This window comes from Phocoena phocoena, chromosome 14 (assembly GCF_963924675.1).
Source record: "Phocoena phocoena chromosome 14, mPhoPho1.1, whole genome shotgun sequence".
NCBI classification, from domain to species: Eukaryota; Metazoa; Chordata; class Mammalia; order Artiodactyla; family Phocoenidae; genus Phocoena; species Phocoena phocoena.
Window position 1 is genome coordinate 51,003,266 of NC_089232.1, and position 60,948 is coordinate 51,064,213.

The 60,948-nt window shown below is 49.6% G+C and overlaps 1 protein-coding gene across 1 annotated transcript; it reads left to right on the top strand.

Annotated features, from left to right (window-relative positions):
* The first annotated feature begins 567 nt into the window (after positions 1-567).
* On the top strand, positions 568-52,825 carry KCNK12 (potassium two pore domain channel subfamily K member 12). The gene is made up of 2 exons (XM_065891561.1): positions 568-974; positions 51,553-52,825. Exons 1-2 carry the CDS (start codon positions 584-586, stop codon positions 52,452-52,454), a joined length of 1,293 nt encoding a protein of 430 aa, XP_065747633.1. The 5' UTR covers positions 568-583; the 3' UTR covers positions 52,455-52,825.
* Positions 52,826-60,948: the final 8,123 nt, after the last annotated feature.

Sequence of the window (60,948 nt, forward strand, 5' to 3'; positions counted from 1 at the left end):
AGCGCTTCCCCGGACTCAGCTCGGTTCCGAGGCTCCGAAGCCGACGCCGCCAGCTCAAGCCCGGGGGCGGGAGCTGGACTGCCCACGGAGCCTGCGCTGGGGAGCCGCTGAGCCGGGAACGTCTCATGGGACGCGCCCGGGGTCTCTCTTCGTGCCCTGCTCTCCCGTCCCTGTCCTAGGCGCCCGGGCTCTACAGCCCGCCCCGCCCGCAGCCCGCGGCCTGTCTGGAGAGGAGTATGAGGCCCGGGGCCCCGTGGACGCCGGCCACAAGGCGGCAGGGGCCTACCTTGAGACCCCCGCGCCCGAGGGCGGTGGGTGAGGAGCCGCGGCAGCCGGCCAGGCGTCGGGGCGCAGAGAGGAGCGCCCCAGCTCCGGCGCCCGAAGGGCCGCGGGACCCGTGTGCGGCCTGAGCGCCGAGGAGGAGGCGGAGGCGCCCCGCCGTCCGGGCTCTGGAGGAGGCGGCGAGGGGCTCCGCGGCGGCCCCCGATCCCTGGTCACCATCCTCACGTTTCTGCTCCCGCGGGGGGGATGTCGCGGCCCGGGCCCCGAGCGCCGCCCCGGCCCCGGGGCTGAGCTCCGGACCATGTCCTCCCGCAGCCCCCGGCCCCCGCCCCGCCGCTGCCGCCGCCGCCTGCCGCGCCCCTCCTGCTGCTGCTGCTGCTGCCGCCGCTCGCACCTCAACGAGGACACGGGCCGCTTCGTGCTGCTGGCGGCGCTCATCGGCCTCTACCTGGTGGCTGGCGCCACAGTCTTCTCGGCGCTCGAGAGCCCGGGCGAGGCGGAGGCGCGGGCGCGCTGGGGCGCCACGCTGCGCAACTTCAGCGCGGCGCACGGAGTGGCTGAGCCGGAGCTGCGCGCCTTCCTCCGGCACTACGAGGCCGCGCTGGCAGCCGGCGTCCGAGCCGACGCGCTGCGCCCGCGCTGGGACTTCCCCGGCGCCTTCTACTTCGTGGGCACCGTGGTGTCGACCATAGGTGAGCGGCGCGCCCAGCGGGCGACTTTCCTCTCCGCGTCTTTCACCTGCCGCCCTTTCCACTGCTCGGGGCTCGAGCCGCGTCCCTCGGCTCCCTCTTCCCTTCTGAGGCCCCGCTGCCTACTTTCATTTCGCCCTCTCCTCCCCACTCGTCCCCCTCCTCCTGCTCGGTCTCCCTCTTTACTGGCTTTCGGCGCGGGAGGTGGCCTGAGAGGCCCATCTCTGGCGCGCACCCAGCGGTGACTGCCTGGCAAAGAGGCCAAATGGGGAGAACCCTCACCCGGGCGCTGGGCAGACGGGGGGCCGCCCGCGCTCCAGCACTTGCCAACTGCGTGACCTAACCGCTTGTGCCTCAGTTTTGGCTTCTAAAAAAGGACTTGGGAGAACATGTATCAGGGGCCTGCTGCTTCCTTCTTATTTCTCACGCCCCCTAGTCCTCGGTTTCCTCATCCATGTGATTTGGAAAACCCTTCCTCTCTCCACTCACAGCGTTGTTACCTCCCTTCTCTTCTCCTTTCTTCTTTTACACGCGTTTTCCCTCAGAGTCCTCCAGCCCTTTTACCCTGGGGAAGGCGACCATTTCCCCAGACGAATCCCTAGATCTCCTTCGCTTTTTTTTTTTTTACGGTCTACACCACCCCATTAGACTTGGAGAATAGGACTGCAGCCTCTCTGGTTCTGGTTTTCTCCTCTTACTTCCCCCCTCCCCTCTTCCAGCTTCCCCTCCAATTTCTTGACCTCTCTTCTTTGTTACCTTGCTATCTTTTCCAACCAATAGTGACACCAAGGGGGTAGCTTGGGTGCAGGGGGTAGTTTCTCTATACTTTCCATCATCCCGTCCTCTTATTTTTGGTAAAATAGTTCATGATTTTGCAACTGTACAAAAAATGCTGTGTAACTATTCCTCGAAGCCCCCCTATTTCTTTCGCCCCTCCTCTGAGCCTCTCTTGTAGAGATTGTGGAGCCATCACTGCTCCCCACTCCACCCTGTCCCTCTCTTTATTCTCCTCTCACCCACTTTCCCCATCCCCCCCCTTTCCCTGGGCCCTGGGTGTCACGTGAAACAGACCTCTTCCCGTTACTGTATAGAGTGCAGAATAAATACAAGATTTTCACTTTGGCAAGACTTTGTGTCTCATCTCCTCCTGCTTCCAGTCCCAGGGTGGAAGAAGGCCGTTGGCTGGTCATGCCTGTAGTCACCCCAAAGCACTATCCCCCGGTGGTAGTTTTGGAGGAGGGAATGGGATTCATTGGGCTGAGAGGTGAGGGATTGCACCGGCCCGCCTTCTGGGCTGGATTGGTATGCCAGCTCAGAGACGGGGGAATGGACTAACTGACCAGTGTAAGCCGTTGTAGGTGGCTGCTGGCAGGCAGAGAGAAAGACTGCATCTATGTGCAGGATATGAGCAGCTAGAGATGGCTCTCTGAGTGTATATGTATAGTCTACGAAAGGGCTTCCTTTCAATGAATTTTCATGTGTCATGTTTGATCTGATGACTTTAAATAGAAAAGGCAAATGTGGCCCAAGTCCAAAGTACACACAAACTGGATAAAAATACCATTTAAAAGCTATATCATGTTGTTATGGTGATTGAAGATATAAAATGACCCCCTTAAAAAAAAATCCCCTTTTAAGAGCTGCATCAAGTTGCTATAGCAACTAGAGGGTTTTTTTTTTTTCTTTTTTTTTTTAAGTGCTTTAAAAGTACTAAAGATGCTTAGTCCTGGAAGATGACATCATGTGTTCATAGCTCATTATTGATTTATGCTCTTCCTCTTGTAAACACACCCTTTTGCTTTCACCTAGAGGCAACCTGTGCACAGGTTGGGCAGCCACAGCCTTTCTTTCCCAGCGGTGTGCTCTGACCTTGGCTTCCTAATGGAGCCCACAGGTTAAGGGAAAGGTGGGAGCAGTGTCCCCTTCCCCTACAGGCCATGAGTCTATCCAAATGGGGCCTCATTCCAGTGACCTGTGGTCTCTGTGCCTTTCTGATGAGCTCCCATCAATGCCTTCATTCACCGCCCAGCCATGGCTTCTACAGCTTCTGTCAGTTCTTCGCACAAAATCAAGTCAGCGTGTTGGTAAATTGTTCCAAGCCCAAGCCCTTAATCTACGAGCAGGATCGGCTGCTCTTTAGTCAAGCAGAAAGAAACTATGTTCTCTTTCTTGATTTGTGTTTGGCTGTTCTTTAGTCAAGCAGAAAGAAACTATGTTCTCTTTCTTGATTTGTGTTTTGGGATGTAGGCAAGCATTGTAGGAGGCTATGCTGAAGCTGGTGGCTATGTTACAAATGACCCAGCACATTGTTTCCAAAATCTGCTGCAGGGAGATATTTATCTCTGAGAAGAGCTGCACTCAGGACCAGAACCAGCCAGTGGACAGCTCGGCATTGAACTAGCCCCTTTGCAGAGGTGCCAAGAGAGCCACACAAGTAGCAGGGTCTCTGTCAGTTATCCACCTGCTGATGTGGTCTGGGGCAGTGGTTCAAATTGGTCACTTCTGTCACATAAGTTCTGCTGAATCCTGAAGTAGCATGATTTTTATTTCAGGCTTCTCTTGCAAAATGTACTTGGATGAGATTTAAGTGAAGACCTACATACATCAGTTTAACTTCTGTTTATGTAGTTCCTTTCCCTTAAATGCCCTGAGTCTTCAGAGACAATTATTATTACTGGTGCTTTTATGGATTCTGCAGCTCAGGGAGCCAAAGCTGAATCCAAAATGGGCAGTCAGTATTCTCTATCTGCCACCTCATCCAGCGAAGAGGAAAATTAGCATGCACTCGGTTTTATTTGAATATCACAGTGTGTATGGTCCGTGCAGCAGTGTGGACATTTTCTTGTATTGTATAGACCCAACTAAATGATTCATCTAGACTTTAGTGTAGAAAACCCTTTCTTCATTCATCCCATAAATATGATATATTGTGTGTATCAGGCCCCAAGTGCTAATATGTTGAAAGGTTAAAGCTTATTCTACAAGACAAAGGTTGAAGCATATTCCAACATGGGCAGTTGGACTGCAGTGTTCATGGGTGCCACATCTTGGCTAGCCTCACTAATGATGATTGGAACAAGGAGGTGTCCTTTGCTCCAATCCCATGTGGCTCAGAGTGTTAAGGGACGTGTCTCCGGTCACAGTTAATTATGTATTCAGCTGGGTCCAGAATCCAAGTTATGCAGTGTTTATTCTACCAGTTTCATTGATATAATTGGTGGGCACATTCCTGTTTGAGGCTGAAGTATTTAATAACGAGTGTGTGTGTATGTGTGTGTGTGTGTGTGTGTGTGTATCTGTGTGTGTGTCTGACAGACACTACAGCAGGGCTGAGCAAAAGGACTGGTCTGTTGGTCAGGCCAACAGTTGATTAAGTCCAGAGAAAACTTGAAGGATCAGACACATCTTAGAGGTCAGATAGACTAGAAGCATCTGGTAAGTCTTAGACAGCTGGGAAGGCAAGAGCCAGTACCAAGAAGGTTAGAGACAGAAATGCTAGCAAGTGGGAGACATTCGGGTAAATTCTGGTCCAAGGACAGCAGCCACTTTCTCTCTGCCTTCTTTTGCACGTGTGTGTGTGTGTGTGTGTAGGGGAGGGGAAGAAGGGGCAGGAATGGGCCTTCAGCTAGAGGGAGACACAGAAGAAAAACTCAGGTGTGGTTGTGTGTACTCATGTTAGATGAAACACCGTGATGAGGTAGAATACTTGTCCTGACATTTGGCTTGAACAAGGCCCATATCCGGAGCTAGGTAATCTGCAACTGTCCATACACCATAGACCCAGTGGGAAGATCTGCCAGTGGCTGTTCAGTGGTAGTTGAGGCTGAATAGAAAGTCGGTCTGAATAGCTTAAACAAAATGAAAATCCACTTTGTGGTCTAAATTATTCATATCGATGGCTTACACTGAACTGAAATCCTGGGCAATTATTATTTCTGCCATTTCTGCTATATGACATATTCCCAGGGGATCGAAATCCAGTTTGTTTTCATGTAAATACATCCATTTATTCATCCCTCCACTTAACAAAATCCAAGACAAGCAGAACTCATAACCATGCATGTGTCGCCTTTGGCATGTCATCTGCATCTCCCGTGATTACGTGAACTCCTAAAGAGAAAGACACTGGCTGGTGTTCTTTTAGTGCTAAATAGTATTCTTGGAGTCAGGCCCTAGCTCAAAGATATTCAAGCAATCCAAAGAGTATTAATCCATCATTTCACATCCTAAAGGATGTTTTATTGGTTTACTTTGAAAAGATTAAAAGGAAACTCTCCACTGGGGTTTTAATTATGCAACTGCTGTCAGATTTACACATAGAGAAGAACATATTTAAAAGTCTCTCTCAAATGGCAGCTTGATATAAACAGAAATATTTTTGCTTCCTTTTATTAGGTTTTCTGGCAGCATATTTTAGCTATAAAGCTAAAACCATGCCGCTGTAGCCGGGATGGTGTAGGTATAAGAGATGTCACTTTTGTCACTGCATAATTTAGCTTGCTACTTTCAGAATTAGGCATACTTAATTATTCAACTGCAAGATTAGTAACAAGTCCTAACTTTTTACTTCTTTTTTAACATGGAGTTTTTAAAATGTTTTTGCTTCAAAGGAAACTAAGACATTATGAGTCCGAAATGTCACTACCACATTTACATTCGGTTTTCTTCTGACATGTATGTAATCCAGCTGGAGGCGGCTCTGATGCCGGGAATGAAATACATTACCCAGAAGGAGAGGAGTACCTTTCCTCGCTTATTTCTCTCATCAGCTATGTTTTATTGGAAGATGATGCTATGACAACTCTGAAGGACATTTAGGGGAAAAAATCCATCATTAGATTTGAAGCTGTAGATGGAGAGCAAGGAAATACATTCTAATTCACTGCTCCGTCCTCAGCACCCAGCACTGAACCCAGCACATTGTAAATAGTCAATAATTATAATAACTCGTAATACTCTCCCTAACATAACTGTTTTCATTTTTGCAAGTTCCCCTGCAGTTCTTTGTCACCTTTTGTAGGAAGAAGAAAGGGGACTACTTGACAAGTGCTGAGCTGCCTTTGGTAACATTTTTTTATCAGTGTTGTTTCCATGTTTCTACATACTAATTTTAATGGGTACGTAATATTCTATGTAACTGATGTTCTGTAATTTACTACCCCTATTGCTGTGTAGCTGGGTGTGGTTCCCAATTTGGGCGCCGTTGTAATGCCACAGTGATCATCTTTATGAAGATGGCCTTTTCTTTACACAGTATCTCCTTCAGTTGAATTCCCAGCAGTGAAATTGACAGTCAGGGCACACTACCATCTTCATGGTTCTTGGGGCCAGTCCCTCTGGAGTGAAGGACTGTCTCATCTCTCCTGAGCTGAGCCTACAACCTCTACAAAGCCTAGACGAGACTGGACAGTTACCCAGCAAATTGCCCCATGGAAACAGGCCACAGATTCACTTGGTTTACTCCAGGATTGCACTCACTCCCAGGGGCTGAGCTGACCCCTGAACAAGTCAGTGACTAAAGCATCTTCAGCCTCCCTTGCTTTAATGAGAGCCACTTCCTCTGGGAAATTCTGGGTGGGTGGAGAAGGGCAGGAAGGAGAACAGGAGCAGCTGCCCGGCCATCAAAGACAGAGACGGGGTACCTGGACCTTCTTCCTTCCTGTCCCCTGCATTGCCGGGATGTCTGCCACCACTCCTGGGCCAAGCCAGTTGAGGGAGAGGGTTCTTCCCTTTGGTCCTGACTGTGCCCAAGGACCCCAGCCTGGACTAGCCCAGAATTGTGCCACATGGAGCAGACACCTACCTCTAGAGTATTCCAGCTGGAAAGCACCATAGAAATCCTCCAGAACTTTCCCCAGGCATTTATACCATTTTGTCAACAAAAGCCAACAAGCAGCCTATTACAGAAAACAGGGGAGCTGGAGCCCCACCCATCAGGCCTCCCCTTAGATGCCATGTACTCCCTGAAAGCTTCTCTGAGGAGCCCTGGTGCTCCTCCAAGACCAACCTGAAGAGGGTTAAGTTAGCCTTGTTCCTCATTTTACATAGGTTCAGAGAAGGAGAGAGGTTGTTCAAGGTTGCACAGCAAGTCAGAGGGGCATTTGCTGAGAGCTGGTGCTGACCCAGGACCTGCCTATGTGGACTCTGAGGTCCTTGAGCTCTCATGCCGCTTTGGAAACGTTTCCTGAATACTGCTGAAGATCTCTCTGTCTGTCTGTCTGTCTGTCTGTCTGTCTCTCTCTCTCTCTCACACACACACACACACACACACACACACACACACACACACACACACACACTGCAACTGATGGGACAAGTACAGAACCAGATCCCGCCATGGCTTTTCTGAGCAGATACCAGTCTTCCCAGAAGGGGTGAAAGTTAAACAGTACATCAAAGACAAAGGGGAAGAGCTTGGAGGGAGGCGGGTAGCGCATCTGAGGAGCAGCAAAGTAAGTCGAGTGCCTGGAGGGTCCTCCAGGGAGAAGCTCCTGCTGCATCTGAAGGCTGTGGGGGAGCCTCAGGTCTGTGTTCGAAGGTGGAGCTCAGGGCTCCCACCCCCGTCAGCTACAGTGGGGCTCTCCGTGCCCTTGCGTGGTGGCCTCAGATTCAGAGGAGGTGAGACGGAGCAAAAAGCCACTGTGTCCCTGTGCACAGCCCCAGCCCAGGGTCTTCCCTAGTCTCCTAGCCCTCCCCTTGCTTCTGCCCAGCTCCACTGACCTTCCCAGGATCCAGGGCTTGGCCAGGGGCTGCCAGCCAGCCAACCAGAATGTGGGGCTGAGGTGGGCGTGCTGGGCAGTCTCAGGCTCTGATCTCACCTGGGGTCAGTGGCAGGGTTTCTACGAGGTGAAGTTTGGGGAGGCATAGGGTCTTGAGGCTCTGAGGACAAAGGACTTTCCATGGGACTGAGACGGTACAGGAGAGGTGCTGGTAGAGAGTGAGAGAGAACCGAAACCCCCTGGCTCACCCCAAACCAGCTCTTGGCAGCTGCCACCACGGCTGTCAGGCTCTGGCCCCAGGAAGTTCTGTCCTAAACCAGGCCATTCCCTAGCCAACCGCCAGCTCTAATTCTTGGGGGACCGTAGCAGCCAGTGGCTCTGGTGAGGATGCTCTGGACCATCTGTGAGTGTCACCTCCTCCCTGGGCTTGGGCAAGCCCAGCTCAGGACTAAGCTCCCAAGCTCACTAGCAGGATGGGTGTGCAGGGCCCTGTGAAGGATTAAGCTCTGGGGGACCCACTCTGTCACTTCCCCCAGATCCCAGGTGACTCCAGGATGGAGCTTCCGGTATCTTGCAATTTGAAGTTTTACAGTGTCTGGATACAATGTCATTACTCTCACAGTAACAGATATTGCCGACCAGGAAGGCAGGGTAGCACAGAGCAGTGCCTCTCAATCAGTAAAGGGCACGCAAGTCACCAGGCTCTCGTCAAAGCGCGAGAGCACTTTCTGTTCAGTAGGTCTGGGTGGGACCTCGGACTGCGTTCCTCATTAGCTCCCAGTGACGCCCGTATTCTCGGTTCCCAGACTGCACTGGGCACAGCATGGGAAGAGAGAAGCAGCAGTGAGTCAGGAACGGGCAGCTTGGACCCACTCTGCCCCTCACTGGCTGCACGGCTGTGGGCAGGACACGACACCACGCAGGGCCTCAGTGGCTTCATTCCTAAAAGCAGGGAGTGCCGGGGTCACGTGGGTCCCTTCCAGCTCTGATGTTCTCATATCCGGGAAGCCTATTCGCTCACATCCTCTGGTGCAGATTAATGCAGACTAAATGCACCAACTCTGCAGACTGGGTCCCAGTCCCAGTTCTGCCACTGACAAGCCATGTGCTCCCAGTGAGAGGATGTGCCTCTTCTTACCTCAGTTCCCTCCTCTGTAAAGTGCTCCCTACCCCACGGGCACCTACAAGGGTTGAACGAGCTAATCCACGTGTGCAGTGCCTGGCAAACCCTTGGAAAGCATCAGCTCCTCAGAACTGGGCAAGCCTCCTGGGTGAGCCCTGGGCTGCCACCCTGCACGGGGGGAAACCGAGGCCCAGTTCATCGCCGACCCACCACTCTGCGTACAGCCCTCTGGGTCTCAGCCGCCCCTGCACTGTGGCATCTGCCACCCTCTCATCGGCCGCTGTCTCTGGGGCATGTTGCTGTCCTGCGCTGTTACATAACTGGCCTGGGAGGGTGCTTTTAAAAATGCATTTTCTTTGGTTCCTCAACTAGAAGAATGTCTTAATAATTCCTCATGTGTGTGCTCTTTGATCTTTTTAAAGAAGCTGTTTGGTGAATAACTGAACAAGTGACTGAGCGGTGGTTTAGACCATTATCCCCCTGGTACGTCTCTGCTTCTCACCCCCAGAGCAGAGCCCTGGGGAGCCACACCCCTGCCCACCATCCTGGTTTAGTGGGCTGAGGCCTCTTGGCAGTGCTTGGGCTTAGGGGGAGGTTGTGGAGCTGAGACCAGCAGAGAGGCCAGATGGGGCTGAGGCCAGGCCTCGCTACGCTTCTCTGAGGCGACTCTGGTGTTGGGACTGCGGGTGGAGGAGGCTGCAGGATGGCACTGAGGTGAACAGCCCCACTTTGGGTGGGAGCCAGGGTGCTGCTTCAGGTCCCCAGGCCCAAACCTTACTCTGTACCCTTCACCCTGGGGTGACTCAGCTCCCCTGCTGGGTAGAAAAAGCATTCCCTGTCCTAGGGCAGGACAGGGGAGGCTGCAGGGCCTGCCAGCATTTTCCCTCTCCAGACTCCACCATGCCAGCAGCCAGGGCCTTTGTTCTGGGGAGAAAGAGGGTAACCACAACATCGCTGGTCTCACTGATTGTCACCCCCACACACACACACACACATGCACACACACACGCACACACACACGCACACATGTCGTGCTTGCCCGTTTACTGTGTTTTTACCCATGTTTATTCAGGAACCTCCCCCAAAGCCTAGGACAGCAAAGAGGGTGCTATTATCCCATTTCACAGACGAAGAGACAGGCTCAGAGAGGTTAAGCGATTTGCCTGGTTTCACACAGCAGGGAGTCAATGGCAGGATAGAGGATTCAGGGCCCCTGACTGTATAGCATCCTTTCTGTTGCCCCTGAGCCATGCACGACCACAGAGGGAGAAGAGTCACAGCCCAGTCTGGGGTCTGCTGGCGGGTGGGGGCAGAAGAGGTGAATATGAGGTGGTGTCAGCAAGGGCTCAAGCACAGTTTAGGGGTTTGCATTTGGCTGTGCTGTGCTCCTTGTAGCCCCCATGGCTACACTGAGCTTTCCACCTACACAACCCTGCGCCCTTTTTGAGGGAGGCTGCGGGCAGGCAAAGCATGGTGCTTCACGCAGAGCTCACTACAACTCTGGGAGCCGTTGATGGGAACTTTGGGGGCCAACTACACCAAGCTCTTGCCCAGAGAAAGGACCTCATGAGCTGAGGGCCCTCAGCCTTGCACCTGGGATAGCAGCAGTGGCCACAGAGCGACGGGACCAGAAAAGCAAATAACCAGAAGGTCCGCACTTGAGCACATCAGCCAGGAACGTCTGGGCACACGGCCAGCTCAGGACTGTCCAAGGTCATGTCCTGGAGGCAAACCCACCCAGACACTGAGGGAAGGCATGAAACCAAGCACCTGCTGGTGCACCCCCAGCTCTAGCCACTCTTAACTTCTGGCCATCCTCCTGCACCCCACCCCTGAACCCCAGGCACATTCAGCCTCCAGGCCATCGCTCAGGCTGTTTTCTCCACCTGGAATATTTTTCCCTTTCTCTCCATTTTCCACCAAGCGAACTTGGACTTCAAGGCGCAGCTCAAACGAGGCCACTAGAGCGAGACCTTCTTGGAGCCCCTCTTACTGCCCCCAGACACGTGGTCATTACCTCTTTCTATGCCAGTTTCCCTGGCAATAATACCAGCCTCTGTTCGGTGGGGTAAGGTATGGTAAAGGCTGGCACCGGACCCAGAACATCGTAGGTATCCTTTCTCCTTCCTCCAGGTCAGGAGCTCTGTCTTAGTAGTGCTTGTCACTGCTACAGTTAATGACGGTAATAGCCATATGGCAGCAGCCATGCATTGAATGACTACTGTAAAGTGGGCACCGTGTCTGGAGATGGGGATAATTGAAAAGCAAAGAGGTAGTTTCTGCAAATCATGGAGCAGAGTGCTTGGCACAAAGTAGGTGATTAATCAATGTTGAATGGATGGAATGAATAAATGAGTGTGAGTAACTGAAAACCTTGGACTGCTGGAAATAATAAAAAGAGAGTAGAAAAACCTGGGCCCAGGCTGGGCTCCAGGAACCTCCCAGCACCCCCGTCTCCCTCCCCGCCTGGCAGGTGTGCAGGAGACAGCTAGCTCATTCTGGCCGGGGCTCCCCTGGCGGACAGTGCTGTCTCCGTGGCTTTCTGAGTCAGCTGGGTCCTTGTCCTACCCTGCCTGGGGCCCGGCAGAATCACTAGATTGATACCAAACCAGACAATTCTGAGCCTCAGCCCCCAGAGCCCCAGGAGTGGTGGGAAAAGTTCAATTCTGAACAATGAGGCCAGGCTTCTTGGCCCCAGCTCTCCCACCAACCCAGATGCCCCATCTGGCCCTGGCCTTGGCCGCAGCTTCCAGCCACAAGGAAGCCCTGCTGAGTTCTGCCTCTCGGCTCAATAGTTCTAGCTTTTCCATCACCAGCCCATGGCACACCCCTTAGAAACCAGATGTTGGCTCACAAATTGGACAGAAGTTTTATCAGTAACTAAATGCAATTCCACAAATCCAGAAAACCACCCCTATCCACACAGCCCAGCACCATCACAATGCCTCTAAAAATACTTGGGGAAGCTTTTATTGGAATGGGGTGTCCCAGCTTTCTGGAAAGTTACAGTTGAGATAAACACAAGCCCCAAATCGCACTCCGCGTGACTTTTCCCTAATGCTTTCCAAATGGCCACGACCTCATTCCCTTGCTGCCAAGTGTTCGGAATTCTGAGCACCTCGTGGTGAGCTGCTCACACCAGGACCTGCCAGAAAAGCTTCAGGGACAGCCCAGGCCGGAGAGGGAAAGGAAAACACAAAACTCTGCCCACGTTGAGTGAAACTGCGGGGCCTGATCCCCCCAGCACCCAGGAGCCTGCCTGTCTCTCCTGTTTTCTGCTCCATCACCCAGTGCCTAGCACCAGGCTTGGCACATGGGAGGGGCTCCACGAATATTTGTGGAAAGAACATAAATTTGAATAATTGGCCGTTTCCAAGATTCTCACCTCTACCTAGGCACCAGTTTAAGGAAAAGTAAAATACGAAAATCTCCACTTACAAATCAGACGATGATTCACTTTGTAAAAGAAAGCTTCAATTTGCAAAGGTATTCACTCCGGGGCTTCTCCAGGCACATCAGTGCATTTACAGTGAGATGCAACGTGCAGCCAGTATGTCAGGAACCCAGAGCCACACCAAGTCCCCTTTACTTCCATTGCCACCTTCACACAAACCCCAAATCCCTGAGGCAGCCCAGTGCCTGAAGTCAAGGGCTTCTGGTCGAATTAGTGAGCAATACACGTGACCCAGTGGGCAATTCAGAAGTGTGTGTTTCAAGAGCTAATGCGGGTGGTGTGTCTTGTACTGACGAGCTGCCCAGGTCCACTGGAGCCGTCCAGCCGACGGAGCATATGCCCAACGTACGCAAAGTGCCTTATAAAGCTCCTCGATGTGCATTGTTCAGTCAGGCAGGTGGGCATTGTATGTGTCTCCATTTTGAGAATGAAGAAATCTGCAACACCAAGAGACAGTTTGCAGTACAGTGTAGTGGCTAGGCGCGGGTGCTGAGGGCCCTGGCCTGGGTTAGAATTTCAGCTCCATCATTCACTGGTGGGGTTGCCAGGGAACATCTCCTGCTCATTCACTGAACAAGTCTGGCTCACTGCCTTCCTCTCCAGTCTCCCAGGCATGATCCATCCAAGACCTGGGCCTCACATTCCTTGACCATCTCACCTACAGCAATGTTTTTCTCTGTCCCACTCTGGCAGGTACTCTGTTCTACCCATGTCCTTGCTATGACCAGTGAACTGCATTGCCTTCAAAGGTCACCTTCTGATCACCACCTCCCATCCTTCCAGCTCTCATCCACTGTTGCCCCAATATAGTATTCCTTGGACCCCAAACGGGCAGTCTCCTACTATGTTTCCATCATCTTTTCTGGGCCCTCATTTCTTTTCTAATCCAACTTAGATTCAGAGGTGCTTCCCTCTGCAAGCACCCTTAACTTCCTTGCCTCTCTCTCTCTCTCCCTGCATTGTGTCCCTGTCCCCAACTTGGTACCATCAAAATGCCAGCTTTCCACCTATTCCTTACCTGTACCCAAGCCGCTACACACGGCTGGAGAAAACCATGCAAACATGCTGACTGGTCCAACTTTAAATTAGTGACCCTGGGGACCAGCCGGACACTCCATGCTGGCAGACCCTCCTACTACCTTCCTGTTGTGTCAGTTCACCGCTTATCCCTCTTCTTCCCACCTCCAGCCTCCCATAGCCCTCACTGTCTGCTCACATTTCACTGAGAAAATACAAGTCATCAGACAGGGACTCTCATCTTTACAACCGCTAATCCATTCACCATGTGGAGCTGCTTCTTCCTTATGATAGCAGACAGATTGTCCACTTTCAAATGCCTGCTTCACTGGGTCTCATCCCCTCCAACTTTCTCAAAGACTTGTTTCTGCCATGACCCGCCCCGTACATTGTCAGTGTGTCCTCCATTGGCATGCAAAAATGCTGTCTTTTCTTCCTTCTTAATAGACCCCTCCCTTGACCCCTGCATCACCTTCCAGCTACCTCCCCATTTCTCTGCTCCTCTTTACGGGAAAACTTCTCCAAAGAGTAGTCAACATCTCCCTTCCTCCCCTGGATCCACATCGATCCAGAATCTACCCCCATATTTCCACTGAGTCTGCTCTTATAAGATCCCCCATGGCCTTTCTGCTAATCCAGTGATGACTTCCCTGTCTTCATCTTACTCAGCAACAATATTTGATACCACTGGCCATTCCTCCTTGAAATCCTCTTTTCTCTCGGCTTCTGAGACATGGTGCTCTCCTTGACCCTCACTGGCTGCTATCCTGTCTCCTTCACTGAATCCCCTCCTTTGTGTGATCTCTCATTGTTAGAGGACCCCACATTCAGTCCTTAGACCTTTCTCCCTGGATTCTCTCTCCAGACAATGTCACTTAACCTGTAGGGGAAGAAACCTTTTTTCCTCTAAGCCCTTAGGTTTTATACCTGGAGTACTGCAAATTAAACTGACAAAAGACAGATTAACATGAGAAAAGTCTTATTATGTATGCATATGGAGGGCTTCATAGAAAAGAACTGACATCCAAAGAAGCAGTTAAGCCTGAGGCTTATATACCATTTTAACAAAGAGCAGTAAATTGTGGAGAAGTGATAAGGCAAAGGCAAAAGGGTCTGGGCTTCTAGGAGTGGTAACTTGTGAGAAGGTAAATATATGGGGGAAAGGAAGGTAAGGGTTATTTTAGTAAGGTTTGTTGTGCAGACTCCAATTTGTGCAGTCTTGGGGTGAGAAGTGTCTCTGGTTATTAAGAGTTGTTCTTCTTTCCTGGTATAGTTGAGGGGGGGGGGGGCAGACACCTTCACAAAGGAAAATTTATACCCTACCTTTGGGCATATAGGGGAAGGTTAGAGAGCTTTTCCTGAGTCTGCTGTTTCTCTATTGCCTCCAGCTCAAAATAATCCTTATGCCAAAGTTGCATATTTTGGGGTCACATCCTCTGATCCCTTTCACACCCCATGGCTTTAAAACCCACCTATCTGCTGATGACTTCCAGAAGAATAACCCCAATCTTCCACACTATGCTTCAAGACCATAGGTCCAAGGGCCAGCCTGACATTTCCACGTGGAAGTCTAATATGTATTAAAACTTAAAAAGACCAAAATAGAACTGTTGATTTCTGCTTTGTTCCAGTCTTCCTCATCTCAATAAATGGCACCATCATGAAGAGCTGTCCTGATGCCTCTTTCTCTCTAATTATCCATATTCATCATCAAATCCTGTCAGCTCAATCTGTAAAATACATTCCAATTTCATCCCCTGTCTCTGTGCCCATCACTACTGGTCTACTCTGATCACAACCACTGTATGTTGCTGGGGCAACCAAATCAGTCTCCTAACCAATCCTCCAGCTTCCTTTCTGTTTCTTGACAACCTCTTCTCCACACAGCAGCCAAAGAGGTCTTTAAAAGTATACATCAAAAAAAAAAAAAAAAAGTATACATCAGTCAAGCTCTTCCCTTATTTGAAACCCACCAGTGATTCCCCATTGCAGGAAATCTGACTCCTCACCATGACATGCAAGGCCCTGTGTGACCTGGCCCTGCCTCCTCTCAGCCTCACTGGTACTGCTTCTCCCCTTTGCTCAACTCATTATGGTGTCCAGACTGGACTTATTAGACCTCAGGGCATTTGCGTTTGCTGTTCCTGCTCCTGGGAGTCCAGCTCCCTGGGTCTTGGCATGGCTGACTTCTCAACCACATTCAAGCCTCAATATCTAAAACTAAAATGTCACCCCTTGAGGAGCCTTCTTTAACTACCTGACTATAATAGTGTCCCCCACTCACCCCCAGCCACTGTCCACCACACTACGGTATTAGAGCATGTACCACATTCCTAAATCATCCAGTTCCTGTATTTACTTGTTTGTTGCCTGACCTCTAGCCACTCCCTGCTCCACGAGAACAGGGGTCTCGTCTCCTCACCCACTGTTATGTTCCCAGCGCACAGCACAGCACTTGGTGTTTGTTGAACAAATGAACAAACTTCCAAAGCTTCTGTTTTAACATCTATAAAATGGGAATAAAACAGTGCCTATCTCACACAGTTGTTGGGAGAATTGTATGAGACCATGAATGTAGGTGCTTCATCTGGCCATGGCATTTAATTAGCACTCTAATATAAGCTAGTGTTTTTATTAATAATTTGGCTGAGGTCACACAGTGAGTGGTAAAGCTGGACCCCAAATCCTTTGCTCATTCCAGCGTGTCTGAGGCCACCTCTCAGGTTGCAGGGTAGGCCTGGGGGAGCAGTGTGAGTGAGGTCAGGACCAGCCTGCCTTAGGACCAACAACAGGTAAAACTGCTTTAATAGGTTCAGGTCATATCAGAGGGTCTTGAAAGCTGGGCAGAAACGTCTTAGACTTGGCATGGGGAGCAATAAGGAGCCATTACATGTTCTTGATGATGATAAGTGTCTGAGAAGAGGATTCTGGCTGATATATAGTTATGCCATTAAACCAGGCAATCTAGTTAGTGTAAATTGCCGGCCTCTAGACTGCCTGGAAACCACCAGCTAATTTGAAGTCCCCTGTTTTGGCCGTTCACTTTGAACATTTAAATCAGCCCACTACGAGCTGTCCCCCTTCATTTTATGGGGAGCTTATGTATCTCTATAGGTGGCAAATCCTTGAGTTTGTAATAGCATCTCTGAACTGCTGTGTGATTCCAAACTCATTCAAAAGATTGCCAATGCATACTGTTTCTTCATGAGATGAGTGGCTCGTGATATTTGATAGTTCTCATTTTTTTTTTTTTTTTTTTTTTTTTTTTTTGTGGTACGCGGGCCTCTCACTGTTGTGGCCTCTCCCGTTGCGGAGCACAGGCTCCGGACGCGCAGGCTCGGCGGCCATGGCTCACGGGCCCAGCCGCTCCGCGGCACGTGGGATCTTCCCAGACCGGGGCACAAACCCGTGTCCCCTGCATCGGCAGGCGGACTCTCAACCACTGCGCCACCAGGGAAGCCCTGATAGTTCTCATTTTATAGCCAGTGGTGTACACACTTTGAACAAAGAGCAGAATTTGGCACATTTGACTTAGCAGCCGTGTACAAATCTTTCTCGCAATGATGTCTGCCTCATGGGGCTGTGGGGAGGACCCCACATAATAGGCCAAGGGTCAGTGAATGTTTGTTTATGTGTGTTTATGCTGAATATGTGTGTGCAGAGTGATTTGGGTGGAGAGGGATAGGGATAGGGGCCGGGGATCCTGTGGCCTTTGGAAAGGAGAAGAGAAGGTGCGAGAGATGTTCTCAGGAGCCAAACGGCAGGATCTAGTGACCAGCACTCAACATGACTCAATATGGCCCCCACTAATCTTGGTTCTCACTCTCTGTTCCTCCCCCATTTCTTGACATCAAGATCACACAAGAAGATCCAGGGAAAGGGGCTGACCATGGGCCTGGGCATCTCCACGATGCATCCAGAGATCTGTGTGCACGTCTAATAATGGGAGGAAGGGGGATGAGGATGCTGCAGGTGTACAGGAGGTGGGAAGTGAAGTCAGGCTGAGGCTGAGGAGAAAGCCCCTCCTCCAAAGCTGGGTTCAGCAGGGAAGCCCTCCCCTCCCTGCTCAGAGGTTGCTGAGGGCAGCCCCCTGTGCTCCGCAGGTGAGAAAGACACTGGGGGAGGATGGCCTGAATGCAATTCAGGATGGCCTGAATCCCTGGTTTATATCTTTTTTAAATGTTTTCCATAAAATTTTTTCTTCTTTTATAGCTGTTTATGGCTGAAGGGCACTCTAGCTTCAACTTGGTGCTGAGTACTCTGATTAAATCTATCCCAGCTCCTGACCCTCCCCTCTCCCCAGGGCTGGGCAGAGAGGAAAGAGCTGATGCAGACCCAGCAGAGAGAGGCCCAATTCTCTGTGTGAATGAACGAGCCAGCATCTGCAAGGCCCTGGCTGTTCTCCCTTGTAATTTTTCCAGGGTTTCCAGCCACAGAGTGGTGCTACTGAAGTGACACACATGTCATTTAGAGCTCCTCCCAGCCCCTTTGAGCTATATGCAGGGCAGCCTGTGGTTAGAGTTGAACTTTCAACCCATGGCTTGCCTTCCCCTGAACTGGCAGCAAAATGTTTTTATGCATCAAGGAGTCTAGAACAAACTTGAGGTATGGATGCAGTGCGTGTTTGTATACGTGTGTGTCACTGATTTCACATTTTGTGTACAAAAGTGAATAAGTAGACAAAGTCCCTGCTATATGGAGCTAACATTCTAGTTGGGGAAGGCAGTCAGTCAACAAATAAGTGTCAGACAGTGATAAATGCTACTGAAAGAAAAAGGTAACAGAATGAAGAGTGATGGAAGACGGGGTGCTTTTTTTGATAGGGTAATCTAAAAGGGTCTCTGATGACATGACTCTTGAGCAAAGACATGGAGTGAAGCAAGGGAGCAAGCCATGTGGCTACTTGGAGGAAGAGTATTCCAGCAAGTGCAAGGTCCTTAAGTAGGAGCTTGCATGGTTTACTGGAGGAGCAGCAAGGAGTCCAGTGTGGCTGGAGTAGTGTTTGAAGGAAGGTCAAATGGGAGAGTGTTAGAATGTGAAGTCAGAACAATAGTCAAGGACTACATCACGTAGGGTCTGTGGTCCATGGCTAGGCCTTCAGATTTTACTCTGAGTAAAATGGGAGCCATTAGAAGGTTGTGAGAAGAGGAGTGAGATGACCTTATATGTGTAGGGGAGCAAGTGTAGAAGCATGCAAACAAGTTAGGAGGCTTTTGAAATATTTCAGGTGAGACATCATGGTGACTTGGACAAGAGTGTGATGAGCAGTGTCAGAGAAAAGTGATTAGATCTTTCAGAATATCTTTCAGAAAACATATGTTCACTGGGTATAGAAATCTAGGTTGAATGGCTGTTTTGTTTTGGGGGTTTTTTTTGGCCGTGCTCATGGCATGCCGGATCTTAGTTCCCCGACCAGGGATCAAACCATGCCCCCTGCAGTGAAAGCACGGAGTCTTAACCACTGGACTGCCAGGGATGTCCCTTGTTTTTTTGTTTTAATTTCAGCATTTAGAAGGTTGTTTCCTGGCTTGCACAGTTTCTGACAAGAAGCCTGTGATTTTTATCTTTGTTTATGTTAAGTAACATGCCTTTTTTCCTCTGGCTGCTTTTAAGATTTTCTCTTCATTCCCTGATTTTCAGCAATTTGGTTTTGTTTTGTTTATTTGTTTTTTCTTTTTAAAATATTTATTTATTTATTTAGCCATGCAGCATGGCTTGTGGGATCTTAGTTCCCCAACCAGGGATCAAACCTGCACCCCCTAGCGGTGGAAGAGTGGAGTCCTAACCACTGGACCTCCAGGTAGTTCCCTCGGCAATTTGATTTTGACGTGCCTCAGTACAGTTTTTGCGTGTGTGTTTATCCTACTTGGGGCTTATTGAACTTCTTGGAGCTGTGTGTTTATAAATTTTATTAACTTTGAAAAAATTTTGACCATTATTTCTTCAAATAGTCTTTTTTTTTTTTTTTTTTTACCCCTCACCATCTCTTGTTCGGACTCCAGTTACACATATGTTAGACCCCCGATATTGTTTCACAGGTAACTGAGGCTCTTATCTTTGATTTCTTTTCTGTTTTTCAGTCTTTTTTCCCCTCACTGTGCTTCATTTTTTGTGTGTGTGTGTGTGTGTGTTTTTTGTGCTTCATTTTGAATAGTTTTTATTGCTAGGTCTTCAAATTCAATCTTTTTTTTCTGCAATGTCTAATCTACTGTAAATCCTATCCAGTGAAATTTTTATTTCACATATTATATTCTTTATCTCTAGAAGTTGCACTTAGTTCTTTTAAACTTTTTTTTTCCATTTCTCTCCTCGCTACGTTCATCTTTTTCTTCAAATCCTTGAACACAGTTAATATATTTATAACAGCTGTTTAAATATCTTTGCTCATTCCCCAATCTCTGCCATTCCTGGTTCTGTTGACAGATTTTTCTCGTTTGTGGATTGCATGTTCCTTCTTTTTTGCATGTCTGATACTTTTTTATTAGAGACCAGAACATTGTGAGTTTTTGAGGCTTGATTATGTTGTCTTCCTTTAAACAGGGATGGACTCTGTTACGGCAGACAATTAAGCTTCTTATAGATAAGTATGATCTTTTCCAGACTTGTTTTTAAGCTTTTTAAAGTCAGGTCTAAAAGAGCCTTTTCTCTGGGACTAATGTAGCCACAGCATGACCTTTCTGGGGCTCTCTGGAATGCTTTGTGTATTCACTGAAACCTCTCCACCCTGGCTGATGGGAACTCAGGTGATTCCTGGCTCTATGAGAATTCTGGGAATTATCTGGCTTACAGCTCTTTGGCAATTGTTCTTTCCTGGAAGTTGTTTTTTTTTTTTTTTTCTCCTTTGGTTTCACCCTATACGTGCACAGACTGTTATTCAGCCAAATACTCAGGGGAACCCCTGCACAGATTTCTGGAGCTCTTTCTCTTGGTAGTTCCTTCCGCTCCCGTATGCTACCCTGCAAGTCTGCCTTTTTTTGAAGCTGCCTCGTCCTCCTTGAACTCAAATCTCTGTTTCCTCAATTGCCTGAGACTGCTGGGTTCTGGATCTCCCCTCCCTCTACTGTTGTCTGAAAATTGCCTCCAGGCAGAAAACCAGGGCAATCGAAGGTCTCACCTTGTTTGTTTCCCTCTCTCAGGAACCATAACCTTGTACTACCTCTTTTCCAGTGTCTGAAAATAATTATGTCATAAATTTTGTCCAGTTTCCTAGTTGTTTATGTTGGGAAAGAAATCTGGATCCAGTTATTCCCTCATGGCCTGAAGCAAAAACCAGTGATTAGATTCTGGATATATTTTGAAGGTAGAGCAGTAGGATTTGCTAATGGATCAGATGTAGAGTATGAGATAAAGAAAAGAATCAAAAAGGACTCTAAGATTTTTGACCTTAACAACTGGAAGGATGGACTTGTCATTTACTGAGATAAGGGAAGCTTTAATAGAACTAAGGAGGGGGTGGTTGGGAGGGAGATGAGAAGAGCTCAGTTTTAAAAATATTTATTTTGAGATGTCTCTCAGACTTCAAATTGGATGTCAGTTAGGCAGTTGGGACTGAGATGCAGATTTAGGATTTGTGAGTCTATGGACCACCGGTTCTTAACGCTGGCTGCAGCAATATTAAAGTCACTTAAGAAACTTTAAAAAAGAAAAAAATCAATGTTCAGACCTGACCTTAGGCCAATTCATTCAGAATCTCTGGGGTCAGGCCTGGGAATTGATATTTTTAAAAGTTCTTCAAGTGATTCTAATGTACAGGCGGGGATGAGAACCACTCTTCTAAGTGTTATTTAAAGCCCTACCAAATATCAACTAGGACAGTGTTCGCAACCCCGGCTGCATATTAAAATTACCCGGGGAGCTTTTAAAAGGCTTGATCACGCGCCACACACACCCCGCCAATTCAACTGCATCCTACTCTCCAGGGGTGGGGCTTAGGAATTCATAGTTTGTTAAATTCCTCAGGTAACTCCAATATACAGCCAGGGTTGGAACCACGGAGTCCTAGGGCATGCTCTTGGGACCCAGAAGAGAAGATGGAGGCTTACTGGTCTTGAAGGTGAAGGAAGGACTGAGCTAGAGGGAGAGGTCCCAGGCTTTCCTCAGATGTCGGAACTCTGGCTGTCCACCCACATTTAAGAATTAGAATCGAAACTCTGACTGGACACTCAGTGTGCACAGGTGGGGCTTGTGGACTCCAGCCTCTCTATAGGTCAGAGGGTGAGCAGCCAGCCATTATCTGTGTGGTGTTGCCCAGACCCAAGTCTCCCCAGGGCTCTTTGGGACAGTTCATCTCCCTCCCCTCCTTGGCCGTCGTCCTCTCTGAGCTGCAGTCACCTTCACCAGTCACCACTCTCACCTGCCGTGCACCTTCCCGAACAAAGTCTGTTTAAATTCCTCATCCACTGGAAATCTCCCTCCCCCTTCGCAGTGTTTGAGCCTTCACATCCCTTTACCATCATTTTCATAGATTCTTGGGAGGGAGAGTAGATAGGATCAGGTGATTAGATGATCATTTTAAATCCGAAGTCTCCCAGCCTTTTGAAGTGTGAGGATCACTTTGAAAGCTAGAGATATTTTTACAGAACATGTCTGACAGGAGTCACATATACTTCCAGTATCCATTCATTAATAGGGAAAATATATATTGACACACAAGTTCCTCTGAACTAATTCAATACCACTTTTAAATGCATCTTTTCGTCATCGTAAAACCATTTACATATGTTTGGACAGCACAAGGATGTAGAAAGTTATGACAGCTGAGAACAAGACTCACTTGAACAAATCAATCCAGATGCCTTTGCCATAATTGCAGAGTCACAGGCATCCAAGTCAGATGGCTGGGACCCATGGCTCTAGGCCCTGGGAAGCCACTGGAAGTTTTTGAATGGGGGAGGGGCTGTTCCGAGGGCCCTTAAGTGCTACTTGCTTTACAGCTCTTCCCCATCTGGTCTGGTCTGTAGTTGTCTCTTTCTCTGGGAGATTAACGTGGGGGTGGATTCTTCCCCAAAAGAGCACATAGGTAATGCCAGCTGGCCTCCTGAACAAATTAATTCCCCAAAGAGAACAAAAGGAGCTTAGTGAAATTCAGTCTGGGGTTGTACTCATTTCCCCACCTTACTCTTCTCTATTCTTCCTGACACCCTGTCTTTAGAAACTCTGTTCCTTGTTCTCTAACAGCGCAAATGGTCAACATTTCTAAGGCCCATGCTAAGTGCTTTTCACACTTTATCTCCTGCAATCCTCATCACCTCCTGTGGAAGTAGGTACCATTCATGCCCACACTTTACAGAAGAAACCGAGGCCAAGAGAAGTCAAATGGCTTTCTCAGATCAAAGAGCTAGCAAGTGACCAAACTGAGATCCTAACCCAGGTGGCCCTACCGCCTCTGCCATCCCACCCTGCCCTGCGCGGCAAAGTTGGTGCTGCTTGAATGATGAGGAATTAAGAGACATGAAAGGTACTTAATAAATGACTGAGGGACTTCCCTGATGGTCCAGTGGTTAGGACTTGGCACTTTCACTACCGGAACCCGGGTTCAATCTCTGGTGGGGGAACTAAGGACTGAACTGGGGAAAGACATTGGCCTGTATCCAGACCTCCCAAAGGGTCCATCCTCTGGCAGCAGCCTCCCTGGTTTCCTCCAGGGAAACCTCCCTGACAGTTCAGGGTTCTACAAACTGGCCCAACCCCTCCAAGCCCAAGGGAGTTAATATTCCCCTTGCTGCACTAGCTGTAGCCAAGCTAGACCAGGTACCGCATACCTCCGGGTCCTCATTACAACGTTACCTCTGCCCAGAATACCCTCTCCCATCCATCCCCCTGTACTTCCCCCAAGTCCACATGCTATCCGAGGGCCACCTCCTCTGCAGAGCCCACCCTGGTAATGCAGGCTTCACCAACCCTCTTTCTTCACTTCACTTCTGCCTATGATCATCTGACCACCCGCCCGACCCCTCACTGCCTTATCCTCTCACAGGTGTGTGACTTCCCGCCCCACCATGCTGTCCAACCCTGACTTTAAAAAATAATGACACGTAAAGCAATTATACTCCAATAAAGATGTAATATATATATATATATATGTTCATTGAGCAAATTTTTGAAAACAATGAACAACTCATTGAAGGAAATAAAAGCCACCTCTGCATGTACACACACACACACACACACACACACCCCAAAATGAGCTGTCTGTAATTCATTAAGATAATACATGTTCATTAGAGTTCTTGAAAAAGAAGTGAAAGGGGAAAAAAAATCCCCACATTTTCACCACTGAAATAGAATCACTACAAGCCTTTTTCTAGACAAAAATTTGGGGTCCTGCTTTTTATATACTGATATAGGATGTAGAAATAAACTTTTCAAGCATCCCTGTTGTTGGATACGTAGTGTTGCTTGGAGAGGATGTGCTGTAGTTTGTCAGAAGCATGACTGCATCCACCCACCCCCGCCCAGGACCTAGCCAGGGACCCCCAGGAGGGCCCTGCTGAAGACTCTGTGAGTGAGTAATTGGGTCGTCTGGGGCGGGGTGGAAAGCGGGTGAGTTATGTTCGGTGCGTGGTACATGTTAGCTACAGGGGGGCCATTTAGGAGGCTGGAAAATTACAGAGAACTCCTGCTGAGCCCACATCTGCCAGCAAAGGGCATTTAAAACAGATCCCAGGAAATTACAGTTTTTGCAACCTATGAGTTACTCAGACAGGAAAGCACACAGGGGTGATGCATTTTAGTAAGAACATGGAGAACAATGGTGCTAGCCATCCTGAAGGCCTGGGAAGGTAGGGTTTGAAAGAGAGAGGCTTTCCTAGGTGCTGCTGTCCGTAAGCAAGCCCTGTCCTTTGGAGCGGACGTGGCGAGCACTCCGCACTGAGAGATGCGGGGCTCCCCTGAGCTATGAGGCCTTGAGAGACAGGCTGAGATTGCACTAAGAACTGATACGATGAGAACTCCTTTGGTCTGTTTTATCCCTGAGACACCATGTGTATGTCAAGGGGGAGGCAGGGGATGGGGCAGCAAAGGGGGGGGTTCGGGCATGTCTGTGCCTCCAGCGTCAGGGTCAAGGTTGGTTTCCTCTGAGATAATGGAGTCAGTCTGAAAAGAAGAGGTGAAATTGGGGGTTTCAAGAATGTTACTTGGCCTTTTGCTGCCACCAAGAGCTGAGGGAGGGCAAGCCATGGGGACTCAGCACCACATCTGGGGGAGCCTGCTCCCAGGAGCAGTGATGGGGCATCCTCCTGGCTCCCTGGTGGAAAGAATCTCTGCCCTCCTCCCATCAGTGGCAGAATAGCTATGAGAACTGAAGCCGGTGTACCATGCCTCACTCCTTGGCAGAGGGATGGGAAATAGAGACTTTAAAAATGTGGAACATCCTTCTGTAGATCAACAGAATCACAGCGGCAAGGGGAGAGGAGGGATGAGCCATTCCCCACCCCAGCTTGCTGGCCCAGCTCCCAGAAGACCAGTCCGGGAGCAGCGTCCAGGACCTCCTGACCATCCTTTCTGCCAAAGAGCCAACAGGGCACACGCCTGGGGGAATGCACCCTATTGCCTTCTGGGGTATCTGTCCAGCCAGGGGGCAGGAATACCCAGCAGAACAGCTGAGCTTCCCACGGGTTTCTGCTCTGAAAGCCCCAGACAGTGTTGTCACAGACCCACAAGGGGAGGGCCAGCCACCGTGGGGTCACTGACCCGATTTGTGACACCACCTCCACCACTTCCTTGCCTTAGACCATGCCTTTCTGAGCCTCAGATTGTGTGTCTGAAAACAGAAGAGTTACAGATGCTTGTATATGCCATGTATAGATGTATATGCCACATCATAGATGCTTGAGGGAAAGGTACATAAACTGTGGGAAAATGACCTCTAAAACCATAAACCCCGCAGAAGCCTCGTAAGGAAAGTGATGCAGTGCAGTGATAAGAGCTAAAAAAGAAAAGCGGTTGTCATGCATGCTGTTGTAGTGGGGTTGTAGCTATTTGTGGTGGTGACGGGGTCTGCTGCGTAAGGCCCTGGCGGATCTTTCTTTCATAGTTCCATGGACACCCTTGCTCAAGTAAATTAAAGTTCCCACCTCAAATAATTCCTTTAAAGAGCACGCATTCACATGTCGGCACGTAGACTGACCCATGTATTTATCCACCAGGAGTAGAAAGTGTTTCCACAGCCAGCACTGAAAACCCATAAGCTTCTCCCTGCCTTTTCTTGCCTGTCCCTGCGGCGTCCTGGCTTCCTGAAGGCTCGGGCTCTCCGCAGCAGCAGCAGCCTGGGCGCCTTCCCTTGGCTTTGGTACTCTCACCTCACGCTATCCCCGAGGACCTCAAGGGTCCCAGTGCAGCAGCGATTTCTCTGATAAAACAAGAACCTATGCAATGTGGCCAGGGTCCAGCTGAAACCTCCCGTAGGCTCCTGGCTGGCCGCAGGAGCCCAAAACAGCCCAGGGTTGCTGGGACCCACTCCCAGGAGACCATCCCCTCAGAGCTCCCTGGAGGACAGGTGGCAGAAGCGCTTTACAGTTTATGAAGGTATGAATCTAGACTAAATTTTTTAAACAAAACCCCACTTTCTATTCTGGTTTTTGAGCACCTACTAAGTACCTGGTATTGTGCTGAATCTAAGTGAGATTAGCATCTTCGGAGGGGCCAGTGGTGCAACGGATAGAACCTTCTGATCTGTAGTCAAATGGGTTAAGTGAGATTAGCATCAGGACTTGTTTGCAAAAGCACCAGTCCTCGGTCTGGGCACGTTCTGGAGAGGCTGTGAGAGCAGTCATCCTCCTCACAATCCGTGTGTGCCAGGTAGACTAGACTCTGGCCTGGGACCCCAAGCCCCATGTAGGGGTTAGGAGAGCCAGGCATCAAAGAGAGCTTGAAGGGAGGAGGAAGCTGGGAAGCGTGGGGCCTGAGAGTGTGGGCCCTGCTAGAGGAACCCAGCCGGTCGACAGAGGCAGCTGTCTCCTTGGATGCCCCCATCTCCCCGGGGAGGTTATTGCTCTGGGTAGAAACAGTCCCCTGCAGTTAGCAGGATAAATATAAACACAGCCTCCTTCCCGATCTGGGCTTAGAAACTGAGCTTTGCATCTGAGCTCCCTGCAGCCTCGGCTGCTGCAGAAACAGAACGAGCAAGGGTGCAGCAATGCAGGGCTTCTGCAGCCCAGCAAACAGGGGCTTGGGGTGCGGAAACAAAGTATCACAGGCTGGGTGTCTTAACCACAAGAAATTACTTTTCTCACAATTCTGGAGGCCAGAGGTCCAAGATCAAGGTCATCAGAAGGGTTGGTTTCTTTTGAGACCTCTCTCCTTGGCATGTAGATGGCTGCCTTTTCACTGTGTCCTCACATGGTCTTCCCTTGGTGTGTGTCTGGGTCCTAATCTCTTATAAGGACATCAGGCATATTGGATTAGGGCCTACTTATATGACCTCATTTTACCTTAATTACCTCTCTGAAGACCCTATCTACAAATACAGTCACATCCCGAGATACTAGAGGCTTCAATATATGAATTTTGGGGAGACAAGAGGTCACTGAGGCCATTCCCCTGCCTTCAAACTGAAACATGTCAGGACTCCCCTGGGTGACAGAGAGTCGGTCTGCATTTTAAAGACCACCTTAGAGGGTCCATGTATTTGGTGGGACTATTATGACTTGGAGATTTCTGTTGCTTATTATACACGACTAAAAGCCAGCTTACTTCCACAGAGGATTTGAACAAATTGAGGTGATAAAACAGAAATAAGCTGAACTGCATGTTCTAAGAGGGCAGGACTGTATCCTAGCACGGTACTTGCCCCTAGCAGGCGCTCAACAGATCTTGTGGACAGGAGGAAGAGGACGAGGGAGGGGGGAAGGGAGCTGAAAATAATTAAGAATTGATGAGAGATGTGCCACGTGCTAGACACCATCCTACAGCAACTGCTCACTGCACTGGCTCTGAGCTTCTACTGAGCCGGCAGATGGGTGCTCAGCATTCACTAAAAGGGAGCTAGTGAACGAGTGCCCCTAGGAGACCAGCACTTTGGATCCTGAATTCAAGGAGAAACACATCTCACAAGTCTTAAATAAGGGGCCTGGGCAATGATATTTTTTTCTCTGGTTTTGCAAAAGATACAGACGTGGCCCTCAGATGGATATTTCTACCACTCCTTCCTAAAGACATGAGGTAAAACATTAAATCACAGTGAAGGCATTTCTGTGGGGAGCAGGTAATATGGTCCACGGTTGCTATTTTCTGATGACCTGACCTAATGCAGAGATGGCATTTGGAGTTCCCACAAGAGGGGACTTACTGCTTAGGGTCTCTGGGCTCGTTCAAGCCCCTTATGGGGTGAGCCTGTGCCCTCCCACTTCCCAGGCCAGACAATAAGCCCCTTGGTACAGCAGACACACCTCATGGCTGGCACACAGTAGGCACTTCATGATGCTACAGAAGTGAGTGAACAGGTGAGTGCACATGTGAGGGAATGCTATGGTCTAAATATTTGTGTCCCCCCCAAAATTTATATGTTGAAACCTAACCCCCACGGTGTTGTTATTAGGAGGTGGGGACTTTGGTAAGTGAGTAGGTCATGAGGGCAGGGCCCTTATGACTCGGATTAGTGCCTTTATAAAAGAAACCCAAGTTGGTACATATATACAATGGAATATTACTCAGCCATAAAAAGGAATGAAATTGGGTCATTTTTAGAAACGTGGATGGACCTAGAGACTGTCATACAGAGTGAAGTAAGTCAGAAAGAGAAAAACAAATATTGTATATTAGCGCATATATGTGGCACCTAGAAAAATGGTACAGATGAACCAGTTTGCAGGGCAGAAATAGAGACACAGATGTAGAGAACAAACACATGGACACCAAGGGGGAAAGTGGCGGTGGGTGGAGGTGGTGGTGGGATGAATTGGGAGATTGGGATTGACATATATACACCAATATGTATAAAATAGATAACTAATAAGAACCTGCTGTATAAAAAATAAATAAAATACAATTCAAAAATTCAAATAAAAAAATTGAAAAAAAGAGAAACCTGAGAGAGCTCCCTTACCCCTTCCTCCAGGATTCAGCCTCCAGAACTGTCAGATATAAATTTCTGTGTTTATAAGCTATCTAGTCTGTGGAATTGTGTTATAGCAGCCCAAATGGACTAAGACAGGAAGTGAATGCCTTCAAAGCAAGATCTGACACTTGACATGCAGTTACGAAACGTTAGGTATTTTCTCCAAGACAGAGGTCTGCCCAGCTAGGCATTCTCCCTTCTCTGACCTCTGCAAGGTGTGTAACCTGAGTGAGGAGCATGTTTACTGAGTGTCCACTCTGTGCTGAGCACAGGAGCCGCCCCATGTAACCCTTGCAGCCATCCTGGGAGGTAATACCGTCTCCATTTGATAGATGAGGACATGAAGCCTTGGCCAGTAGCTCTGAGTAAGTGCTGGGGGCTGAATGCAACCCAAACCTCTGACTCCAGGGCCAGGGATTTTAACCACTGTACTCTGATACTCCAGCAATTGACTCAACCTTCCTGTGTTAGTCTGTTCAGGCTGCTATGACAAATATGCCACAGACTAAGTGGTTTAAACATTATTTCTTTCTCACAGTTCTGGAAGCTGGAAAGTCCAAGATAAAGGTGCTAGCAGATCTGGTGTCTGGTAAGGGCCCGCTTCCTGGTTTCCAGATGGCCACCTTCTCGCTGTGTCCTCACATAGTGGAAAGAGAGAAAGGGAGCTCTCTGGGCCGCTTTTACGAGGGCACTAATCCCATGCATGAGGGCTCCACCCTCATCTAATCACCTCTCACTAGTACCTCCTAGTACCATCACATTGGAGGTTAGAATTTTGAGCTCTGAATTTTGGGGGGACACATTCAGTCCATAATACTCCCTGAGGTAAAGTAAGTGAAGTGCCTGTCTTGGCTCTGGCCTTCCCAGGTGGGGGTGTCCCAGCTTTCCCCATAAGCTGCTTCAAAGGCAGTCCCCCACACCCATTCATTTCTTCCCCTTTCGGCACCTCTGCAGCCCCCTGCAGTCTGGCATCCATGAGGCTGTGCTCCCTCCCCTTACGTCTACAACCAGCTTCCTCCCCAAATCCCAGGGGAACAGTTAGGGTCCCAACTTACTAGACCCTTCTAGAAGTTTCTGATCGCCCCCCTCGTTCCTGCTTCCTCCTCTAGCGTCAGTGACTTCATTCTCTCCTGTGTCTGTGCCCTCCCTTTGGTGTCCCTTCCTCAGTCCCCTTCCAGCTAACGCCCTGCTCTGGGCAACCCCACCTCTTCGATGCCGCAGCCTCTGAATTAGACTCCCTGACCCACCCCTTCAGGTGTCCTCAGCACAGCAACCAGAGAAACTGGCCTTTTTTTTTTTTTATTACTGTCATGTAAAATTTTTAGTAGATACACATTGATTGAGTGTATATTAACACTGTATACAAAATACAAACTGATATGCCCTCAAACATTTCCCTTGTTATCACTGAAATATTATAGGCTTGGGCTTGAGAGTCCGCCTGCCGATTCAGGGGACACGGGTTTGTGCCCCGGTCCGGGAAGATCCCACATGCCGCGGAGCAGCTGGGCCCGTGAGCCATGGCCGCTGAGCCTGCGCGTCCTGAGCCTGTGCTCCACAACGGGAGAGGCCACAACGGTGAGAAGCCCACGTACCGCAAAAAAAAAAAAAGATTATAGGCTCGAGAGATGAGGTTGAGGGAGAGGAGAGGGGCTCAGACTCGAGGAAGTCAGATGCCACTTATGTCACATTATCTCCCATGGATTCAATATTTTCATCTATAAAATGGGACAATGATGACATTCTTCTTCCTGGGTTATGGTGATGATCAAATGAGATAAGACGTAAAAGTTTGCTCTATTCATTGTCCAGAGATATTAAAAACTGTTGATGGTTATTCTTATCATCTTAATACCTTCTAAACTGGCAGGAGATTCTGCTCATAGAGGAAAAAAACAGTTATATTCAGCATCTCAGCTGTCCTTTGAAATCCACTTGAATATTTATTATATTTCTTCCTCTTTTTATAAAACCACTTGTTTATCTGTTTGTCCCTCGTGTTAAAATCAAAAGAGAGTGTTAGGTTTTCTTCTTTTCTTTTTTTTTCTAATTATTATTTTTAATTTTTTTTTCTTATTAGTCATCCATTTTATACACATCAGTGTACACATATCAATCCCAATCTCCCAATTCATCCCACCACCACCACCACCCCCTGCCACTTTCCCCCCTTGGTGTTCATACTTTTTTTCTCTACTTCTGTGTCTCAATTTCTGCTCTGCAAACCGGTTCATCTGTACCATTTTCTAGGTTCCACATATATGCGTTAATATACAATATTTGTTTTTCTCTTTCTGACTTCACTCTATATGGCAGTCTCTAGACGCATCCACATCTCTACAAATGACCCAATTTCGTTCCTTTTTATGGTTGAGTAATATTCCATTGTATATATGTACCACATCTTTACCCATTTGTCGGTTGATGGGCATTTAGGTTGCGTCCATGACCTGGCTATTGTAAACAGTGCTGCAGTGAACATTGGGGTGCATGTGTCTTTTTGAATTACAGTTTCCTCTGGGTATATGCCCAGTAGCGGGATTGCTGGGTCATATGGTAATTCTACTTTTAGTTCTTTAAGGAACCTCCATACTGTTCTCCATAGTGGCTGTAGCAATTTACATTCCTGCCAACAGGGCAAGAGGGTTCCCTTTTCTCCACACCCTCTCCAGCATTTGTTGTTTGTAGATTTTCTGATGATGCCCATTCTAACTGGTGTGAGGTGATACCTCATTGTAGTTTTGATTTGCATTTCTCTAATAATTAGTGATGTTGAGAAGCTTTTCATGTGCTTCTTAGCCATCTGTATGACTTCTGTGGAGAAATGTCTATTTAGGTCTTCTGCCCATTTTTGGATTGGGTTGTTTGTTTTTTTAGTATTGAGCTGCATGAGCTGTTTATATATTTTGGAGATTAATCCTTTGTCTGATGATTCATTTGCAAATGTTTTCTCTCATTCTGAGGGTTGTCTTTTCATCTTGTTCATGGTTTCCTTTGCTGTGCAAAAGCTTTTAAGTTTCATTAGGTCCATTTGTTTATTTTTGTTTTTATTTCCATTACTCTAGGAGGTGGATCAAAAAAGATCTTGCTGTGATTTATGTCAAAGAGTGTTCTTCCTATGTTTTCCTCTAAGAGTTTTGTAGTGTCTGGTCTTACATTTAGGTCTCTAATACATTTTGAGTTTATTTTTGTGTACGGTGTTAGGGACTGTTCTAATTTCATTCTTTTACATGTAGCTGTCCAGTTTTCCCAGCACCACTTATTGAAGAGACTGTCTTTTCTCCATTGTATATCCTTGCCTCCTTTGTCATAGATTAGTTGACCATAGGTGCGTGGGTTTATCTCTGGGTTTTCTATCCTGTTCCATTGATCTATATTTCTGTTTTTGTGCCAGTACCATATTGTCTTGATTACTGTAGCTTTGTAGTATAGTCTGAAGTCAGGGAGTCTGATTCCTCCAGCTCTGTTTTTTCCCCTCAAGACTGCTTTGGCTATTCAGGGTCTTTTTTGTCTCCATACAAATTTTAAGATTTTTTGTTCTAGTTCTGTAAAAAATGCCATTGGTAATTTGATAGGGATTGTATTGAATCTGTAGATTGCTTTGGGTAGTATAGTCATTCTCACAATATTGATTCTTCCAATCCAAGAACATGGTATGGCTCTCCATCTGTTGGTATCATCTTTAATTTCTTTCATCAGTGTCTTATAGTTTTCTGCATACAGGTCTTTTGTCTCCCTAGGTAGGTTTATTCCTAGGTATTTTATTCTTTTTGTTGCAGTGGTAAATGGAATGTTTCCTTAATTTCTCTTTCAGATTTTTCATCACTAGTGTATACGAATGCAAGAGATTTCTGTGAATTAATTTTGTATCCTGCTACTTTACCACATTCACTGATTAGGTCTAGTAGTTTTCTGGTGGCATCTTTAAGATTCTCTATGTATAGTATCATGTCATCTGCAAACAGTGACAGTTTTACTTCTTCTTTTCCAATTTGTATTCCCTTTATTTCTTTTTCTTCTCTGATTGCCATGGCTAGGACTTCCAACACTATGTTGAATAATAGTGGCAAGAGTGGACACCCTTGTCTTGTTCCTGATCTTAGAGGAAATGCTTTCAGTTTTTCACCATTGAGAATGATGTTTGCTGTGGGTTGGTCATATACGGCTTTTATTATGTTGAAGTAGGTTCCCTCTATGCCCACTTTCTGGAGAGTGTTTATCATAAATGGGTGTTGAATTTTGTCAAAAGCTTTTTCTGCATCTATTGAGATGATCATATGGTTTTTATTCTTCAACTTGTTAATATGGTGTATCACATTGATTGATTTGTATATACTGAAGAATCCTTGCATCTGGGATAAATCCCACTTGATCATGGGGTATGATCCTTTTAATGTGTCGTTGGATTCTGTTTGCTAGTATTTTGTTGAGGATTTTTGCATCTATATTCATCAGTGATATTGGTCTGTAATTTTCTTTTTTTGTAGTATCTTTGTCTGGTTTTGGTATCAGGGTGATGGTGGCCTCATAGAATGAGTTTGGGGGTGTTCCTTCCTCTGCAATTTTTTGGAAGAGTTTGAGAAGGATGGGTGTTAGCTCTTCTCTAAATGTTTGATAGAATTCACCTGTGAAGCCATCTGGTCCTGGACTTTTGTTTGTTGGAAGATTTTTAATCACAGTTTCAATTTCTTTACTTGCGATTGATGAGTTCATACTTTCTATTTCTTCCTGGTTCAGTCTTGGAAGGTTATACCTTTCTAAGAATTTGTCCATTTCTTCCAGGTTGTCCATTTTATTGGCATAGAGTTGCTTGTCATAGTCTCTTAGGATGCTTTGTATTTCTGTGGTGTCTGCTGTAACTTCTCCTTTTTCATTTCTAATTTTATTGATTTGAGTCCTAGCCCTCTTTTTCTTGTTGAGTCTGGCTAATGGTTTATCAATTTTGTTTATCTTCTCAAAGAACCAGCTTTTAGTTTTATTGATCTTTGCTATTGTTTTCTTTGTTTCTAGTTCATTTATTTCTGCTCTGATCTTCATGATTTCTTTCTTTCTGCTAATTTTGGGTTTTGTTTGTTCTTCTTTCTCTAGTTCCTTTAGGTGTAACATTAGATTGTTTATTTGACATTTTTCTTGTTTCTTGAGGTAGGCTTGTATGGCTATAAACTTCCCTCTGAGATCTCTGCTTTTGCTGCATCCCATAGGTTTTGGATCATCATGTTTTCATTGTCTTGTCTCTAGGTATTTTTTGATTTCCTCTTTGATTTCTTCAGTGATCTCTTGGTTATTTAGTAACGTATTGTTTAGCCTCCATGTGTTTGTATTTTTTACGTTTTTTTCCCTGTAATTGATTTCTAATCTCATAGCATTGTGGTCAGAAAAGATGCTTGATATGATTTCAATTTTCTTAAATTTACTGAGGCTTGATTTGTGACCCAAGATGTGATCTATCCTGGAGAATGTCCCATGCGCACTTGAGAAGAAACTGTAATCTGCTGTTTTTGGATGGAATGTCCTATAAATGTCAATTAAATCTATCTGGTCTGTTGTTTCATTTAAAGCTTGTGTTTCCTTATTAATTTTCTGTTTGGATGATCTGTCCATTGGTGTAAGTGAGGTGTTAAAGTCCCCCACTATTATTGTGTTACTGTCGATTTCCTCTTTCAGAGCTGTTAGCAGTTGCCTTATGTATTGAGGTGCTCCTATGTTGGGTCCATATATATTTATAATTGTTATATCTTCTTCTTGAATTGATCCCTTGATCATTATGTAGTGTCCTTCCTTGTCTCTTGTAACATTCTTTATTTTAAAGTCTAGTTTATCTGATATAAGTATTGCTACTCCAGCTTTCTTTTGATTTCCATTTGCATGGAATATCTTTTTCCATCCCCTCACTTTCAGTCTGTATGTGTCCCTAGGTCTGAAGTCTCTTGTAGACAGCATATATATGGGTCTTGTTTTTGTATCCATTCAGCAAGCCTGTGTCTTTTGGTTGGAGCATTTAATCCATTCACATTTAAGGTAATTATCTATATGGGTGTTCCTATTACAATTTCCTTAATTGTTATGGGTTTGTTTTTGTAGGTCCTTTTCTTCTCTTGTGTTTCCCACTTAGAGAAGTTCCTTTAGCATTTGTTGTAGAGCTGGTTTGGTGGTGCTGAATTCTCTTCGCTTTTGCTTGTCTGTAAAGCTTTTGATTTCTCCATAGAATCTGAATGAGATTCTTGCCAGGTAGAGTAATCTTGGTTGTAGCTTCTTCCCTTTCATCACTTTAAGTATATCATGCCACCCCCTTCTGGCTTGTAGAGTTTCTGCTGAGAAATCAGCTGTTAACCTTATGGGAGTTCCTTTGTATGTTATTTGTTGTTTTTCTTGCTACTTTCAATAGTTTTTCTTTAATTTTTGCCAACTTGATTACTATGTGTCTTAGCGTGTTTCTCCTTGGGTTTATCCTGTAAGGGACTCTCTGCCTTCCTGGACTTGGGTGGCTATTTCCTTGTCCATGTTAGGGAAGTTTTTGACTATAATCTCTTCAAATATTTTCTTGGGTCCTTTCTCTCTCTCTTCTCCTTCTGGGACCCCTCTAATGCGAATGTTGTTGCGTTTAATGTTGTCCCAGAGGTCTCTTAGGCTGTCTTCATTTCTTTTCATTCTTTTTTCTTTATTCTGTTCCGCAGCAGTGAATTCCACCATTCTGTCTTCCAGGTCACTTATCCGTTCTTCTGCCTCAGTTATTCTGCTATTGATTCCTTCTTGTGTATTTGTCATCTCAGTTATTGTATTGTTCATCTCTGTTTGTTTGTTCTTTAATTCTTCTAGATCTTTGTTAAACATTTCTTGCATCTTCTTGATCTTTGCCTCCTCCATTCTTTTTCCGAGGTCCTGGATCATGTTCACTATCATTATTCTGAATTCTTTTTCTGGAAAATTGCCTATCTCCATTTCATTTAGTTGTTTTTCTGGGGTTTTATCTTGTTCCTTCATCTGGTACATAGCCCTCTGCCTTTTCATCTTGTCTATCTTTCTGTGAATGTGGTTTTTGTCCCACAGGCTGCAGGACTGTAGTTCTTTTTGCTTCTGCTGTCTGCCCTCTCGTGATGAGGCTATCTAAGAGGCCTGTGGAAGTTTCCTCGGTTTTATTCATGTTCTGGGGCATTTGTGTAACTTAAACTTTGCCCTGAGAGTGTCCATAAGAGATCTGCTGACCAACTCTTTGTCCAGTGTTTCCTTTATATTTCCCTGTCCTCTTCTCCCACACCTCCATCTCCCTGCCTCAGGGCCTTTGCTCTGGCTGTTGATTGGCCTGGAATACCCTTCCCCTAGATGTCACCTCCTTCCAGTCCTTCATCAGATGTTACTTCCTCAACAAGGCCTGCCCTGACCCACCCATTTAATACTGCAACTTGCCCCCTCCCTTCCCCAGGCTCTCCCCACCCCCTCAGCCAACTCTTTTTACTTCTTCTTCTTCTTTAAAAATTTTTATTTGTTTATTTATTTTTGACTGCATTGGGTCTTTTTTGTTGTGTGCGGGCTTTCTCTAGTTGCGGCGAGCAGGGGCTACTCTTTGTTGCTGTGCACGGGCTTCTCATTGCAGTGGCTTCTCCTGTTGCGAAGCATGAGCTCTAGGCGCCTGGGCTTCAGAAGTTGTGGCTCACAGGCTCAGTAGTTGTGGCTCGTGGGTTCTAGAGTGCAAGCTCAGTAGTTGTGGCACGAGGGCTTAGCTGCTCCGCGGCATGTGGGATCTTCCTGGACCAGGGCTCAAACCTGTGTCCCCTGCATTGGCAGGCGGATTCTTTAAATTTTTATTATTTATTTATTTATGGCTGTGTTGGGTCTTCGTGTCTGTGCATGGGCTTTCCGGCAAGTGGGGGCCACTCCTCATCGCGGTGCGCGGGCCTCTCACTGTCGCGGCCTCTGCTGTTGCGGAGCACGGGCTCCAGACGCGCAGGCTCAGTAGTTGTGGCTCACGGGGCTAGTTGCTCCGCGGCATGTGGGATCCTCCCAGACCAGGGCTCGAACCCGTGTCCCCTGCATGGGCAGGCAGATTCTCAACCACTGCACCACCAGGGAAGCCCGCAGGCGGATTCTTAACCACTGCGCCACCAGGGAAGCCTCCTCCTCCTCCTCCTCCCCCCCTCCCCCTCCTTCCTCTTCCTTCTCCTTCTTCCTCTTCCTCCTCTTCCTCTTCTTGTTCTCCTTCTCCTTCCTCTTCCTCTCCTTCTTACCCTTCTTTTCCTTCTTCTTCTTCCATAACACTTGCCACTTTCCAATATGCCATGTAGTTTACTTGCACATTATGTTTGTAGTTTATTATCCGTCTCCCATGCTGAAATGTAAGCCTCGTGAGAGAACTTTGTCTTGATCACTCATGACTCCCAAGGGCCTGGTAGATAGTGGGCCCTCAGTAACTATTTGTTGAGTGAATGAAAGCCTCCTTCACAGGCTCCTCTTCTGCTCTTTAAATGCTGGGGTTCCCCAGGGGCCCCCATTCTCATACTGTACATGCTTCCTGGGATGTCTTATCCACATGACCCTTGAACCCAAGTTCCAGCCCAGACCTCCAAGACTCTCTCCCACTGCCTCCACCTGCTTGGGCAAGGCATCTTTACTATTCAGCCAGTGGCACCTCCTCTAGGAAGCCCACCCAGACCTCTTCTCTTGTTTCCTGGCATTCCATGATGTCTCCTATATATATAGCCAAATAAACTGGAAGACTTGGAGGGAATTTCTTTAAAAAGAAATAGTGAATAGCATCTTATGGAACGCTAAGTGCAGAACCGTCTTCAGAAAGACAAAAGCAACCTCTGAGAGCCAGGAGCTGGCCCAGCACTCACAGCTAGGCAACAGGAAGTGTGGGGGTGGGGTTCTGACCTTGAACATAAGCAATTTCCCAGGACATCTACATCACATGAGGCCACCTTGGGACCAGGGTGGAGTGAGAGTAAAAACCAAACCACTCACCGGTAATCATGTCTGAACGGAGACCAAATAATAACATCATCCAAACCACAAAAATGACCAAACACCCCCATGTGGTTAACATGAGCGACTGCTGCTTCTTTATCAATCCCAGCTTTGGCCTTGCCCCATCATTCCCCCTTCTAGGTAAGAGTTATTAAAACACCCAATCCTAGAATTACCCCTGCTCCCTGCTTTGGTAGCATCCAATCCAGAGCAAAGCTCTGCTTTCTTGAGCCCTCCCCCAAGTCACCTAACTCAAGCCCAAATCCTGAATGAGTCCTTTCTGATACCTGCTGACGGCAATGCCCCCCATGGTGGACAGTCACCCTTGTTAAAGTGAGTCAGTAGACTCAATTTTGTTCACCTGCAGATGTGTACCTGGTGGCCTCTGGCAGCAGGGTATGGACAATATTGTACATCTGAGTATTCACCCCCGCTCTCCCATGCCTGGCACACAGCAGTTCTCAAAAACATGTTAGATAAATTAACTAAAACTAAGATGGAAACCACATTTCTGGTACAGAACGTGCTGGTGGTCACTAGACAAACCGCTGGTTCTGCCAGGAAGTTAGCAGCTGTTCCTTGAACTCCTGCATTATAAAGTGTGACAGGAAACCTAAGACACGAGTCATGTCCTCATTGGCAAGGCACACAGAAACACACAAGGTTAAATAATCCTGTGGGACCACAGTCAGTAGTACAGGGGCCGTTGTGAGCAGCACATAATTAAATGCCTGATGAACTCTAAGTGCTGTCAGGTGACAAATGCAATTCAGGTAGGTGAACAGAAAAGGAAAGAAGTTGTCGCAGACTTTGAGAGATGGGGAATGGCGGGTGCAAAGGCACAGAGGAGGGAATATTCATGGTATGCTTGCAGGGCACTAGGTTCTTTCAGGCTGGGATTCTGCCCATCCTGCTCACCTCATATCCCCACAGTGCCTGACACAGAGCAGGCTTTCAGTAACTACCTGGTGGATGAATATGTGTGTGTATGGATCGGTGAGGGGACTCGTGGCCCTGAAGAAGAAGGTTCAAAGAGAGGAGATGATGCTAGAAAAGTTGGGGCCTTGAATCCCAGTCTAAGAAATTCTGGATCTTCCTGTCACTTGGGAGCTCATTGTGGAGGGAACAGGAGAGAGATCTGGGCAGAGCCGTGCTTCGGTGCAATCGATCTGGGACAATGTGCAGAATGGACCAGCAGGAGAAAATGTTTTCAGAAAACCAGGCATCTGGGTCCCAAGTCATCAGGGTCTCTATGCAAATGTGGGGAGGGGATTAAAGGCAAGGTCATCACCATGAGGTGGAAGGAATGTGGGATTTGGAGTCGGCAGACCTGAGTTGGAATTTCTGGGACCTTGGACAAGGTCCTTAACACCTCTGAGCCCTAGCCTCCATCTCCTGTTGCTTGGGATCTGGTACGGACTCATGCCATAGGCCCAGGGCAGGCATTTTGGCCACAGCAAGTCCTCCTGCAAGGTACAGTTGTTCGCATGTTTCAAAACAAAATCACACGGTCTTCCCTGGTGGCACAGTGGTTGAGAATCCACCCGCCAATGCAGAGGACACGGCTTCAAGCCCTAGTCTGGGAAGATCCCACATGCTGTGGAGCAACTAAGCCCGTGCACCACAACTGCTGAGCCTGTGCTCTAGAGCCCGCGAGACACAACTACTGAGCCTGTGTGCCACAACTACTGAAGCCCACGTGCCTAGAGCCTGTGCTCCGCAACAAGAGAAGCCACTGCAATGAGAAGCCCGCACACCGCAAAAAAGCGTAGCCCCCGCTGGCCACAACTAGAGAAAGCCCGCGCGCAGCAACAAAGACCCAACGCCGCCATAAATTAATTAATTAATTAATTTAGAAAAACAACAAAACCCAGAAAGTCACAGCCACGATCTCTGAACCACAGGCTGAGTCAGGCCTTAAGACGTGGAATGGAAAGAGCCGTGAATGTGGGGCTTGGGACCTGAATGCTGGTGGTGTTCTCTCACCGGTCATTTTACTTCTCTGAGCCTCGGTTTCCATTCCTCAATAGTGACCAGAAGCCACACACTGCCGCAGCCTCCGGGAGCAGCTCTGGGGATCCCTCTGTGAACGCACCAGCAGAGTGCGGCGCATAGCCTAAGGCTCTAGCCGTCCAGCCCCTCCGCCCCTCCCTCCCTGTAAGCCAGTGACCAACCTCCCTTCCCCGCAGGGGGGCTGGGAGCAGACCGTGTGGTAGGAAGAGCCGCTGCCCCCTTTGCAGAAGGAGGCGCCCTCAGCCCTTAGCCTCAGTCCAGGGGCACAAGTCTAGGCCGTGCTGACCCAGCCAGGCCCTAACGGAGCCCTTCGTGCTGGCTTACCAGTCTCTTGGGCTAGAGACCCCGTCAGCAGGCCACGCCCAGGGTTCCCCGGGACCCCCCACAGCGCTCCCCTGGCTGCAGCTTAAAGCGCGGTTTGTTTTCATCGTGCCTTCTCGGCTTGCTTGCCCCTCTGAGCAGCCAGCCAGACCGCCTCTGTGAGAAGAGATATGGCGAGGCGGCCGGGCGCCAAGGCCGAGTCAGCGGGAGGGACTCGGAGCCCTGAGGAGCGGCCCAGAGGCACGAGCCTCCAGGGCACTGGCCCCTTTCGTCGCGTCTCCCCTCAGCCTGGGCGCAGAGGCCCTCCTTCAAATGTGGTTCACAGCTGCGTGGGCAGCGATGCGCCCGTGCTTCGCCAGGTGGATAAAAACTGAATTAACTGAGAGGAATTGGAACTGAGCACGTAAGAGCAGGGGCCTTTGCTTGACGGGAACCACCGCAGATTCCCTCTTCAAAATCTGCTCCTCTCTGATCTAGGATTTGAGATGAAATGTGATTCAGTTGACATCATATTGACACTTCCGGGTTGGTGGACCTGCTTTCTCCCCACAGCAGGTGTGTCTGCCCTTCTGAGAGGTGGCCTGTGCCTCACCACAGCCCTGTGTGCGTGTGGGACCCTAAGGTGGAGGGAGCAAAGGCCAGGGCTGGGCGGGCTTCAGGGCTTTCCTCATCTCACTGCCCCAGTGGCGGGCTCTTGATGGCCAGACTTTTGTCCCATCAGGGACTGTCCCTGCATCCCCTGGCCTTGGAGCCAGTCTTCTCCCCAAATTCTGGGCTGAGGTTAAGGCTCTGCTCCTTTCGTGGTGGGCAGGAGGGGCGGTGAGCTCATCCCTGGAAAGGATTAGTCATCAGAGGGACAGATCTGGGGGGCAGGACGGAGGACGGGCTCTATGTAAATGAGTCATCTTCCCTCCAGCTCCGAGGGCCCGAGCTTGACAGCTGCTCCAGCTCGGGCCCCGGGAGAGATTGGTAAGCGGGAGCTTCCTGGAGGCAGGAGTAGTTAGCTGGCTTTTAATAACTCATTTTGCTGAATGATTTCTGGTGAGGAGAGAAAACCTTAATCCCACAGATGAAGCACACGGCGGGGCAGGTTCAATCGGCCCCACTGGCGAGGAAAACAGTGTCGAGGTTCGAAGTTGATTCTTGGGGTCACTTACCCATCACTCCTAAATTACCAAAACCTTCCTAATGTTAAAAATCCCCGACCTGCTGCCTGCGGGGTTCAGCCTTCTTTTCCTAGCCCCTCTGCCCTCTCAGCCATCCCCACACACCCCCTGCTCTCAGCAAACAAAGATCATCCCAAAGGCCCCCAGAGAACAAGCAAAATTGAACAGGAGAATGGAAGGGTCCGTTTCCTCCACGTGACGTGTGTTTTTCTGTTGCCTTTGTCCTGAGTCAGGGAGCATCCAGCACGAGCCCAGCCCCCACCTGGCTGTGGTGGGAAGGAACCCAGCGCTGCGCCCTCAGGGAGCTGCCCATCTCGGTTAGAATTTAGACAAACCCTCCAGCGGCAGCAAACGTCGCAGTCCACAGTCTCAGCTTTCCCACCACAGGCCCACTCTCCCGCGTCCCCCTCCCCCATTGCCACCCTTGATTTCAGGATTGGAAAAGGTGGGGCCTCCCCATCCCACCCCCTCGGTGCAGGGACCAGAGCCTGAAGCCATCCCAGAGGGGACGCTGCCACTCACCGGGGACCGCCGAGGATACAGAGGCCCGGCGAGACGCAGGGACAGCAAGTTAGCGGTAGAGTCGTCTTAGGTGTGTGTACAGGGGGGTTGTCCTTTCCGCCGAAACTCCTAGTCCGTGGTTCGCCCGTTCCTTGCTCCACCTTCGGCTCTTCAGCTGCACTGTGAGGGCTGGGGCCTCGCCGGGGCGTTTCCCAGCTACACTTGCTGCTTCTTGAGCGCACCAGGGAGCCACTTCCTCATTTACTCCTCACAGCAACCTTACAAAGTAGGCGGTCATCAGGCCACTTTTAGGGGGAGAAATAACGTGTCCCCATTGGCCCATCAGCAAGTGGAGGCGCCAGAGCCTGACGCCACAGTCTCTGCTCTCAACTCTCCAAGAAAGCTGATGCTGGCCCTTCCCAAGCCTGCAGGAGGGGAGACTCCCTGAGTGTATCTTCTGCAGCTTGATGTTTCCAGGGTTTGTAAGTCTCTGCAAGGCCAGACACGTTGCTGGATGCTAGGCCCAGATGATGGAGAAGCTTCCTGCAGTGTCAGGTGACACTCTCACAGCCACAGTGCTCCTGCAAGTTCAGCCTGAGTACAACGTGGATAGGAGGGTCTCCCAGCCTTGTCCTTCTCCTTCTGCCACAGGTTCATCCACTCCATCGGCAAGAGTTACTAAACGTCTGTGGGCTAGACGCCAAACTGCACGTGGGAACCAGCCAGGCTGAACCCAGCCCCTTACCCTGGCCCTGTGCACGGCGCTCTCCCAGCAGGGCACACCTTTCTCAAGCCCAGGCCTCTACTTCCTCCCTCTCGAAATCCCATCCACCCTACAAGACTGAACACAGATACCTCTTCCTCCATAAGACTCTCCCAGCCACTGCACCAGGAGAGCATCAGCCCTGCTTCTGACCTAAGCTGGTCTGGGGACTAATTTAAATTTCCCAGGCGATTCCATTATGGAGCCAGAGTTAAGAACTGCTGCTCCAACCAAAAGCAACCTATGTCTCTTTCCTCCGAACTCTTGTGCATTTAACTTTCTCCCTTATCACGTCGCAAGCTCCCTCCTCTAGTTTCACACCTGGGCTCTGCCACTTGCTTGCTCTGTGATCTGGGCAAGTTATTTAACCTAAGTTATTTGACTCAGTTTGCTAATCTCACAAATGGGAATGATAATAGTCCCCATTGTAGTTCATCAAATCTAAGACACCATCAATTATAAATGTACCAATAACGTGTACCATTGAGAATTTAGGATGCTGCCAAATAAACTATGTCAAGTCATTGACCGTAAGATGCATCCTGATTTCAGGGCTGTTAAAATTTCAGGAAAAAGGCCATGACTTAGAATGAATGCTACCCAGTGCCTCACAGAGCTGTGAGGACGGAATATGCATTGATACACGTGAAGCTTTGGCACAGTGCCCGGAAATAGTGAGGGCCCAACACGTTTCAGCTATTATTATCCCTTCCGCGTTTCCATTCGTCACTAAAGTTCTTCCAGTCTTCCTTTCATTCCCAGCCCTCCCAAAAGGTTTGGCCAGCCTACTCAGTTGTCCTCCTCAGGCGAGGGACTTGGAGAAGGATGACACGGGCAGCCTTGAGGTTCCAGGCCTGGGGCTCCAGTCCCAGGGAAGTGTCTCCTCTCAAGCGTCCAGCCCTCCTCCACGGAACGTGGCCAGGAGCTTCCCTCCTTCTCCCCAAGAGTCCGTGTCTCAGCTCCAACCACAGAGCAGCCTGATGGCAGCCCCACCCTCTGACCACAGCCCACTCCACATCTCCCACTGTTCCCTGTTTGGAGAGGGAGAGGCGCTGGAAGACCAGGCTGCTGGTCTGGCCTCGGGTGGGCAAGGCCCAGTTCTGTGTGACCTTTAGGCTCCTTGACTGTTAAAGTGAGCCTGTTATCCCTCCTCCAGCCAGTCAGGAAGGATGCCGGGAGAGGGGGATGTTAGGAGACGCCCCCCAAAGTAGTGTGCCCAGCAGACAAGTAGGGCCATGGGTAGGGCTGCCAGATTTAGCAGATAAAAATACAGGACTCTCAGTCAAATATGAATTTCAGAAAAACAACGAAGCATTTTTTAGTGTAAATATGGCCCGTGCAATGTTTGGGATGTACTTACATTAAAAAGTGATTTGTTTATCTGAAATTCGTATTTATTTGGGAGTCCTGTATTTTATCTGTGAGTCCTAATGGGTCCTTTCCCCTCCTCTGCCCACCAACCCCACACCTCAGCTTTCTCACTCTCCCTGACATTTAACTCTCACCTTTGAGATGTTCTTGAAACTTTTCTTTTCAGTCAACAAAGAACTATCAGTGCCTAATTTATACATGATTCCCTTGCTCACTGTGGAGAATAGAAAGAAGACTTTATTAAGGGCTTATTAATGCGCTAGGCATTATTCTAAGTGGTTTGCACATATCGACCCAGTTGAGTACAAAAATACAAATATTATCATCTCCACTTTACAGATAAGAAAAATGAGGCACAGAAAGGTCAAGTAATTTGCTCAAAGACACGCAGCTAGGGAGTAGTGGAGCTAAGATTCAAACCTGAGCAGCCCATCTAACCTATAGTTCCAAATAGCCAATATAATTTGGTCCCTACTCCCAACGGGTTCCCAATCTCTCTTCAGGAGACAGGCGCCTGAGGGTAATTAATACTATAAGTCATCTGTGCTTGGTACTCAAAATAAGGTTCACTGACCAGCTGCCGGGGCCTCACCTGGGACCAGGTTAGAAATTTTGAATTGTGAGCCCCACCCCAGAAGCTAACAAGATCCCCAGCTGGGTCCTAGATAATCGAGTTTGAGAATCACTGCTCCAGACAAGTAGAGTGACAGTCTGTTCATTCACTCAGCTGACGTGGCCCAACACCTTCTACATGCCAGGCACTGAAAAGGCATTGCAGTGTTGCAGTGACTTTTTCAAATGTGGGAAATCCTCGAGGATATTTCTAAATGCCTCATCCTTAATTCTTCATGAGGATAGAGTATGGCATTTCCCAAATATTACTCTTTGAAATACTCGAGTCACCTGAGGTGACTAAATACATTCGACGGTCAAATTCGTTTGGGGAACACTGGATAGTGTTAGCATAGCCCTGGTGGTTTCATAAATCCCATTAACACGGTGAGTGCTCTAAAAAGTCCCGCAGTAAACAAACGTGTTTCACTTTACTTAAAATTTCTTTTTCTTCATCATGGGCATTCTCTCCACCTCGCATTAAGTCTACTGTCTCATCTTGAGGAACACCCACTGGCAGGTTGTATTAGAGTTCACAGAGAGGGCTCGCATCAGGAGGTCGACGTTCTACAGATGAAGAAATAGAGGCTCAGAGGAGTTAGAGTGACTTGCTTCGATCACTTGGCTCATAGAGGCTACAACAGCAGTCAAAGCTTTGAGTTCAAGTCTGATACCATTTCCTTGACCCTGGGATGTCTAACCAGGCCCTTAACCATCGGCACCAGCCGGAGTGTGTTTGGTTGCCTGTCACAGAAGGCTTAGGCAGGAAAAGAAATTTATGGGCTCATGTAACTGGAAGTGCAAGGGTAGGTCAGGCAGCCTGCAGTTTGGACAGCTCATTAGGGTTTTCAGGATACTCGGACAGCCTTCTGCAGTGTCAGCTTCGTCTAAGGCTCGCTCCTCATGGCCACAGGTGGCCGCCAACCACTCCTGGGGCCACCTCCTGCTCCCTCCACACCCAGGGCAGCTCTTAAAGGTGAGAAGCATTTAGGGACTTCCCTGGTGGTCCAGTGGTAAAGAATCTGCCTTCCAATGCAGGGGACATCGGTTCGATCCCTGGTCGGGGAACTAAGATCCCACACACCACAGGGCAACTAAGCCCGTGGGCCTGAACTAGAGAGACAGAGAGAAAAAAACCTGCATGCCACAACTAGAGAGGGAGAAGCCCACGCGCTGCAACGAAAGATCTCTCGTGCCTCAATCAACATCCCACGTGCTGCAGCTAAGACCCAATGCAGCCAAAAATAAATAAAATAAATAAGTATTTTTTTGAAAAGTGAGATGCACTTTACCCAGAAACTATCAGAGAAACTCTCCTCTCATCTGATTGGCCTGAATGGGGTCACATGGCCATTCCTGAGCAAGTCTCTGTAGCCGTGAAAATGCCCTGCACTGATTGGCTTAGGCCTATCCATCCTTGAGCCAATCGTGGTAAGGGACTGGATTTTCCTGATTGGCCTAGACTAATGGAGCCCACCCCTGGCAGTTGGGTCAGTTCTCCAAGGGGCCTGGCCGCTACACTTTAGGTTGGGGGGTGGGGTGATGGTTGTTAAGGAGACAGCTGCAATGTCCACAACAAGGGTGTTAGGTCACTTGAAATTTAAACCAACAAATCATCATGATGTATATTTTAAATATCTTACAGTTTTATATGTCAACTGTAACTCAATAAAGCTGAAAAATTTTTTTTAAAGAAATTAAATCAAAATATTTGAAATTGGGCAGATTCCAGCCAGTAGTGCCATCAGGGATACAGCATAATATTGTTTCTTAAAGGAAGGGCTTTAGCCCATTCACATTAGAATCATCAGGGGACATTTGTTAAAATGTAGATTCCTGGGTCCCTCTAAATAAGCCTCTGGAGTGGGACCTGCCTTGGAATCTGCATTTTAATCATGCATCCCAGTTGCTTGGATCAACTCTGGTTTACACCTGCTGTCCTGGGGTAATTATTTGCTCTCAAAAGTATCCCAGATTGGATTATAAATTAGATTTCCCCTCCACCAAGTTGATACTGCGGAGCCAGTGGGAAAAAGTCCCCAAGGTGATGAGCTCAGGCTTCCCATCTGGCGCCGTGGAAAGGGCTTCAGGGTCAGCTCAGCCACTCACAAACGGTAACTCAGCCGAGTATCTTCAGTTCCTTTGGCCCACGTCCTTGCCTGCATTGTTGGGGTTGATGATGCGTCCCTCTCAGGGTGGTTGGAGGGACTGGATGAGGGGACATGCGTCCAGTGTCCAGCACAGAGGCTGCCACCCAGGGCCCGATTCAGACCAGTGCTGGTCTCTCCATCTCACTTCCAGGCTCTCGGAGCTGAACTCCGGAGGCCCTGTCACCGGGGCCTCATTTGCGAAGGCGGCACCAGACAGACTGTGGGAATGAGCTTCACAGCTTTTGTCAAAGTGGCATAATAAAGCCCCCAAGTGTCTGCTCTTTGCAAACTGGGATGGCAGATCAATTGTGGCATAAACAAAATTGAGGCTTGGTGCGAACCCGGGGACAGATGACGCCCGCCTCCGCAGGGTGTGAGTGGGGGAAAGGGGGATTTTCGGGGTGGCAGTGTTTGCCTTTTCTCTGGCTGAAGCTTCAAGGCCCCTCTCCAGAGCCAGCCTGGCTCCCCAGAGCTTAGGGGACTGTTCTTCCACCCTGGGAAGCATCTGGCTAGGCAGCAGCACCGGGCACGGACCCTACTGTCCCCAGCAAGAGGTCCGGCCTCGGCGTTGATGGGGCAGGAGGGTAGACTGTGCCCCCTCCACCCTGCCTCTGGAGCTGAGCCGACATGGGTCTGTAGGAAAGCAAAGGGAAGTGAAGTGGGCACAGGAGCCAGACCTCAGGAATCTGGGCAGTGAGAGGGACACTTGTGTTGGGTGCCCTCTGTGCTGGACAGAGAACCTCCTGACCTGCCTGTCCCCTTCATTCTGGGCAGAGAGTGCCACAGCCAGCCAAGCACTTGGCATCATTTTGGGCCTGGAGTCACAGCCATGAGGACACCTCAGGACAGGTCTGGCCCAGCCCCTGCATGGGGGCAGCAGGGTAAAGCTGTGCCCTGGCCCAGGGCTGAGCCACTGGCAGCAGAGGGGTGGGGAGCCGTGCAAAACCTCTAAGAAGGCAGCCCGGATCCTCTGTGCGGGTGTCTGCCTGGTTTTCCACCACAGCCCTGAGCGCAGCCCGAGGCCTGCCAAACCAGGTCTTCAGTAAGTGTTTGCTGGAAAAAGGAATGAGCGGGTGGATGACGGTGCGCCAGGTGCGTACCTGGTGGTGCTGTTGTGTAGAGGCCCTGGCAAAGGCCACAGCCCTGTGGGGAAGGAGAAGCGTGGGTGGAAAAATAAGTCTCATTCTGGGTTCTGTCATCCAGGGGAGAGGCAGATCCTCAGCAAGAAACCCAGACTCTAAAGGGGGTGCTGGGGTAGAAGCCAGGAGTCCAATCATGGAGGGGTTTGGAGGAATCTGAAGATGCTCCTTGAGAGTGGAGATGGCTTTTGACTCGGGGGTAGGTCAGGCAGGGGCAGTCCTGTCAGGAGCCCAGCGGGCAGATGAGTGCCCTGCCTGGGGGCAACCGGCTGGACTGTGGGCCAGAAGCAGCGGTCCCTTCTGTGCCTCAGGGTTGAGTCTGGTTTGAATTGCCCCGCTGTCTTAACTGTGCCACGGGAAGGGGGATGAGTCCACCTTGGTGAAGACATTAAGGGGGGAGCAGTGGCCCCCCTCCCCAGCAACAGTCAGTGGAGAGTGGACTCTTGGGGACAGGAGTTGTGACTGAGGGTCAGCCACCCTGCCCACGTGAAAGTGCTCTCCCAGCTGCCAGCCCTCTTGTTTTTCTAAGAGGCATGGAGGCCCTGCAGTGCCCTCAGAAGACAGTCTAGGGTGGCAGAGAGAAGGTGGATGTTAGACACCAGCCAACCTGGGTTTCAGGCTCAGCCCCACCATTTCTGGGCTGTGCGGCCATGGCAACTACTTAGCCCCTTGACCCGAGGTCTCCTCATCTGCTAAACAGGGGTGTGCCTCCCTCACAGGTTGTAGAGATGGAGCGAAACGAGACCTGCGGGGCTGGCACTGTGAGTGGCGGGCCTTTGGAACCAGTTTATTGAATGGGCTGGCACGGGAAATGGCTTTGTCTTCATCTATGGTTTTGAAGAATTCTCCCTTGGATTCCTTAACAATGTCTTGGATAGATGCTAGAGTTTTCCAAATAATATGTTTTTAAGTATTACCAGTTTTAAAATTGAGACCCATTCTCAGATGTCCAACCCCATCTAAATCCCATCTTCAAATTCACTTCTAATCAAAGCTCAGCCTCTCCCTCCAGCTCTGGCCTGGCCCCCGGCTCAGGGACCTGCAGTGTGGGAGGGGTCATCTGTTTGTTTCCTCTTGGTCTTACATCACTGGTGCCACTATCATCCTTTCTTAGCTTTTGCTGGTGGCATCACAATGCCCACGGCTAGGACAGACATACCCTTCCGTGAAGCCCATATGGGTCTTTGGAGATTCCCCCCCAATACAGGGACCGCTGCCCTGCACCTTTCCCTGAGTGGGTGGTGCTTCCTGTGACTACATCACATGCTGTCCCCTGCCCTCCGCCCCTCAGGCACCCTTGATCCAGCAGGCAGCCCTCCCGGGCAGCGTCTCTTCAGATGTGGCTGCCGTCTGCAGGGTCTGCTTGACCCGTGTCACTCTCCCCCGTCCTTGGTGCAAGGTGCCCTGGGAGTACAGACTGCTCCCACTGATGCCCTCTTCCTGTCCCTGCCTGTGTGGGCTGCTCCGGTCAGCCTCTGACCCAGAGAACTATCCAGCACAGCGTCAGACTCCAGGAGACACCTCTGGCTCTCCCGAAACCCTCACCATGCTCCACTCCAGTGCGCCTGGGTAAGCTTTCAAGTGTCTGCAGCTCAGCCAGCATCCACTGGGAAATGAGCTGCCAGGCTGCCCTTGCCGCAGCCTGACGTTCTCTTCACCATCACCACCACCACCATCTCTAGACCTGCGGGTGCCACAGTACCCCTCCTACTTCAGGACCGTCTCCCATTATCCCTGGATAATTTCTAACCTTTCTGTACAGCCTGGAATTGGGTAGTAGGGGTTAGTAGTCACCAGACCCATTTTGCTATTTTAATCGATATGACATAGATGTATCTAAAACTTCTCTTTAGAATGAGGGCTGACATATTACACGTCACTCTTAGCTTTAAGACTTTAGCTGAAAATTCTCAAAAATAGGAAAATCCCATTCAGTATCCTCTTAGGCATAGTATTAATATTCCGGGCTCAGGATTTTTCATTTCTTTAGGAATTTAGCCAAGCGATCCCCCTACGAGAGGTGTTGTTTTCCCTTCGTGAGTAGCAGCAGTGCTGTGTATGACGGTCTAAGCACCAGGCTAGAAGCCAGGACACATGTATGGCATCTGTCCCCCACAAGCTGTAGGTCATGTCCCCTCTGCCCCTTCTCCCTCACCTATGCAGCAAGGGGCAGACCAGAATTAAGTTCACAGTTCTAACAGTCTAGGCATTTTGAAGTTTTTATCATGACAGTACAAAAAAATCATAAAACGTACAATTTGAAAGTTATTATACGACAAACACCCATGTAACCACCACCCGGATCAACAGATTTCCAGCACCCCAGAGTCCCCCTGGGTCCCCTTCCAGTCACCACACCCTGCCATCCCCAGAGGAAACCCCAGTTCTGACTTTTATCAAAATTACTTCCTCGATTTCCCTTATAATTTTGCCAGCCAAGTATGCATCCCTAAAAAGACACTGTAGCTTGGTTTTGCCTGGTTTTGAAGTTTATGCAAATGGAATACTTCTTTTGTGTCCAGTTTCTTTTGTTTAACATTCTTTTTGTGAGATTCATTCATGGTGTTGCAAGTAGCAGTGGTTTGTGCTTTTTCCTTGCTGTATAGTATTTCCTTGTATGAACAGACCATGAATTAGGCTGTTGGACACTTGGGTCATCAACCTAGGACTTTCTGTAAACACACACACACAAATACAAACACTCCCACTCCACGTATAGTCATATCGATTCAGAGCTGATTTCTTCATGAATTCAAGAACTTGAGTTTGGCTTTAAAGTACAGTAAAATGCCTCTATTGAGTCCCTGGCTACACTGCTAGTTTGGCATTTTTCACACTCTTACGGCCAAATTCTGAATCTAAGGACATAATCCATCTTCCTCAACAGAGGTATCATGATAAGGTTTTCTCCTCACTTGAGTCATTAAGCATAAGATGAAGACAAGGTCAGGCAATTGGGCATTTCCTCCAAGGAATCTAGAAAATGATTAGCATACAAGTTTAAGGGATCATTCTGAAAAAAACTTTCTCTGGCCTTTTTAGGGAAATGGTAAGCCACACCTTTCCCAGAGCTGGCGCCACCCCACTTAACAGTGCACAGGTAGACCTCCTGACGTCGGGCATGCATTAAACAGGGATGCCCCTGAACTTCTGCTACAGAGGTGTTGACAGGAGCTATTGTGCCACTCAGACAGATGATGCATTTTCTGCTCAGACTCCAGGCAGCAGTGGGCCTGCATGCTAAGGGATTACATCCCCTCCCATAACCAGAGGCAGGCAGCATGGGTCCCAGAAGGACATCACAACCGGCAGCTGGCTGAGAGCTCAGGCTGGAGGAGCAGAGCTGCACTGCCCTGGATGACGGGGGCCGAGCATCCTGGCGGGAAGCCAAGCCTTCTGCAGAGATCAGTTGATGAAGAAGCTCCCTTAAAGACTGTGCTTTGAACGAATGGGTAAATTAAGACTTAACTACAAGAGTCAGAGCACTGAGCAGCTGCCCTGGCACAGAGCAGACCTCTCAGGATAAAAGCCACTCCAGACACCCAGCAGCACAGGACCCAGCGGGCCCAAAACCTTTCCCTTGGCTACAAGTGTGAGCAAGGGTGATGGTGGTCCTTGGGTGAGAAGGAGCTGATGTCCAATGGCAGAGCCACGCTTACTCTCTGAAGGTTGTGGACTCATTCTCAAACAATCCATTTGTCAGTTTCATAAACCCCTTTTCAGAGGCCATCAAATATAGCTACCTGGACTGAACACACCCTACCCGGTCCCCAGCAATCCCATAAAATGAAGCCTTTATGGAAGTCTGTCCTAACAAGGCCCTGGTGTGCCACTGGTACATTAAAAAAACAATTTGAGGGATGGGAGAACAGGTGACACTTGTTCAGTTTGTGGGCATCACAGTAGTTTGCATCTGTGCAGTGGCTTCTGTTTTGTGTTTCCTGATGGGTCCCTCCTAGTGACCATCTTGCCTCACCCGTATTGATTTATAGATCCCCCACCCCAGACGAGGGGCCATGTCTCCTCCATCAGTTTAGGGGTTGCCCAGATTAGGAACCATATCTAGTGCCACCAAGGGAGAGAAATGTCTAAATACCACCTGAGCGATGCCACTCAGCATAGGAGCCATGTCAGCACCTGCACGTGCCTGCCCCGCACAGGGTGGGGACCAGCCGCTCAGCCAGGACCTCGCTGATCCCCGCTCTGGTCTCCACAGGTTTCGGCATGACCACCCCCGCAACGGTGGGCGGGAAGGCCTTCCTTATCGCCTACGGGCTGTTCGGCTGTGCCGGCACCATCCTGTTCTTCAACCTCTTCCTGGAGCGCATCATCTCGCTGCTGGCCTTCATCATGCGCGCCTGCCGGGAGCGCCAGCTGCGCCGCAGCGGCCTGCTGCCCGCCACCTTCCGCCGCGGCTCGGCGCTCTCGGAAGCCGACTGCCTGGCGGGCTGGAAGCCCTCGGTGTACCACGTGCTGCTGATCCTGGGTCTGTTCGCCGTGCTGCTGTCTTGCTGCGCCTCGGCCATGTACACCAGCGTGGAGGGCTGGGACTACGTGGACTCGCTCTACTTCTGCTTCGTCACCTTCAGCACCATCGGCTTCGGGGACCTGGTGAGCAGCCAGCACGCCGCCTACCGGAACCAGGGGCTCTACCGCCTGGGCAACTTCCTCTTCATCCTGCTCGGCGTGTGCTGCATCTACTCGCTCTTCAACGTCATCTCCATCCTCATCAAGCAGGTGCTCAACTGGATGCTGCGCAAGCTGAGCTGCCGCTGCTGCACGCGCTGCTGCCCGGCGCCCGGCGCGCCCCTGGCCCGGCGCAACGCCATCACCCCGGGCTCCCGGCTGCGCCGCCGCCTGGCCGCGCTCGGCGCCGACCCCGCGGCCCGCGACAGCGACGCAGAGGGCCGCCGCCTGTCGGGCGAGCTCATCTCCATGCGCGACCTCACGGCCTCCAACAAGGTGTCGCTGGCGCTGCTGCAGAAGCAGCTGTCCGAAACGGCCAACGGCTACCCGCGCAGCGTGTGCGTCAACACGCGCCAGAACGGCTTCTCGGGCGGCGTGGGCGCGCTGGGCATCATGAACAACCGCCTGGCCGAGACCAGCGCCTCCAGGTAGACGCGTGCCTCTCCGCGCCACGGACCCTCACCAGGCCGGGGTGCAGCCGGGCGGCGTTTGCTTTCCTTCTCTCAGACGCTGGCGCTTTCTTAACCTTTATCCAATAAAATGAAACCAAAAAAAAAAAAAAATTTTTTTTTTTAAAGAAATACTATTTGGCCAGGCCTGATGTTACCAAGGGCAGGTTTTGGGGGAGCCTGTTTTCCTTATGGGCTCCCTCTTGGAGAACTGTGGTCCCCAGCAGATTCTCCTCCAGGGAGAGAAAAAGTGGCACCCCAGACCCTCGCCCGGTGCACACGGCAGTGAGAAGAGTGCCACCCCTGGGTTTTGCAGACTGGCACTAAACCCCGTCTCGATGCACGTAAGCAGCTGGCAACCCCAAAGCATATGGTGCAACTTTTCATGGCTCTGAATTACCTCCGCAGCATTTAGAATCCTGGCCCAGCCCAGCAGCTTCCTTCTGGTCGTCAGAAGTGATATAGTCACAGTTATGACAGGTGGGGATGGGGAGAGCCATATGTTGCCTCCTGATGTATATATATAGTACAGCCGCTACACACAGAGAATGGCGTAGCATTATGCAATGCGATGAAACATAGCACCAACTTGCGGACTGTGGCATTTCCCAGAGATCTGGGAATTGCAGTGGTAAGGGGCTTAGCAGGCCTTTCTCAGCCTGGAGTTAGTCCACTTAGCACAGCGCACAGGGCAACTCCTTTTAAAGAGGGAAAGCCTGGAGTGGCCTGCAGGGCCGGGAGCACTCAGGCTGCAGGAGCCCAGCTCTGCTTCAGCTGGCTGATCTCTGAGGCTCAGGGCACATCTCTGAATCCCCTCAACGCTCCTTCCTTTCACCAGCATCATCCACAGGAATGCTTTTCGTTATTAACCAGGAATGTCTGAGTCTTCTCAGACAAGATTTTTCTTTGTTGGTGTGGATTTCTTCTTATCTTTTTTTCCCTTTTAGAGAGCCCGAGGGTGCAGAGCGCAGTACCCCCTCCAGCTGCCCCTCCTCTGCATCAGGGCTCTGCCAGCCACACTGGTGGGCACCAGGGCCTGCAGCACCAGGAACCAAAGCAGTCATCCTGCAAGTGTCAGAGAATTTGACTCCAGAGCCATGTGTTCGGGACACATCCCATTCTGCACCCTGGTTGGCCCCCACTAATATTCAAGGGAATGTGTTTTTTCCACACACACAGTCTGTACTGGAGGTGGAGGAAGGCAGGAGGGAGAGAGCTGGTGGACGGAAGCAATTTTAGGATTAAAGTTTTGCCCTGGATGATCCTCAAGGTGAAGGACAGTTTCTCCCAGACTCACCCTCTACCTCCTAGGAGGTCACTGACCTGGAGGAAGGCCAGATACCCAGCCTTCATTGAAGAGACGGGGGTCTTGGACTGTAAAGGAACAGTACTCTTTTGGCCCATTTTTTCTCATCCAAAAAGATGACGATCCCAAGGACAAATACCAGAGTTTAGTCAGACACAGTATGACCCACCAATATATATACAGCTTCTGACAGGAAGTCTTAGGAAAGCACCAGGACATCTCACACCGTCTGCCTGAGAGGCATCAAAAATCCGTAAAATCTCCCTCCCTGGCAGTGAAGGAAACATATGTGCCTAGAACACTCAAACACACACACACACACACACACACACACACACACACACACATACACACACAGCATTAAGAGTCACACTTGAATGTCAGCCTCCCCTCACCCCTTCCAGTTCATGGCAGGAAGGAAAAAACAAGTTAAGATCTGAGTAACTCTCCAGCTACTTTGGGTAATTTCTTTTTTCGGGGGGTGAGGGATAATTTCTCATTTGGATTGGGATTGGTTTTTAAACACAGACTGTAGGCTGGGGGTGAAGCCAGTGAGGAGGAGCTGGCCAGGACAGAAGTCAGTCTTGCCAGTTCCTGAAGGGTAGGCTTCCAGAGAGCCACGATTCCAGGATGCACTGTGACGTCAGCCAGGCCAGCTCCACGAGCCTCCCCAACACTGCCACCCTTCCCCCATCTGAGCAATGGCTGTGGTCACACTGTGCTCAGAGAGGCACGCATTGTTTAGGGCAGAGTCCTCTAACAGGACCTAGAAATAAAGTATCAGGTTTATCCCTTTAAAAGAAGGAAAGATGAAAAGGCATCCAGTTAGAGGTGTCACCTAGGCAACAGGAAATAATTTGGGGATCTGAGCTATCCAGAGGGGAAAGGAGACATCCCCATGACAGAGACGTCTAGACCATGAGGACTTAATAGCAGGCAACTCAGAGAAAGTGAGCCCCAGGAAGAGAACGGGAGGCTTAAGACACAGTCACCATGGCTCCTTGAGCTAGACAGGCCAAAAAGGCATCCGGGCAATCTGCTGACCAGCACACAGGACTGCAAAGAATCCCATCCCCACAGGCGGGAACAGGACGTGCCTCCGGAGAAGGCAGGCTCATAACCTTCTCTGGCAGTCTTCTGTCACCACTGCTTCCTGAAGTCTATTCTGCGTTGCTCACGCCGCCGCCTTAGCTGTTTTCACTCCTTTTCCTATGCTTTGGCTTTGGAAGGAGGCAACTGCAGGCAGCTTGAGCACGCTGCTGAAGGAATCGAAAGCATGGTTCAGGGGAGCTAGGAAAGGGACCCTTCCTGCTCAGCAACCTCCCAGAGAAACGCCAGTCCTCTAGTGTACAATGGTAGCCCAGGACTCAGTGGTATGCACGTATTTTTGTCCGTGTTCCCCTGGTTACCCACTACTGCCGCCCTTTTCAATCATCATTGTCCTTTACCTCAGGCCAAAGGGCTCAGTCCCCCAGATGCCAGGGGCTGCTGGGAAAAGCCGGGCTCCCAAGGTCAGGGGGTTTGTTGGAGCCTAGACCCATGCCTAAAGGGCTTGTTTGACATCCTGCTTGTGGGCGAGCATAGAGAACCAGACCTGCTTGACAAGCTGGGATGGGGTCCTCCCATCGTTTCAGGATTATAGACAACGATACGGACCCCTTTCTTTGGTGCAGATTCTTCTGAACCTCAGGCTAAGAAAGGGCTCCTTCCTCTTAGATGCTGTGGCCTCTCCCACCACGCAGGGGTCTCCAGTCCGACTCACAGCTGGTAGCTCGCTGTAATCACAACGTCCCCAGGCTCCACGAGTTGCTTCCTAACCTGAGGCCCACACTCACCCCTCTTGTGCTGGGGCTCTGGGGCTCCCGTAAAGGCAGCATGGGCTCTTGTCGCTCGGCTGTGGCCACACAGAGGCCAGGATCTTAGACTGCAGCCAGGCCTTCTCAGAGCTGAGCAGGCAGGGAAGGAGCCGCCCTTGGTGCCCTTGCTCTCTAAGAAGGCCAGGTGGTCAGGGCCCTGTGTCCTCTGACTGAAGCCAGCACCTCCGGGCCTGGCGAAGGAGTCGGAAGCCTCAGGCAGCCGCAGGCCTTCAGCTTGTGGAAGATGCCACGAAGTCCTGGGCTTTGCCAGGAGTGTCACACATCATGCACACACATGCGTGTACACACACACACACGTCAGCCTTATAAAGAGCTACTAGCCCCTTTCCCCACGGAAAAGAAGTCCTGGTCTGGGCCACTTTAAGGAGAAGGCTTTTGCATTTTTAACTCCCTGGAGATCTGCAGGGGCCTGGAAAATTCCTCCCTGTCTTGGGGGAGTTTCATGGACACTTTGCATGTATCTGTGTTTTACACAGACGCCAGCGACCAAACCCAAGCCAAACCCTGGAAAACAGCTGCTGAATGTACACAGGCTCCTCCGCCTCTCGGACAGGCCTCCTAGCAGATCCCTCTTCCTGCGCCCTGGGTGAGGGGCGCCTGAGCCCTCCTGGCCACGGCAGCCCACAGAGGCGGAGACCACAGGAGCCGTGGGCCAGGTGGCTCCACCTTACTGTAACTTTTTACATTCTTCACAAACAAAAAGCACAATTCCACACGCACACTGTCTGGAAAGCACATTCAGACAGACGGCTTGAGGCACTTCTGAGTCCAGAAGACGCGCTGGCTGGGGCCCGTTTTTTTGTTGGAACAGTTGTTATAAAATGTGCTGGTTGGTGCCACCGAAGGCTCCACTCTGGGGCGGGGGATGGTTGCTGACACCACCCCTGACCCCCAGGACGGGCTCATCGGCATGGACTCAGGGCCCGGACTCTCGTCCCTGGAGCAGCTCTGACACCTGCAGGTACCAAACCCAGCCGGTCTCATTGCTGAAGCGGTGATGTTTCTGCACCGACCTGGCCCAAGACCCCCTTCCCCTTTCTGTCAGCCTCCCCCCACCTCCTCCCTAGGGAAGCTTCCTCCCTTGCTTTATAAATCATTTTCTATGCTACCCATTCTCTCAGGAGGGGGTTAGAGCATGCGGGGCAAGCCTGCAGGGTTTCTTAGACAATACATTTATTTTTCCGAGCAGCACTCCAAGAGAGGGCTTGAGGGGTGTTTAAATTAACGATGAATAAAATGCAGCCTGCCACCCCTTTGAGCTGTTTGCTTTTCGTCTGTCAAAGCCGCCTGCCTCCCCATCTCCCTAATCACACCTCCTCTGAGGGCGGGGGGTGGGCCCAAGAGACGTCAGCTCAGAGGATGAGGATGGGGCCAGGGTGGCAGCATCCCAGGGGAGTTACTTTACAAAACAACAGTGAAATCCATCTGAGCTAAGGGCACCAATGGACCTTGCAGGCAGCCTGGCCAGACTGGACCAAGGCAGATTCTGATGGCCAGGGCTGGAAAGAAGGTAGGGGCATGAGGAACCCAGCACTGGGGGAAATGACCCCAACTGTGGCCGTGGTTTCCAAGCCTGGCTGTGAACTAGGTTCTCTGAAGGGAGCTTTGAAAGATATTGATGGCCTGGCCCCGCTCCCACTCCCCAATTCTGATTTCAATTTCAATGAGGGGAGCAGGCAGGCAACGGAATTTTTTGGCAGCTGCCCAGGTGATTCTAAAGGGCAACCAGGGGGACTTCCCTGGCGGTCCAGTGGTTAAGACTCTGCATTTCCACTGCAGGGGACATGGGTTTGATCCCTGGTCGGGGAACTAAGATCCCGCATGCCTTGCGGCACAGCCAAAATAATAATTAATTAATTAATTAAAGGGCAACCAGGTTCTGAAACGTACACTCTAAACACAGAGCACTCACATTGTGGTATGGAAAGGGCACGCATCCAGAAGCTAGGAGGTCTGGATTCTAGCTCCGCATCTGGCAGTCGGCTTAATCAGATCCTCAGTTTCCCCACCTCTAAAAGGGAAGAATGATCTCATCCCCCCACCCCCCGCACCTCACCATCACCTCGCAGGAGGCTGGGAGCTCCAAAAAGCGTAAATGCTCCACAAATACAGTATCACTGTTATAGAGGTGTTTCATGATAAGAGACCAGGCAGCCCCTATTGCTTCTGCAAGGGGTCCTTTCTGTGGTGCCAGCTGCGGGAGAAGGCTGCAGCCAGATGATCGCTTCTGCCTACGATGCCTTTGCAACCCTCTCCTTTTTGGCACCTCTTTAATCACTATCGCCAAACTCCACTGAGACTTCCTCTCTCCTCCACAGCCCCCTCCCCAGGTCATCTTTTTCCTTCAGTTTGCCCTAGAGATGAGAAGTAATTGACAGGTCACTCAAGTGCAGGCCCTGCCCGCCTCAATCTGCAAAATCACCCTCTGGCTCCCCCCAGCCCCAAAGATTTCATACAGCTGCAGTGATACACAGTGTACTATTTTGCATTCTGGTCTTTTGGTTTGGTTTTGTTTCAGTGCTGGTCAAAGCTATCAAATTGATTTCCTGATCTGCCTAGGAATTATACCCAGCAGTTTGAAAAACTCTAGCCTGTGGTGTTTCTGGAAAGAGGCCTTTCTCTTACCCTGCTTCCAGCTGAGACCCACAAGCTAGCCGTGCCAGTGGACAGGCCTGGGCTCTGCTCACCCATCAGTCTTCCTCTCTCTTTGGGTCTCATGCCCCAGCTGTGTAATCAGTTCAGGTGGGTGTTTTAGCTGCATGAAGTGGTCCTTACCTTCCTTTCAAGCTCTAAGGCCTATGATTCCTATGACATTTTAGATCCCCAGCCAGCCATCCTGGATGGATTGCCAACCCTCTCCCTTTTATGGTCAGTTGCTCAGTTACCTTTCTGTTCTCCTGATGAGAAGATAAGAAAAAAAAACCTTACATTTACTTGGACAAGAGATTTGCATATTTTTTCTCACTTAATCTCCTACCAACCTTAGGAATTTGGTACTTCCCCTTCATTTTGTCCTGGGTCAGAGGGGATAAGTAATTTGTTTAGTTTGGGGCCAGGACGCCCCTGCCATGTTAGGGGCTGGAGAGACAAAGTGAGAAGGACAGTACGGCCCTTACTCCAGGCTTGTGGGAAGCTGACAGCGGACAGGGCCCCTCAGTTCTGCAGGATGAGTACTCCACATCCGCGGGCAGTCTGGGCCGCCAGGGGCACCCACAGAGAGGCAGCCAGCCCACCCGGCAGTCAGGGGAGGCTCTCAGAGGCAGGCTGTCCAAGCTGAGCCCGAGACGGGCCACGGTGAGCCAGCTGCAGCGGGGCACAGGTGTCCCCGGCAGAAGGAGCCCTATGTGAGAAGACAGAGAGGGGAACTGTGTGCACTCCTGTGGGCCTGGAGCCTGCACAGTGCTTCCTTGACTGGACGAAGTGGAGTCCCGGCAAAGAAAACTACTTTCAAGGCCCCTTCCTACTCCATTCTGAGAGAAATGTTCCCAGAAGGGATGTTGGTGGAATCGCTGAAGAAAGGTTTAACCATAAGGCAACGAACGCCCAGTGATGAGAGCTCACCTCTGCCTCTCTGGCTTCTGCCTATCTGGCCAATTGTGAGCAGATCTCCTCCCCTCCCTAGGGTTCCTTTTCCATGTCAGCAACCTGAGGGGCTGGCCTCTCAGCTCTGTAACTCTGAGGTCTGGGAGGAGACATGTGAGAGTGCCACAGGGATTCTCATCAAGAACCACCGTTAGCTAACCTCAGCCATGTGCCCAACCCAGCTTCAACAATTTGTCCCTGTTCTTCTTTGCCTGTGGACTGGGCTGAGCAGGACCGACCCTCTGGATGCAGGAGGGAAGGAACTGTGCCCCGTGAGGGCTGGCCAGCTTCCTGCTGAAAGCTGCGGCTCCAGCACACCCACAACCCTGTAAGAACCTCCGCCAGCGCCGGGTCCTGGTTCTCATTTGTACCGTTCTCTACAGCTGTGCTGTCCGATGCGGTGGCTGCCAGCCACGCACAGTTCTTTAATTTTAAATGAATTTAAATTAAGTGGAATTAAAAATTCACCTCTGCAGCTACATCAACCACACTTCAAGTGCTCAGGAACCACATGTGGCTCATGGCTACCATACTGGCCACCGCACAGACGCAGAATAGTTCTTTCACCGCAGCGAGGTCTGTGCTGCGGTGCTGCTCTAGGGGAGCTCTGCAATCAGAAAGCTTGAACCCCATGGGGGCTCTGCGGCCGGGGCTGGCGGAAGTGGAAGTGGAAGCTCTTCCCCAACCACCAGGCCCCATTGTGGTCTCCTCCGCCTCCAAGTGGCCTCTTCTCCGTTGTCCCTAGGGAAAGCCCTCCTGCTGCTGTTCACCGTGGGGCGCCCACCCCTCCCCCACCCCTGGGTTACCCCTTGAGGCCTCCTTTAGGACTTTATACCACTGTGGGTGACATCCACATTGGTAAAATGGGAGCCTCTCCCATCACAGCCCCCATACATGTTGGGGCTATGGGTAGATTTCTTCGGGATGCGTGTCCTCACACATGAGAGCCCTTGGTCCAAATACATATGTGTATGCACGGGCACACAAACTTTTCTATTAAAAGCCTAGTTCCAGGAATTGCTGCAAGACATGAAGCCAAACTTCACAGAGCTGTTCCCTTTGATCTGAACATTCACTGAGGAATGTTCTGGCAGAGAGGGAACAAAAAAGGAGTACTTGCTCGATTCTGCAGATGGAGGAAAACGAGGCCCAGCAAGGAGAAGCTCACACAGCAATTCACTAGCCAATCTCCAGCAGAAGCCAGATGGCCTTTCTGCTTGGCCCACAGCTCTGTCCAGCCCATTTGCCTGGTCTCATTCATTCAACAAACACATATGAGCGCCTATTGCGTGTATGCTTTGTGCTAAGCCCTAGAGCAGTTATAGTCAATAAGACATGAATCCCGCCCACTGTGGTCGAGGAGCTATGGCATGGTGGTGGGTGACCACAGAAGGAGGTACAGCCAGGGCTTGGGATTGAGCCCCACGCCCAGCACTGGGTGGCTCTGTACTTCACCCCAGCTCTAGTCCTGTGGCTCCCCGTTCCTCATCTACTTTCCACCTGGCAAAGAATAAGATACATTCTTCATTTATCAAAATTTCAGCAGCCAGTTAACACCAGAGTTTAGAGACCTCTTCTACCCACACCCCATCCTTTCTGCTCCTCCACCTAAAATTGCTCCAGGTTCTTAAAGACCCTCTCACACCCAGGTCGCAGTACTACTCAGTTGCACTCAGTAGGCACAAACCATGATTGTGGGGCATGTTCGTAGT

Bases quoted from the DNA above. Each gene is read 5' to 3' on its own strand.
- KCNK12 (XM_065891561.1), top strand. From the start codon at position 584: ATGTCCTCCCGCAGCCCCCGGCCCCCGCCCCGCCGCTGCCGCCGCCGC. The intron at 975-51,552 runs GTGAGCGGCGCG...TGGTCTCCACAG, and splicing joins CACCGTGGTGTCGACCATAG to GTTTCGGCATGACCACCCCC.